Source organism: Delphinus delphis, chromosome 4 (genome assembly GCF_949987515.2).
Source record: "Delphinus delphis chromosome 4, mDelDel1.2, whole genome shotgun sequence".
Classification (NCBI taxonomy): Eukaryota; Metazoa; Chordata; class Mammalia; order Artiodactyla; family Delphinidae; genus Delphinus; species Delphinus delphis.
In genome coordinates this window covers 46,639,562-46,711,650 of record NC_082686.1, presented here as the reverse complement: position 1 = coordinate 46,711,650, position 72,089 = coordinate 46,639,562, and the positions used below count along the sequence as shown (strand labels likewise).

Below are 72,089 nucleotides of genomic sequence, written 5' to 3'. Positions count from 1 at the left end.
TTAAGAAAAAAAAAATGTCATGAAGAACCTAGGGGTAAGGCAGGAATAAAGACGCAGACCTCCTAGAGAACGGACTTGAGGTTATGGGGAGGGGGAAGGGTGAGCTGTGACGGGGCGAGAGAGAGTCATGGACATATACACACTAACAAACGTAGTAAGGTAGATAGCTAGAGGGAAGCAGCCGCATGGCATGGGGATATTGGCTCGGTGCTCTGTGACAGCCTGGAGGGGTGGGATAGGGAGGGTGGGAGGGAGGGAGACGCAAGAGGGAAGAGATATGGGAACATATGTATATGTATAACTGATTCACTTTGTTATAAAGCAGAAACTAACACACCATTGTAAAGTAATTATACCCCAATAAAGATGTTAAAAAAAAAAAAAATAAAGTTATTATAAAATATTTGGTATATCCCCTGTGCTGTACAGTATATCTTTGTAGCTTATTTATTTTGTACATAGTAGTTTGTACCTCTTAATCCCCTACCCCTATCCTTCCCCTTCCCCCTTCCTGCTGCTCCCCATTGGTAACTACTAGTTTGTTCTCTATATCTGTGAGTCTGTTTCTATTTTGTTATATTTGTTTGTTTTATTTTTAAGTATCATATATAAGTGATAACATACAGTATTTGTCTTTCTCTGTCTGACTTATTTCACTAACTATAATACCCTACAGGTTCATCCATGGTGTTGCAAATGACAAAAGTTCATTCTTTTTTATGGCTGAATAATATTCCACTGTATATATAGATACCACTTCTTCTTTATCCATTGTTCTGTTGATGGATACTTGGGTTGCTTCCATGTCTTGGCTGATGTATAGTGCTGCTGCAATGTATATGAACATTGTGGTGTATGTATCTTTTCGAATTAGCATTTTCCTTTTTTCCAGGTTTATACCCAGGAGTGAAATTGCTGGACCATACGGTAGTTCTATTTTTAGTTTTTTGAGGAACCTCCATTACATTTTCCACAGTGGCTGCAACAAGTTACATTCCCACCAACAGTGTAGGAGGGTTCCCTTTGCTCCACATCCTTGCCAACATTTATTATTTGTAGACTTTTTCATGATACCCCTTCTGACAGGTGTGAGGTGATATCTCATTGTGGTTTTGATTTCCATATCTCTAATAATTAGTGATGTTGAGCATCTTTTAATGTGCCTATTGGCCATGTGTGTATCTTCTTTGGAAAACTGTCTATTCAGGTCTTCTGCCCTTTTTATAGTGAGGTTGTTTGTATTTTTAATATTGAGTTGTATGAGCTATTTTTATATTCTTGATATTTACCCCTTATCAGTCATATCGTTTGCAAATATTTTCTCCCATTCAGTAGGTTTTCTTTTGTTTTCTTGATGGTTTCCTTTGCTGTGCAAGCTCTTAAGTTTAATTAGGTTCCATTTGTTTATTTTTGCTTTTGTTTCCTTTCCCTTAGAATACAGATCCAAAAAAATATTGCTGCGATTTATATTGAAGCGTGTTCTGTCTATGTTTTCTTCTAGGGGTTTGATGGTTTCTGGTCTTACATTTAAGTCTTTAATCCATTTTGAGTTATTTTTGTATATGGTGTGAGAAAATGTTCTAATCTTATTCTTTTACATGTAGCTGTCCAGTTTTCCCAGCACCACTTATTGAAGAGGCTGTCTTTTCCATTGTATATTCGTGCCTCCTTTGTCATAGATTAGTTGACCAGAAGTGTGTGGGTTTATTTCTGGGCTTTCTATTCTGTTCCATGGGTCTATGTATCTGTTTTTGTACCAGCACCATGCTGTTTTGTTTACTGGGGCTTGGTAGTATAGTCTGAAGTCAGGGAGTGTGATACCTCCAGCTTTGTTCTTTTTTCTCAAAGTTGTTTTGGCAATCTAGGGCCTTTTGTGATTCCATATGAATTTTAGGATTATTTATTCTAGTTATGTAAAAAATCTCATGGGTATTTTGACAAGGGTTGCATTAAATCTGTAGATCCCTTTGGGTAGTATGGTGATTTAACAGTATTAATTATTGAAATCCAAGAACACAGTATATTTAACTATTTCTTTGTTTCACCTTCAATTTCCTTCATCAATGTTTGGTAGTTTTCGTAGTATAGATATTTTACCTCCTTGATTAAGCTTGTTCCTAGCTATTTTGTTCTATTTGCTGCAGTTATTACTTTAGTCTTTCTCTTCTGATAGTTCATTATTAATGTATAAGAAAGGAACAGATTTCTGTTTATTAATCTTGTATCCTGCAACTTTGTTTAATTCATTTATTAGCTTTAACATTTTTTTAAAAAAATATTTATTTATTTATTTGGCTGCATTGGGTGTTAGTTGCAGCATACAGGATCTCCATTGCCATGTGCGAGCTCTAACAGTTTTTGTGTGGAGACTTAAGTTTTTCTAGAGATAGTATCACATCATCTGCAAGTAGTGACAGTTTTGCTTCTTGCCTTCAACTTTTCTTTTTCTTGTCTGATTGCTGTGGCTAGGACTTCCAATACTGTGTTAAATAGAAGCAGTGAGAGTTGGCAACCCTTTCTTATTCCTGAATTTAGAGGAAAGATTTTCAGCTTTTCACTATTGAGTATGATGTTAGCTGTTGGTATGTTATAAATATTCCTTCTTGTGTTGAGATATATTCCCTCTATACCAACCTTAATGAGAGGTTTTATCATGAATGGATGTTGAATTCTGTCAAATGTTTTTCTGCATCTATTGAAATGATCATGTGACTTTTATCCTATCTTTTGTCAGTGTGATGTATCACATTGATGGATTTGTGAATGTTGAACCATCCTTGTGTCCCTGGCATAAATCCAACTTGATGATGGTGTGTGATTCTTTTTATATATTGTTGGATTCAGTTTGCTAATAGACAACGAATCATCCCAAATTTAGGAGGTGGACTTTGGGAGCAATGATATATATATATTTCCCCCCTTTTTCTCTTTTTGTGAGTATGTATGCTTCTGTGTGTGAGTTTGTCTGTATAGCTTTGCTTTTACCGTTTGTACTAGGGTTCTGTCTGTCCTTTTTTTTTATAACTTAAAATTTTTTTTCTTAATAATTACTTTTTATATTAATAAATTTATTTTACTTTATTTTATTTTATCTTCTTTCTTTCTTTCTCTTCTTTCTTTTCTTTCTTTCTTTTCTTTCTCTCTTTCTTTCTTTCTTACTTTCCTCCTTCCTTCCTTCCTCCCTCCCTCCCTCCCTCCCTCCCTCCCTCCCTCCCTCCCTCTCTCTCTCTCTCTTTCTTTCTTTCTTTCTTTCTTTCTTTCTTTCTTTCTTTCTTTCTTTCTTTCTTTCTTTCTTTCTTTCTTTCTTCTCACTTTTATTCTGACCTGTGTGGAAGACAGACTCTTGGTGCTCCAGCCAGGCATCAGGGCTGTTCCACTGTGGTGGGAGAGCCAAGTTCAAGACACTGGTCCACAAGAGACCTCCCAGCTGCACATAATATCAAACGGTGAAAATCTCCCAGAGATCTCCATCTCAACACCAAGACACAGCTCCACAAAATGACCAGCAAGATACAGTGCTGGACGCCCTATGCCAAACAACTAGCAAGACAGGAGCACAACCCCATCCATTAGCACAGAGGCTGCCTAAAATTATAATAAGTCCACAGACACCCCAAAACACACGACCAGACGTGGACCTGCCCACCAGAAAGACAAGATCCAGCCTCATACACCAGAACACAGGCACTAGGCTCCTCCACCAGGAAGCCTACACAACCCACTGAACCAACCTTAGCCACTGGGGACAGACACCAAAAACAATGGGAACTACGAACCTGTAGCCTGTGAAAAGGAGACCCCAAATACATAAGATAAAGCAAAATGAGAAGACAGAAAAACACACAGCAGATGAAGGAGCAAGGTACAAACCCACCAGACATAACAAATGAAGAGGAAATAGGCAGTCTACCTGAAAAAGAATTCAGAATAATGATAGTAAAGTTGATCCAAAATCTTGGAAAGAGAATGGAGAAAATACAAGAAATGTTTAACAAAATAGAATGGAGAAAATACAAGAAATGTTTAACAAGGACCTAGAAGAACTGAAGAGCAAAGAAACAGAGATGAACAACACAATAAATGAAATTAAAAATTCTCTAGACGGGATCAATAGCAGAATAACTGAGGCAGAAGAACGGATAAGGAACCTGGAAGATAAAATAGTGGAAATAACTACTGCAGAGCAGAATAAAGAAAAAAGAATGAAAAGAATTGAGGACAGTCTCAGAGGCCTCTAGGACAACATTAAATGCACCATCATTTGAATTATAGGGGTCCCAAAAGAAGAAGAGAAAAAGAAAGGGACTGAGAAAATATTTGAAGAATTATAGTTGAAAACTTCTCTAATTTGGGAAAGGAAATAGTTAATCAAGTACAGGAAGCACAGAGAGTGCAATACAGAATAAATTCAAGGAGAAACATCCCAAGACACATATTAATTAAACTATGAAAAATTAAATACAAAGAACAAATATTAAAAGCAGCAAGAGAAAAATAACAAGTAACACATAAGGGAATCCCCATAAGGTTAACAGCTGATCTTTCAGCAGAAACTTTGCAAGAAGAAGGGACTGGCAGGACATATTTAAAGTGATGAAAGAGAAAAACCTAAAACCAAGATTACTCTACCCAGCAAGGATCTAATTCAGATTTGATGGAAAAATTAAAAGCTTTACAGACAAGCAAAAGCTAAGAGAATTCAGCACCACTAAACCAGCTTTACAACAAATGCAAAAGGAACTTCTCTAGGCAGGAAACACAAGAGAAGGAAACGACCTACAATAAGAAACCCAAAACAATTAAGAAAATGGTAATAGGAACATACATATAAATAATTACCTTAAATGTAAATGGATTAAATGCTCCAATGCTACAAAAGACATAGATTGGCTGAATGGATACAAAAACAAGACCCCTATATATGCTATCTACAAGAGACCCATTTCAGACCTAGGGAAACATACAGGCTGAAAGTGAGGGGATGGAAAAACATATTCCATGCAAATAGAAATCAAAAGAAAGCTGGAGTAGCAATTCTCCTATCAGACAAAATAGACTTTAAAACAATGAGTATTACAAGAGACAAAGAATGACACTACATACTGATCAAGGCATCAATCTAAGAAGAAGATATAACAATTGTAAATATTTATGCACCCAACATAGGAGCACCTCAATACATAAGGCAAATACTAACAGCCATAAAAGGGGAAATCGACACTAAGACAATCATAGTAGAGCACTTTAACACCCCACTTTCAACAATGGACAGACCATCCACAATGAAAATAAATAAGGAAACACAAGCTTTAAATGATACTTTAAACAAGATGGACTTAATTGATATTTATAGGACATTCCATCCAAAAACAACAGAATACACTTTCTTCTGAACTGCTCATGGAACACTCTCCAGGATAGATCATATCTTGGGTCACAAATCAAGCCTTGGTAAATTTAAGAAACTTCAAATCATATCAGGTATCTTTTTCGACCACAATGCTATGAGACGAGATCTCAATTACAGGAAAATATCTGTAAGATACAAACACATGGAGGCTAAACAACACACTGGTTAATAACCAAGAGATCTCTGAAGAAATCAAAGAGGAAATAAAAAATACCTAGAAACAAATGACAATGAAAACACAATGACCCCAAACCTATGGGATGCAGCCAAAGCAGTTCTAAGAGGGAAGTTTATAGCTATACAAGCTGACCTTAAGAAACAAGAAGCATCGCAACTAAACAACCAACCTTACACCTAATGTAATTAGAGAAATTAGAACAAAATACCTCCAAAGATAGCAGAAGGAAAAAAATCATAAAGATCAGATCAGAAATAAATGAAAAAGACATGAAGGAAGTGATAGCAAAGATCGATAGAACTGAAAGCTGGTTCTTTGAGAACAAACAAAATTGATAAACCATTAGCCAGACTTATCAAGAAAAAAAGGGCGAAGACTCAAATCAACAGAATTGGAAATGAAAAAGAAGTAACAACTGACACTGCAGAAATACAAAAGATCATGAGAGATTACTACAAGCAATTCTATGCCAGTAAAATGGACAACCTGGAAGAAATGGACAAATTCTTAGAAATGCACAACCTGCCAAGACTAAGTCAGGAAGAAATAGAAAATATGAAGAGACCAATCAGAAACAATGAAATTGAAACTGTGATTAAAATGTTTCAACAAACAAAAGCTCAGGGCCAGATGGCTTCACAGGTGAATTCTATCAAGCATTTCGAGAAGAGCTAACACCTATCCTTCTCAAACTCTTCCAAAATATAGCAGAGGGAGGAACATTCCCAAACTCATTCCACGAGGCTACCATCATTCTGATACCAAAACCAGACAAAGATGTCACAAAGAAAGAAAACTACAGGCCAATATCAATGATGAACATAGATGCAAAAAATCCTCAACAAAATACTGTCAAACAGAATCCAACAGCACATTAAAAGGATCATACATTATGATCAAGTGGGGTTTATCCCAGGTATGCAAGGATTCTTCCGTATATGCAAATCAAACAACGTGATACAGCATATTAAGAAATTAAGGGCTTCCCTGGTGGCGCAGTGGTCGAGAGTCCACCTGCCAATGCAGGGGACATGGGTTCATGCCCCAGTCCTGGAATATCCCACATGCCACTGAGCAGCTGTGTGCGTGAGCCATGGCCACTGAGCCTGCATATCTGGAGCCTGTGCTCCACAACGGGAGAGCCCACAACAGTGAGAGGCCCGCGTACCGCAAAAAAAAAAAAGAAATTGAAAGAGAAAAACCATATGATCATCTCAATAGATGCAGAGACAGCTTTCAACAAAATTCAACACCCATTTATGATAAAAACCCTCCAGAAAGTAGGCATAGAGGGAACTTTCCTCCACATAATAAAGGCCATATATGACAAACCCACAGCCAACATTGTCCTCAGTGGTGAAAAACTGAAACTATTTCCACTAAGATCAGAAACAAGACAAAGTTGCCCACTCTCACTACTATTATTCAACATAGTTTTGGAAGTTTGAGCCACAGCAATCAGAGAAGAAAAAGAAATAAAAGGAATCCAAATTGGAAAAGAAGAAGTAAAGCTGTCACTGTTTGCAGATGACATGATACTATACATAGAGAATCTGAAAGATGCTACCAGAAAACTACTACAGCTAATCAATGAATTTGGTAAAGTAGCAGGATACAAAATTAATGCACAGAAATCTCTGGCATTCCTATACACTAATGTTGAAAAATCTGAAAGTGAAATCAAGAAAACACTCCCATTTACCACTGCAACAAAAATAATAAAATATCTGGGAATAAACGTACCTAAGGAGACAAAAGACCTGTATGCAGAAAATTATAAGACACTGATGAAAGAAATTAAAGATGATACAACTAGATGGAAAGATATACCATGTTCTTGGATTGGAAGAATCAGCATTGGGAAAATGACTCTACTACCCAAAGCAGTCTACAGATTCAATGCAATCCCTATCAAACTACCACTAGCATTTTTCACAGAACTAGAACAAAAAATTTCACAATTTGTATGTAAACACAAAAGACCCTGAATTGCCAAAGCAATCTTGAGAAAGAAAAACAGGGCTGGAAGAATCAGGCTCCCTGATTTCAGACTATAGTACAGGCTCCCTGACTTCAGACTATAGTACAAAGCTGCAGCAATTAAGACAGTATGGTACTGTCACAAAAACAGAGACAGAGATCAATGGTACAGCATAGAATGCCCTAAGATAACCACACACACATATGGGCACCTAATTTTTGACAAAAGAGGCAAGAACATACAATGGAGAAAAGAAAACCTCTTCAAAAAGTGGTGCTGGGAAAACTGGACAGCTATATGTAAAAGAATGAAATTAGAACACTTCCTAACACTGTACACAAAAAGAAACTCAAAATGGATTAAAGACCTAAATGTAAGGACAGACACCATCAAACTCTTAGAGGACAACATAGGCAGGACACTCTATGACATAAATCACAGCAAGATCCTTTTTAACCTACCTTGTAGAGAAGTGGAAATAAAAACAAAAATAAACAAATGGGACCTAATGAAACTTAAAAGCTTTTGCACAGCAAAGGAAACCATAAACAAGACCAAAAAACAACCCTCAGAATGGGAGAAAATATTTGCAAATGAAGCAACTGACAAAGAATTAATCTCCAAAATATACAAGCAACTCATGCAGATCAATATCAAAAAAACAAACAACCCAATCCAAAAATGAGCAGAAGACCTGAATAGACATTTCTCCAAATAAGATATACAGATTGCCAATAAACACATGAAAGAATGCTCAACATCATTAATCATTAGAGAAATGCAAATCAAACTGGAATTAGATATTATCTCACACCCATCAGAATGGCCATCATCAAAAAGTGTACAAACAGTAAGTGCTGGGGAGGGTGTGGAGAAAGGGGAACCCTCTTGCACTGTTGGTGGGAATGTAAATTGATACAGCCACTATGGAGAACAGTATGGAGCTTCCTTAAAAAGCTAAAAATAGAACTACCGTATGACCCAGCAATCCCACTACTGGGCATATACCCTGTGAAAACCATAATTCAAAAAGAGTCATGTACCAAAATGTTCATTGAAGCTCTATTTACAATAGCCAGGACGTGGAAGCAACCTAAGTGTCCATCAACAGATGAATGGATAAAGAAGATGTGGCACATATATACAATGGAATATTGCTCAGCCATAAAAAGGAACAAAACTGAGTTATTTGTAGTGAGGTGGATGGACATAGAGACTGTGATACACAGTGAAGTAAGTCAGAAAGAGTAAAACAAATACTGTATGCTAACACATATATATGGAATCTAAAAAATAAAAAAAGAAAATGGCTAAAAGAACCTAGGGGCAAGAGAGGAATAAAGATGCAGACCTACTAGAGAATGGACTTGAGGATACGGGGAGGGAGAAGTGTAAGCTGCGACAAAGTGAGAGAGTGGCATGTACATATATGCACTACCAAACGTAAAATAGATAGCTAGTGGGAAGCAGCCGCAAAGCACAGGGATATCAGCTCGGTGCTTTGTGACCACCTAGAGCGGTTGGTTAGGGAGGGTGAGAGGGAGGGAGATGCAAGAGTGAAGAGATATGGGGACATATGTATATGTATAACTGATTCACTTTGTTATAAAGCAGAAACTAACACACCATTGTAAAGCAATTATACTCTAATAAAGATGTTAAAAAAAAATTGAGGGGATCCACCCATGTTTTCAAACAATAAAAAAGAAAAAAAAAGAAATATTCACAAAAGTACACTGTTTTGAATTGTATATTTATAATGTCTTGCTTTCTGAAAAGAATTTTAAATATGCATATATAAATATATGTATATCAGTATATAAAATCAATATATATGTATATGCATGTATATATATGTAAAATTATATGTATATAAATATATGTATGTAAGCATATGTAAATATATGTATCTATAAACATATGTGAATATGTATATAAATATATCTATATGAATATAAATGTATGATACCTATATATATATTGCTTGATTTAAACTTTATAGAAAAGGAAGTATGCTTTTGTAGTGTTCTGTCACTTGTTTTATTTACTCAGCATTTTATCAAGGTTTATCCATGCTATTGTATATAGCTTCAATTCATTCATTTTTACTGTTTCACAGTATATCATTAGGGGAATATACCATAATTTATTAATACATTCTCTTGTCAATGAGCATATTTCAAATTTTCTATTGTTACAGTTTTCTATAAAATTTCTTGTGTATATATGCCTTCTGCATATTTTTAAGAATTTCTCTTACGTATATATAGAAATAATTTAGTTTGAATTTGTGGGATATACAATTAATTGAAGGATATTAAGGTCCAATTAATTAATTAATTATTTGAACTTTACAGGAAATGTCACACATCTGGCCAAAGTCATTGTAACAATTTACAATCATTACCAATGTAGAAGAGTTTCCACTGATCCACATTCTATCCAACCCTTGGTACTGTCAGATAATCTTAGACTATGCCAAGTATGTGAGTAGAAAATGATACTTTATTTGGATATCACTTTATCTCATTTTCTTGGTTTGCTTTCCTTGGGTAAGTTCGAACATCTCTTCATGTGTTTCCTTTGCTACAATATGTCTATTCACATCTTTTACCTCTTTTTCTATTGGCATTTGTCTTTTTCTTATTGATTTGTAAACATTTTGATATGTTTTTGAGGGTAATTATTTGTCCTTTATATGTGTTGCAAATATTGACTACAAGTTTGTATCCTGTCTTTTCATTTTAAGAAAACTTTTAATAAATATAATTTAAAATTTAATCAAATGTATTAGTCTTTTCTTTTACTATTAACATATTTGTCTTCTATAGAAAAACTTTCACCTATAGTTTAATTTAAATGTTTTGAAGTTTTCCTTTTCATATTTAATTTCTTACTCTACTTGGACTTGACTTGTTTGTGTGTGTGTGTGCACATGTGCATGTGTGTAATGGTTTGAGTCAGAAATCTAATTTCCTTTTTTGCCATGTAGAAAAATGATTCTTCATTCTCCACTTACTGGATAGTCTCTACTTCTACCAGTGACTTGCCATTCTACTTCTGTCCTGCATGAATGTCCATATATGTGTGGTTATGGGTTCTGTATAATACTTTTATGGTTAATTTTTCTGTTTCTGCACTAATATTCACTGCCTTAATTACTATGGTTCTATAATAAGTATTAATATCTGGCTATTCCCCATTCTTTATTTTTCTTATTTAAATGTATAAAGTTACTCACCACTCCTTATGTTTCTTACTTAGATATGTATAGGCCATTTGTTATTCCATATAAAGTTTAGAATAGGCTTGTCATATTCCATAAAAACTTTCTTGGAATTGTGATTGGAATTATCTTAAATTAATAGATAATTTGGAGGAATTAACAGATAATAGTTAATTTGGAGGAAAATTAGCATTCCAACAACAGTAAATATTTCTATCTATTATATAGGATATATCTCAGTTTATTTGTATCTTCCCTAGTATTATTCAGTAAAATTTTATCAAATTCCACCTATAAATCTTATAAATTTGGGGGGGGGGCATTATCCCTAAGTTCTTTATAGTTCTTATTTCTATTGTAAATATTGTCTCTTGAACTTTCATTTTCTAGTATTACTCCTAGGGTACAGAAATGCAGTTGACTTTTGAATAGTGAATTTACATCCAGTTACATCCAGTTGCCTAATTAAACTCACATGATTTTTAATAACTTATTTATGATTCTATCAGATTTTTATATAGACACTCATTTGTCAATGTCAATTTTATTTCCTCCTTCCAATCCTTATGCTTTATTTGCTTATTGCACTACATAGGATCTCAAGTACAGTTTCTCATAGAAGTGGTGTAGTATTTTTATGTGGTGGTTGATTCCTAGGGAATGCTTCTAATACTTTCCAATTTTGTATTATGTTAATTTAGGTTTTTTATGGATATGTTTATTATATTTAGGTAATACTCTTACAATCTTTATTTTTGTTTAGCTGATTCCATTTTCACTTTATGTATTCATCAAGTTCAGATTACTTTTTTTAGACCAAGGAATTATTAAAATAGGAACGCACCCTAGATATAAACTTAATCTAAAAACTTTCATTATGGATTGAATTTTAGTATTTTCTTTACATATGGAATGTTATAATGTATGTGTTTCACTATATATATATATATATATATATATATATATATATATATATATATATATATATATATATATATGTAAATGATTTGTAAGCATCATCATAAACTTAAAATGTCTTTTCAGGTCCTCTGGCCATATTTTAATCAATGTTGTTTGTTTTTTCGAAGTTGAGTTGTATGAGCTCTTTATATATTTTGGATATTAACCACTTATAAGATGTATCATTTGCACATTTCTTCTCCCATTCAGTAGGCAGTCTTTTCATTTTGTTGATAGTTCCCTTCACTGTGCAAAAGTTTGATGTAGTTCCATTTGGTTATTTTTGCTTTTGTTTCCCTTGCGTGAGGAGACATATCCAAAAAATACTGCAATGACCAATGTCAGAAAGTATATTGCCTATATTTTCTTCTAGAAGTTTTACAGTTTTAGCTCTTATATTTAAGACTTTACTCCATTTTGAGTTTATTTTTGTATATGGTGTGAGAACATTGTCAAGTTTGATTCTTTTGCATGTAGGTGTCCAATTTTCTCTACACCATTTATTGAAGAGGCTGTCTTTTCCCCATTGTACATTTTTCCTTTATCATAGATTTAGTGACCATATAAGTGTGGATTCATTTCTGGGCTTTCCTGTCCCATTGCTCTATGTGTCTATTTTTATTATCAGTACCATACTGTAGCTTGTTACTTGTTACTGTAGCTTTGTAATATAATGTCTTCAGTTTTTTCCATCAGTGTCTTATAGTTTTGTGAGTACAGGTCATTTACCTCCTTAGTTACATTTATTCCTAGATATTTTATTCTTCCTGATGCAATTATAAATGGGATTGTTATCTTAATTTGTCTTTCTGATAGTTCATTGTTAGTGTATAGAAACACAATAGATTTCTGTACATTAATTTTGTATCCTGCAACTTTCCTCAATTGACTGATGAGTTATAATAGATTTTGGTGGCATCTTTAGGATTTTCTATGTAGAGTATCATGTATCTGCAAACAGTGATTTTACTTCTTCCTTTCAACTTGGATTTCTTTTATTTCTTTTTCGTGTCTGAATGCTGTGGCAAAATTTAAGTATGCAATACAATATTGTTAGCTATAGGCACTATGCTTTAGAGTGGATCTCCAGAACTTATTTATCTTGCATACCTGAACTTTATACACTTTGAACATCTCCTCCCCAATTCCTACTCTCCCCAGCCCTTGGCAGCTATTATTCTACTCTCTTCATTTATGAGTTTAGCTCTGTTAGATTCCATATATGAGATCATATAGTATTTGTCTTTAAGTGTCTGGCTTATTTCACTTAGCATAATGTCCTCCAGGTTTATCATGGTGTTGCAAATGGCAGGATTTCCTTCTTTTCAAGGCTGAATAATATTCCATTGTATGCATATACCACATTTTCTTTATCCATTTATCCATCAATAGGCATTTAACTTGTTTTGATGTCTTTGCTATTGTGAATAATACTGCATTGAACATGAAAGTGCAAGCATCTCTTTGAGATTCTGATTTCAATTCTTTTGGATAAATACACAGCAGTGGACCTGCTGGATCATAGGTAGCTCTATTTTTAACTTTTTGAGGAATTGTCATGCTATTTTCCATAATGGCTTTGTAGCAACAGTGTACAAGAATTCTCTTTTCTCCATATCTTTGCCAACAATTACCATCTTTTTTTCTTTTAATAATTGCCATCCTACTAGGTGTGAGGTGATATTTTGTTATGATTTTGATTTGCATTTCCTTAATAATTACTGATTATTAGCATCTTTTCATACACCTGTTGACCATTTATATATCTTCTTTCAAGAAATATCTGTACATGTCCTTTGCCCATATTTTAATGAGATTGTTTTGTTTTGCTATTGAGTTATAGATGTTGGTTATATATTTTGGATATTAATCCCTTATCATATGCATGACTTGCAAATATTTTCTCCTATTTCATAGGTTGCCTTTTCACTCTGTTGAATGCTTCCTTTGCTGTCCAAAACTTTTCAGTTAGATGCAATCCAACTTGAATATTTTTGCTTTTGTCTCCTGTGTTTTCAGGGTCAAACCTGAAAAAAAAATTGCTAAAACCTATTTAAATAAATTTTTCTCTATGTTTTGTCTTCAGAGTTTTATAGGTTTGGGTATTACATTGAAGTCTTTGATCCATTTTGAGTTGATTTTTGTATATGGTGTGAGATATGTGTCCAATTTCATTCTTTTGCATGTGGATACCCAGATTTATCCATACCATTTACAAAGGAAGAGACTGTCCTTTCTCCACTTTGTATTCTTTGTTCTGTTGTCAAAGATTAGATGACTATATACGAGTGAGTTTATTTCTGAGCTCTCTATTCTCTTCCATTGGCCTACATGTCTCTTTTTATGACAGTACCATACTGTTTTGATTATTAGAACTTTGTAATATAATTTGAAGTCAGGAAATATGATGACTCCAGCCTTTTCATTTTTGGAAAGATTGCTTAGGCTATTAAGAGTCTTTGGTGGTTCCATATAAATTTTAGGGTTTTGTTTTCTATTTCGGGAGAAAATACTTTTTCAATTTTGATAGGGATTGCATTGACTGCTTAGATATTTTATGATAGTATGGACATTTTAATGTTAATTCTTCTAATCCATAAACATGAGTTATCTTTAATTTGTGTTTTCTTCAATTTATTTCATCAGTGTTTTATAATTTTCACTGTACAGATCTTTCACCTCCTTGGTTAAATTTCTCCCTAAGGATTTTATTCTTCTTGATTCTACAGTAAATGAGATTTTTTTTTAATTTCTTTTTCAAATAGTTTGTTGTCTGTACACAGAAACAGAACTGATTTTTGTATGCTGATTTTATATATATATATATATATATATATATATATATATATATATATATAAAATCATATATACTGCAAATTTCTTGAATTTTTAAATTAATTCTAAGAGGTTTTTTTCGTGGAGTCTTTAGGGTTTTCTGTATATAGGATTATGTCATCTGCAAATAAAGACAATTTTCCTTCTTCCTTTCTAATTTGGACACATTTTCTTTCTTTTCCTTGTCTACTTGCTCTGACTAAAACTTTCATTACAATATTGAATAGAGGTAGTGACAGTGCACATCCATATCTTGTTGCTGATCTTAGAAAAAAAGCTTTCAGCTTTTCACCACTGAGTAGGATATTAGCTGTGGGCTTGTCATTTATGGCCTTTATTAAGTTTAAGTACAGTTCTTCTATACCAAATTTGTTGAAAGTTTACTATGAAAAGTGTTGAATTTTGTCATATGCTTTTTTTCTATCTACTGAGATGATTGTATGATTTTATCCTTCATTCTTTTATGTAGTGTATCACATTGATTGCTTTGTGTATCTTGAACAGTCCTTGCATCCCAGGGATGAATCCCACTTGATCACATGTATCATCCTTTTAATGTGCTGTTCAATTTGGTTTGCTAGTATTTTGTTGAGAATATTTGCATCTGTGTTTATCAGAGAAGACTGACCTGTAGTTTTTATTTCTTGTTGTATATTTGTTGAGCTTTGGTATCAGGGTAATGCTGGCCTCATCAAATGAGTTTGGAAGCATTCCCACCTCTTCAATTTTTGGAAGAGCTTGAGAAGTATGGCATTAATTCTTCCTCAAATATGTTGTGGAATTCACCTGTGAAGCCATCTAATCCTGGACTTTTTCTTATTGGGAGGTTTTTGATAACTGACTCAATCAGCTTATTCTTTATAGGTCTGTTCAATCTTACTATTTCTTCATGATTCAATCCTGATAGTTTACATACTTCTTCATGTTCTTAAAGCCTTGTATTGCTGTCTTCATATCTGAAGAAGCAGTTACCTTCTCCAGTCTTTCCAGACCGGCTTCAGGAGAGAAAGACCTTCACCACTCAGCCTGGATAGAGGTTCAGATGGTCTCTAAAACTTTTATTTTATTTTATTTTATTGCAGTATAGTTGATTTGTAATGTTGTGTTAGTTTCAGGTATACAGCACAGTGAATCAGTTACATGTATACATATATCCACTGTTTTTTTTAAGATTCTTTTCCCATGTAGGCCATTACAGAATATTGAGTAGAGTTCCCTGTGCTATACACCAGGTTCTTATTAGTTATCTATTTTATCTTATTAGTGGTTTGTATATGTCAATCCCACTCTCCCAATTTATCCCTCCCCCCTCATCCTCCGGTAACCGTAAGTTTATTTTCTACATCCATGACTGTACTTCTGTTTTATAAATAAGTTCATTTGTACACTTTTTTAGATTCCACATATAAGCTGTATCATATGATATTTGTCTTTCTGTGTCTGACTTACTTCACTCAGTATGACAATTTATAGGTCCATCCATGTTGCTGCAAATGGCATTATCTAAAATTTTATAATTGTACAACTGCTCTACTCCTCTTATTCCTCTTGGGAGGGAAGATTTAGGATTCTGTGCCTTCTCTCAATTCTGTAAAGCTAGACTGGGTACTAAGAGCTTCTCATTTATTTTCTTCAGGGCAGTGCCCAGAGCAAATTGTGTGCCAGTCCCACAGAGATGAGCCCATTGCTGATGTTTGTGTGTTGTGTGTTGAAGCTCCCAGAAGGTCTGTGGAGGTCCCCATGTGCCATCTGATGAGGCTTAGTATGTAAGGGAGTGCAGGTTGCTGGCTACAGGGTGTACATACAGAGTGCTAGGGATGCATAACAGCTCCCTGCAGCAGCCACAAATGAGGTGGTCCTACAGGTTTCTGGGTAGGGCTCTTGATGGAGACCCTGAACAGGTTATAGGATTTGTGACCTGTTGTTAAGACCCACTGGGTACTGTGAGGTCCACTCTTTTCTTTGTTCATAGCTATCCTTAAGTTTCTTATCCATGCTAATGCCTTCAGTGTTCTGGGTAGGGCAAGACATCAGTGGGTCTCTTGGGCAACATCCTATAAGGCTGGAGAAGCTGGGTACACACTTTGTTCTCAGTATTCCCCATGGGAGAAATAAGGGACTAAAGGGTACTTTCTTGGCCCTGAGGTGTGCTTCTTGGGAAGAAAATTATAGACGAGACAAAGAAATAGTTAGGTACATAGTGATCTTGGATTTCAAGAATTAAGATTGTTAAATTATCATACTACGCAAAGGAATCTACAGATTTAATGCAATCCCTGTCAAAATACCCATGACGTTTTTCACAGAACTAGAATAAATAATCCTAAAATTCATATGGAATCACAAAAGGCCCTAGATTGCCAAAACAACTTTGAGAAAAAAGAACAAAGCTGGAGGTATCACACTCCCTGACTTCAGACTATACTACCAAGCCCCAGTAAACAAAACAGCATGGTGCTGGTACAAAAACAGATACATAGACCCATGGAACAGAATAGAAAGCCCAGAAATAAACCCACACACTTCTGGTCAACTAATCTATGACAAAGGAGGCACGAATATACAATGGAAAAGACAGCCTCTTCAATAAGTGGTGCTGGGAAAACTGGACAGCTACATGTAAAAGAATAAGATTAGAACATTTTCTCACACCATATACAAAAATAACTCAAAATGGATTAAAGACTTAAATGTAAGACCAGAAACCATCAAAACCCTAGAAGAAAACATAGACAGAACATGCTTCAACATAAATCACAGCAATATTTTTTGGATCTGTATTCTAAGGGAAAGGAAACAAAAGCAAAAATAAACAAATGGAACCTAATTAAACTTAAGAGCTTGCACAGCAAAGGAAACCATCAAGAAAACAAAAGAAAACCTACTGAATGGGAGAAAATATTTGCAAACAATATGACTGATAAGGGGTAAATATCAAAAATATATAAACATATAAACAGCTCATACAACTCAATATCAAAAACAGAACCTCACTAATATCAAAAATATATAAACATATAAACAACTCATACAACTCAATATCAAAAACACAACCTCACTAACAAAAGGGCAGAAGGCCTGAATAGACAGTTTTCCAAGAAGATACACAGATGGCCAATAGGCACATGAAAAGATGCTCAACATCACTAATTATTAGAGATATGCAAATCAGAACCACAATGAGATATCACCTCACACCTGTCAGAATGGATATCCTGAAAAAGTCTGCAAATAATAAGTGTTGGTGAGGATGTGGAGCAAGGGGAACCCTCCTACACTGTTGGTGGGAATGTAACTTGTTGCAGCCACTGTGGAAAACGTAATAGAGGTTCCTCAAAAAACTAAAAATGGAACTACCGTATGGTCCAGCAATTTCATTCCCGGGTATATACCTGGAAAAAAGGAAAATGCTAATTCGAAAAGATACATACACCACAATGTTCATATACATTGCAACAGCACTATACATCAGCCAAGACATGGAAGCAACCCAAGTATCCATCAACAGAACAATGGATAAAGAAGAAGTGGTATCTATATATACAGTGGAATATTATTCAGCCATCAAAAAAATGAAATTCTACCATTTGTAGCAAGGTGGATGGACCTAGAGAATATTATACTTAGTGAAATAAGTCAGAGAGAGGTAGACAAATACTGTATGATATCACTCATATGTGGAATCTAAAAAAATAGTATAAATGAATGTGTATTGCAAAACAGAAACAGACTCAGAGAAATGGAAAACAAACTAGTTGTTACCAGTGGGCAGAAGGAAGTGGGGAGAGACAAAATAGGGTTATGGGATTAAGAGACACAAAGTACTGTGTATAAAACTGGTAAGCAACAAGGGTATACTGTATAGCACAAAGACTATAGCCATTATTTTGTAATTACTTTTAATGGTGTATAATCTGTAAGAGTACTGAATCACTGTGCTGTATACCTGAAACTATTATAGTATTGTAAATCAACAGTACTTTAAGAAAAAAGGAATAAAACCTTACAAAACTAGAAAAAATGTTGCTATTTAACTGGTATTGGGATAAGAAATATCCTTTCTTTTCAAACATGAGTATTAAGAAATTATTGGTAAAATTTATTACATGTTTTTTATTATTTACAAATACTAAAATTACACACAGTTTAAGAGCAAATCTTGACCTGGGCATAAATATTTGCAAACGATAAGCATAGGATTAATTCTCTTAATATATTAAGAATGCTCGTGAATCAATAAGACACATTAACATTGTAATATAAATGTGAATGATGATTATACAGAAGATTCAGAGGAAAGCTACAAATGACCAACATGAATTTGAAAATATGTTTTCTTTAAATGAATGTAATTAAAATGACAGTAATGTAGTATTTCATGTCTATCAAATAATTTGAGATTTCTTATAAAAGGTAATATTTAATTTTATAAAGAGCACAGTGACATATCTACTAACTGACCATATTGTATAAGGAAGAAAATACATATAATCAAATAATTACACAAAAATATATAATTTCAAAGTGTATTCATTTCTATGAATGAAATGCACACAGTTCTATGAGAGCATATAATAAGGAATCTGAATTCTGGACAGTTAGGGGAGGTTTCCCTTGAAAAGTGATGATTGACCTGAAACTTGAGGGATGTTTAAGAGTTAAACAGATGAAGAACGTGAATTCTCGGAAGAGGAAATAACCGTAACAAAGATCCTGTGTTGAAAGCCTAGGGAATAAAATGGGCATTACATTAAGATGAGACTGGTGGTGGAGACAGAAACCAAAACATACAGGGATTTGTAATGGTAATGAAGTCTGGTGTTTATTCTAAGAGCAATCATTTAGTTTTGACAGTGGTATTTACTGCACTGTGGAGACTAGATTGGAGGGGATTAGGAGAAGTTGCAGGAGATCATTTAAGAGCCTGGTGCAGATATCCAGGAAAATGGTGATGGTAATTTAACAAAGGAAATGAATAGAAAATTCTGTAACAGTTTTATTTTTCAAATAAGAAAATGTCAAAATGTTCTTTAAGCTGCATTCATCTAATATGATATTATTCAATCAGTCACTGAAATTGCTTTTCCTTTGAAGAAATAGGCAAATAGGCAATGATATAAAACGGAGTGAAAGCCATACTTATAGAATGCACCCTAACACTGTAGGCATAGAAAAACTAAACAAAGGAGGAAGAGGAAAAGGAGGAAGGAAAATGAGGAGGAGAAAAGTCTATGAAAATATTACTGGTGTCTTAGGTAGGAGTATAAATGAATTTTATTTTCAATTGTACAGCTTTCACTATTCATTAGATTTTATGCATTAAGTTCACATTGCTTTTAAAATCAGAAAAAAAGGATGAGGTATGATAATATAATTTAGTTCACACTTCCATTAGAAAAATAAAGCCAAGAAAAATGACTTAAAGAAGACCAAGAATCACAGCTGATAGAATTGCATGAGTAGTGCATTTAGTAGATTAATTAGGTGGCAAAGCAAATATGCCACCTAGGTAATTGAAAACTTTGAAAGGAATGGTCTTGGTAACAGTATTTTCTAGAACATCACTAGCAAATTTATCTATTCAGTTCCTTTTAAGTGTCTGAAACATTTATGGTCCTTTGAGGCTCATGATTCTTATGAAAATTTTCAAATCAAATGCAGATGCCTGACTGGGCCATAAAAAACAAGTCAAATGAGGGTAATAAGCTTCATTTGTATGATTTGTATATTTTTAATTCCTGATTATTCTCATTTACTCCAAGTTTTATTAGTATTGTTAGTAAATAATGTGAGCAGAAGTCAGCACTGCCAGTTAATTAAAGCCACAAATTCTCCATGCAGACCGCTGAGGATTGAATGATGTCTCCTTTCTTACTAGATTTTGTGACTTGGGACAAGACATTTAACATCTTTGTGTCTCAGATTCTTCATCTCTGAAGTGGCAATAATAGTATCACCCTTATCGAATCTTAACAAGTGGTGGTATGACTTGCATAGTGATGAGGAACATGATGCTAGAGCCTGAAATATTTGCAGTGCCTCTTCTATACAGAAGGCAGCCAAGCAGTCCCACCCCCAGGTTGTTTTGTCCAGGAAAGGTTGAAGCTTCTGCATAGTCTCAAGTGTTTCCTTGAATGTGGGATCCAGAAGAAAAGTCTGGAGCATTGACACAAAGCAGTTCACTGACTTTCCAGATGTAATACATTTTCATTTTCCTAAACACACGGCAAGCCCCAAGGGAAGAATGCACTGTGTATAAAACCAGTGTCCCTGAGCTGTTTATTATTTATAAACAACTTAACGTGAACTCACATACTTATTTCTTTATATGTGTTTAAACTTATTGGTTTATTTAGATAGTGTTTGGATTAAGTCTTCAAATTTAGCATTCTGAAAGTATTTAAATATTTCTGACAACTAAAATGTTTAGTTCTCTGCTCAATCCTTGACCAGTTCTCATGACTTATGGATTAACAGCAATGCATGAGTGCTTTCATCTTCATAGGTAAAGCTGTCCTACCAGTATCTGAAATGGGGAAGGGAAGAATGTGGTGGGTGCTTCTAGGTATGAGGGACTCACTGGTATCTTTGAAGACTTCAGGGACTGGTATCTAAGTTGAACTGAATTCAGATGTTGAAGTTAGAACAAGGAATTCGTTTCTGAACTTTGTTAATTCTTTAGTTCTAGGAAGTTGATGTGTCAATGAATTCTTATTGATTAAAAAGTGCATAGTGAAAAATCAGATAAGTCACATCTATCACATTAAATGTTGATGGAAGAAATCACATACTTTGCTTTTGGAAGTCACTGATATTGCAACAGTCCAATATGTTATAGTTCTTGTCATAGGTACACAGGAATTTAACAAACATTTTGGTTGACTGGATGATGTCTTTGTTACAGAGCGTTGACAGAAATCCTCCTGAAAAGTTATGTTGTGAAGGCTCAGTAGATCAGACTCAGAAGATGGTGAGAGGGCTTTGGCTCTGCTGGTTATTCAGCCACCAGAGGATCAGTTTAAAAAGAAGTTCAATTGTAGGGCTGGCTTTACTGGAAGCTTACCAATTCATTCTATTATTCTAAATATTATGACATTTCTTTCTCACTTGTAAAATTGGAAGAGATTTTGTTGGGAAGAAATAAGTGAGTAATTGTCTTGGATCTTTAGAAACAATTGTGGATTACACTGAAGGCAGCTACAGTAATGTAAAACTCTTGGACACTTGAGATAAGCCATTTCTTGTGCAGATCCTGTTTTCTCAAAGTGTCTACTTGATCACACATCCAAGAACTCTCAGCTCCAAATTTCTTTGCCACTTGAGTAATTTCAAAAGATGGATAGAGGTCATTATTCACTCAAAAGTAGATTCAATAGTGATGGTATAGAGAATACTGTAGTGAAAAATCTAGTGCTTCTGGAACCACAGCACTAATTGCCCTGGGTTACAAAAGTATTGGTTACTTATAGCTCTTAGCTGAGTCTTTCTCTGGGCATTGGCCTTGGCTGAAGGATCCACCTCACCCAAGGTTGTACTCCCTTCCCTGGGCAGCCTGCATCCAATATAACTGATTATTGAGGAGTTACAAAGACCCAGCCTCATTGCTTCCACTTGGGCCTACTCTGAAGGGCCATTCCCAGTTCCAGAACTTCCTGGAGGACTGGCTGAGTCCTCTGGTAGAGGACTGTATTGCAGTTCAACTAGTCCCAACTTTGCCTCCCACAAAATATTGTCATTTGGTGGGTTTTCCAGACATACCAGGGCATATCTCCTCTAGCCTGTTCTTTTCTCTGCCTGTTGATCACTGTCTCAGCTGTTTGTCACAGTGGTTTTAGAATTACCACTTCATTTAAAACAGTCTTTTGTTTTTTCCAAGCTTCCAAGGATCATCCTAGCAGTATCTTAACACTTTTTTCCTAAAGTGTTGCCAGGGAGTTAAAGCCTATGTCCCAGAAGAGTGGCAAATAAACTCTCACTTATCCAGCTTTGTGTTCTGACAGCTGATCCAGCACCTTGGGAAAAAAATCTCTTGACCCCTGCTAATATATGTTAATGAGATCTTACTGATCCTTTGGCATATACTCCTTTTCCTTTTTGAGCAGACCTAACCCTTCCCTAGTTGGGTTATATTGTAAATTGACCCTAGATATTGGTCTGGTGGTCAGGAGAGGAAGTGAAGACAGATCCTGAGAGGAATGCATATTGTCTTGCAAAGCAGAAAGGGAAGCACCAGTCCTTAACTGGGATATATGGGCCACTTCTGTGAGCTCAGAGGGATCAGGAGGATCTAGGAATTCAAGGTTTTTGATAAATTGACCCAAATGGCCCCACCCCTAGATTCAGGATTCCATGCTTTACCAGTAGGCTTCTAATCTTGGCATATCAGATTTGCCACCGTTAAGAAGTCAACTTCCTCTGGAGCTCTACTACTCTTATAAAGTTCTTTTCTTCCCTTCAAGCTGCAGAGTCTCTTTTTGTGCTACCAAGAAGGCTCTTCGACTTTCAGAGCTCATATTTAATTAATTATTAATTACTGTCCACACTTGCCATTAATCTGGCAAATGTGTTATTTTCCACCTCTGCCCATATATGAGCTCCTTGATAAGATGTGTATCTTATCAAGGGTAGGAGGTATACACTCAGAAAATTCATAGACTGACACATCAATGAATTTCACAGTGGTCAGGAGTATATCTATGTATCATCTCTAAAATAAGAAAATTTTTACAACTCATACTTCTCACCACTAGGAACGTAGCACAATGCCTTGTAGGCCTCTTTAGGTACTGGGAGGCAAAACATTATACACTTGAGAATATTTCTTGGATCCATTTACCAAGTGACATAAATGCTACCTGTTTTTAGTGAGGCTCAAAGAAGATAAGAGGTCTGTAGCAAGTTCAGGCTGTAATATAAATAGCTCTTAATATGTGGACCATAAGGTCCAGCAGATCTTAAGTTACTAGAAATTTTTATGATGAGGAAAAATACCATGTTGAACTTGTGAGCCATCTGGTATCAGATAGCATCTGTCATCCACTGCTTCAGTGCTGGGACAATAGGCTCATGAATGGAGTAGCCAGGATGGCAAGATGGCCATGCAAGGGCCCAAGCCATCTGTTCCACTTATCAAAACTTATCTAGCTACTGCCCCTTCTAAATATCCAACCTGCCAGCAAGAGAAACTAATACTGAGCCCCCATCACTTGAAAGGGTACCCAGGCAACTGATAGTAAATTGATTATATTGGGTCCCTTTTACCCTGAAGAAGGCAGCCTTCATTTTATCATTCCCGCTGACATAGGCTTGGTCATCACCACTATTTGACGGCTACAGAATATTTAATCTGATGACCAGATAATCAAATATCCATATAACATCAAATCAGGCCCCAAATCCCACCTACAACAAAGGGAGTGTGGTAGTAGGTCTTGACACATGGGAGCCACCTGCCCGGAAGCTGCCAGCCTGATAGGGGGATGCAATGGCCTTTTGACTCTGCAGCCCTGGCATCCGCTAGGATATGTTACTCTACAAGAATGGAATGTCACTGTCCAGGAGGCACTATACCCTCCAGGTCAGGGGCCAACAAACTGCAGTCCAAGCACCATATCTGACCTGCCACACTCATTGTAAATAAAGTTTTATTAGAACACAATCATTCTCTTTCATTTACATTTGCCTATGGTTGCTTTCACACCGTAGCAGCAGAGCTGAGTAGTTGTGACAAAAAAAAAAAATGTATGGTCTGCAACACCTAAAATATTTACTGTTTAGCCTTTTACAAAAAAAAAGTGTACTGACACCTGTTCTAGATCAGTTATTTCATATAGTGCTATGTTCCCAATAGGTTGAATAAATTGGTTCATGAACCAAGGTATGGAAATCAGTATAGCCCCATATATCATCACTTCCAGTGACCCACATGGGGGAAATGTATACTTTCCAATCCAACAGCTTTATGCTCTGCGGCTAGAGGGGGTAATGCTTTTATTAGGGAATATAGTAAAAGTCCCATGTAATTTTAAGGTATGGCTGTCATCCAGTTACTATGGGCTCCCCATGCAAAGAGATTAGCAGGAAAGCGTAAATGATCCTGAATACTAGGGGAAAGTAAAGTGGCTATTATACAGTGGGAACAGGAAAGAATATACTTGGCAGGCAGATGATCCAGTGGGGCATCTTTTGGCATGGCCCTGCAGCCCTGCTTAATGTTGATGGTAATAGTAAAGTCTAGTAGTCATGGCCTGAGAATGTCATGGTGACCAGAGACTTGGATTCCTCACGAGAAGAGGTCTGGGTCACCCACCAAATAAGCCACCTAGACCAGCAGAAGTGCTAACTGAGGTTGAAGGGAATCTAGAATAGTTGGTAGAGGAGAGAGATGCTGAGCATCAGTTGCTGTCTAGAGACAGCAATATGTGGCCTGTAGTTTATCCCATTAACCAACCGTTGTATAGTTTCCCAGAAAAAGAGACCAGCTTTAATTCTGGAAAAGATGCTCCCAGATGGGAGGAATTTACAGTAGGAAGAAAATGGATCCGAGTGGCATAACAAGGGATAATTTCTTTCTTCTCTAACTTTGCCAGTATCATTTCGTACCATTCTTCTCTCTCACTACATTCTAATTACATTGGTCTCCTTTATCAACACGCCAAGACCTCAGACTTCTAGGCCATTGGATTTTCTTATTCTTCCTGCTTGGAATGCTTTTCCCCTAGCTTTTTCCATAGTGATCTCAATTTCCTCCTTCAAGTCTCAGTTCAGATGTCATCTCCTCTGAGCAGGTTTTGCCAGACCACCTTATCTAAAGCAACCTTCCCAGATTATGTTCTATATTATCAGCCTGTTTAATTTATAACACTTACCACAGTCTATTGATTATGCTGCTTATTTGGTTATTTGTGTCTTCCCCACTAGAATGTAAGTTCTATAATGGCAGGGAAGTTGTCTGTCTTATCATTGTTTTCCCAAGGCAGACAGTGACAGGCATATACTAAGGGTGCAGAAATACTTGTCAATTCACTCAATAGATAAATGGATTAAGAAAATTAAGGAGATCTGTGTGGGAGGCAGAATGAGCAATTATTAAGCACCCCACACTGTGACATTGATGCAAATTTCTTATGCCACATTTTGAGAAAGAGTTGTTTAATGGTTAGGAGGTTTAAAAATGTCTTTGAATTATTTCTTACAAAATTTTCTTTTTTCTTTCTCTTTGGCTGCTTTGGGTCATCATTGCTGCACACGGGCTTTCTCTAGTTACAGTGAGTGGGGGCTACTTTGTTGCGGAGCACGGGCTTCAGTAGTTGTGGTGCGTGGGCTCAATAGTTGTGGCACGTGGGCTTAGATGCTCCACAGCATATGGGATCTTCCTGGGCCAGGGCTCGAACCTGTGTCCCCTGCATTGGCAGGCGGATTCTTAACCACTGCACCACCAAAGAAGTCCCCCAAGTATTTTGATGATAATAATAATCTACAATTTTATTGAGTTGTCTGCCATATGTCAGCTCTGTGCTTACTTAGCACTATATGTATGTTACCACATTTAATCTTATGACAACCCTATTATTGTTTCCATTTTACTGATGAGGAAGCTGAAGCTCAGAGTAGTTATGTACTCAAAGTTTATACAGTGGTAAGGAGGTTCAGAACCAGAACTGAGAACTGTCTGATGCCAAAACCAATGCTTTCTTGTACACAAGTACATGAGTGGGTCCCCAGATCTGTTGCTCAGAGTTGATTCAATAATACTGTTCTCTGGTCCTCTCCACTGTTTTTCTTTTGCCTTGTCACTAAACAGGAAGGAACTCATTACTTCAGCCAGATGGCAGCCAAATCACACCTCTCTGATGACAAACTGACTGCCTTTACTCTAAATGATACATGAATCTGAATGTTCAAATCACCCTTTCAACATACTGCCAGGAAAAAATACAGGGGACATGATTGAATATATCAGACATAGTCTTAAATCCCTTAGTGTGGAAAGGTTTGAAGCTTTCAAAAATGGAAAGGATATTTCAGGCTGTTAGATGTCTTGCTTCAGACTGCTGGTTGAAAGACATTACCTTCTCAGAAAAGGTAGACTTGAGGATTCTTAGGTGATATTTCAGGAACTCATGATACTAAATTGAACTGGAAACCTTGCCAAAGCAGAATTTTCCTAGGACATTAATTTTTATTCTGCTATTTGTCATCATGAATATATATTTGTTCCATAAATGTACATGTAGTGGATGCTTTCTAGCAATGATGACTGACTACTCCCAAAAAACATTCTATTTTGTTCTGAGGCTGTTTCCTCTCTACCTGTTGGACTCATCTTTATCCTGAATAACTGTCTCACTGGAGAACATAGAGCATGACTTTGTAGCTGGATTTTCATCAAAGGAGTCAACCAGAATAAGATATTGTAGATTTAATGTCTTGAGTTTAAGTTCTAAATTCAATTATCTTTTTGTTGGCTGTTATCATTATGGTAGTGACAGAAACCAGAGAGGAGACAAGGAGATTGACTGTTAACTCTGCTACTTAGAAATAAAAGTAGAGGCAACATACTAAAGAAGCTTTCATTTATTATCTAAGAAGTAAATGGAGAACAATAAATGAAATAACTTTTGTTAGTTTTATAAACTTTATAACTTAGTTCTGTTTAAAGGCTACTTAAAGTGAATTTACTTCAGTAAGGACCAAAATTTCACATTTAATAATGAACTAAAGACTTGTTGAAATTTATATTGAAAAATAAAACTAAAAATTATAAAAGTATATTTATTAAACCAAGTAATATAATTAAGTTATTAAATTAAATATACTTAAACCTATGCTAATATTAGGAAGAAATAAAGTGTAAATCAAGTTCTCCCTTTTGTGGTGGGGAAATCAGGCAAAACTATTTGATATAATGTTATGGCATCCGTCATTCCACCTTTGACATTTACAGACATGAAGTGTCATTTTTGCAAAGAAATATGGAAGCTTCATTAATTTTTCCCAGTGGTCTTTTACAATTTATTATTCAAAACCATTTTCTTTTAGAGTATTCTGGCATCATTCTTGCCTTGATTTTCATCAACTTTAAACTGGACTAACTCTTCCAAGTCGTTATTTGTCAATGGCATTACTTGTGATTCCTCAGCACCTTTTTCTTATACTTGTAAGATTGGATAATCATCCATAAACTGATAAGATAGTTTCTTAGAATGGGCAAAGGATTAATGTAATTACTAAATAGAAAAAGATGTTTGAGTGGAAACCAATCTTTAAATTAATATTCTTATCCTTTGACCTTCGCTTTCCTAAAGAACAACATGTCTGCAGAGACTTAGTGAATAAAAATTCATAGAATAGAGGAGTAGTTTAAAGAAAAGGCTGTGGACTGAGAAAGCATCTATTAGTCAGCTCAGGCTGCCATAACAAAATACTGCAGGCTGGGTGGCTTAGACACAGAAATTTACTTTTTTTTTTAGTTTTGGAGGCTGGAAGTCCAAGATCAAGATGCCATCAGGGTTGGTTTCTGGTGAGGCTTGTGTTCCTGGCTTGTAGATGGCCCCCTCCTCATTTGTCCTCACATGGCCTTTCCTCTCTGCCTACAGGAAGAGAGACATCTCTGGTGTCTTTTTCTTTTTTATAAGGACACAAATCCTATCAGATTAGCCCCCAACCTTATGACCTCATTTAACCTTAATTATCTCCCTAAAGGCCCTATCTCCAAACAGAGTCACATTGGAGATTAAGGCTTTCAGCATATGGATTTGGAGGCACACAACTCAGTCCCTAGCAACATGTCCTCATATCATAGCTCTATTGCTTCCTCCCTGTTTCATCTTGGACAAATTATAAACATCCTTTAGCCTTAATTTAATAATCTATGTGATATGGATAATTACTCAACTCATAGGATTTTGACATAAGTTAAAATAAGTAGTGTATTTTAAGGACTCAGCACAGTTCCTGGCATAGAATAAGTGCACAGTAAATACTGGTTGTTGTTATGGGTTCCTGTTGATACCCTAGTACTGATTAACTATGAACAGTAAGAAGGAATTGACTCCTTTTCTTCATGGAAGTGAGAAATGGGGAAGCTGGGTTTGTGGATAAGGGATAGAGTGAGTGGAAAAAGCTACTAGGAAGAGGGAAAAGCGGACTGAGTCCCTGAGGCGTCTAGCAGGTGTAAGAAGAAGGAGCCTGCCCAAGGAGTCTTGGTGCTTAGTGACCCAAAGACATATGGCCCTGTCTGTCTTTCCCAATAGGCTCAAAACTCAAGGAGAGAAATGGCCATGTTTTATGTACATTTGTATTCCTAAAATTATCTGGCATATTACTTTACCTATACTCAATGATCAGTTTGTGTTTATAGAATTTATATGGTGTTTATAGATTTAGTTATTTATTATTTAATTATGATCAGCCTGGCTCTTTGCCTAACCAGTATTTTGGGGGTCCACCCACCATAGATGATTAATTGGATCACCCAGATTATTCTGAAGTATCTAAGTATGCTGGAGTTTTAGAGAAACACAACTGTGTTAGTCTAACTCAGGGATAATCATGACAGTCCTTCAGTTTGCTTAAGAGGAATATTGAGACGAATCTGGTATTCTGTTGTGCATAGAAAACAAAAGTCATTAAATAAATACCCAACCTCTCTTTGAAGTCATTCCCTCTTCAGCCTTGCTTTAAATTTTTTCCTGTTTATTGATACTGGTGCATTTTAGTGAGGTTTCTCTCTCATTTGTTCTTTTGCTCATCATTGCTGTTCTGTGGTTTCTAGATTAAAAAAATTTTTTTCTCCAGGATATTCTACAAGGTTGCTCCCTTTTTTTTAGTTTTCCTCTTCTTTCTTTCTTTTCCAAAACTATAGAAATTAAAGACGGAAAAGACACATTGCTCATCAAGTCCCTCTTCTTCCAGGGTTGGATAGTCCTCTTTAATAGAGCCGTTTTTCCACTGAGCTGAAAATGATTCAAGTGATGGGGTTTCCACCACTTCCTGTGAATGACTCTTCCACAGACTGACAGATCCCATTACGTGGTCATTTTCTCCCTTATGCTCTGCCTACATTTTTCTTTGCTCAATTTAATTCTGTTTCTCTTAGTTATACCCCTTTGGATAGCTCAAAGAAATTCCTCTCCCCTTTTTGTTCCATAATTCTCTCAAATATTTGCAGATGGTTATTACTTCTCCTTAGTCATTATTTGGCCCAGCCATTTCAATTGGGTCTTTCATCTTTTCCTGTTATCCAGTGCCTATAGCTTTTTCAATCTTTTGGTATTTGTGCTCAAAACTTATCATTTAAAAAAATGTTCTGACTACTTTGAAATGGAAAGGTCCAAATCTCAGCGTGAGACTTTTCTTTCAGAAACTTCAAGGTGAAAGCCACACACCTTGTGGTCTCATATACCTATAGTTTCTGTTGTAATATCCAGCAATTGTGCTTCTTGATTCAAATGTTCCAGGTTCAAATTCTGTCTGTTTCATGAAACCTCATTCACAGCATTTGGCATTGTTAGGGGAAAGGATAAATACTGTACTGTCTGAGGGAAAAGGATACTGCTGTCACAGAACATTTAGAAATATCCTAAAACAGGTACTATGCCTCTGAAAGAGGGATACAATTTTTCCTAAAATAAAGTTTTAATTAAAGAAGATAATTTTCCCTTAAATTGTTTTTAAAATCTAATTTACTCATCCAATGTGCTCCCAGATTTCTAGGTTCATTTGTGGCAGAGTTCCTTACTAACCACTGCAAGAAATACCATTTGAATATTGTGTTCTGAGAAATAGATAGTTTCTTTAGAACTACCATATTATTTTATTAGCAACATAAATAAGGATGGTGTGAAGTATATGTACAGCAAATATTAAAGGGCCCAAGGTGTGGAGAATTTTTGAACATCACAAGTTCCCTGAGTCTCCTCCTTCTTGGTCTCCTGGGTAGTCATTGAATAAGTCAGATGTCCTTTTCTCATATCTAATGGATTTTTCTGTTTGTCAGTGACTATTGCCATGAAACATAATTACCATTTCTTTCTTTTTCCTTTATTCTTGTTGCTGCACACCCCTAATATTTTGCAGTGCCAATTGAAGCTACAAGGGCAAGTTGTTAACAACATTTGCTTTGTTTTCTGATCTTGGAAATGATGAAAACGTAAGATAGTTGCTTGTTAACGTGAGATGTCTTCAGTATAGACCTATTAGGACCATCGATAGAGGCCAAATAATAGTGTGAAAATACATGGGTTTTGGAGCCAGAGGGACCTATTATAGAGACTTATTTCTACCTTGCTGTGAAATCTAAAGCAAATACCTTCTTGTTTTCTTTTTCTCTCCCTCTGAATTGGGAAATATGACTAGTGGTTTACTAGTGATTGCTTTTTCATCTTTCATAGCTTATTTACAATAGTTATCTCTACAGAGTGTATCAAAATTAGGTAACGTTGTGATCCCTACTCACTGGATTTGTTTGGCCAATCCTGCCCAACATCCTCATAGAAATCAGACCTTTAGGATGGTTATACTTTCCAAATAAATTCTTCACCTGTCTTTTGAGTCCTGAGTTTGCTGAAGTATTTTGCTTCCTTGCTAATATATTTTTCCCCTCACAGAATGACTGTTTTATGGCATCAATTCATGCTTACTACCTATATTATAATTTTCAACTACATTAAAACCATTTACTCAGATTTCACTATGACTACCGTGATTCATTGCTCATGATTGTCTTCTATAAACACTTGTTATGTCTACAGAGTTAGCACATAATGTTCTTAGTGAGGGTGCTTTCTCAGGTAATTGCTTTAGCCAGAATACGTGGAAAGAAAGGGCATGTAATTTTTGAATCCTTGTGAAGTCTGATAATGAAGGATATCTTGGGGAAGGATATGAATCTTTATAATTGTACTTTTTTCTTGTTAACGCATCTATAGCTCTCTTTTATTATTTTCCATTGTAGTAGATGGAAAAGCTGATACTCAGTGGGTGGCCTCCCGGAAGTGCATGAGCCAGAGAAAAGTAAGGTAGAAGCCATAGTGTTTTTTATGACCTCCACAGTGGGTGAATACCAGGGGCAGACTCAACAGGAGCCACCTTGGAGGATGGCTACTGCAGTAGTTTACCATTTTGTTTAATTGAGATTTTAACTGATGTAATTGTAGATTTATATGTAGTTGTAAATGACTATATGGGGAGATGCAGTGCACACTTTGCCAAATTTTCCCCAATTTTGCATTTTGCAAAACTGTAATATAATGTTACGACGTTGACATTGACATGATGCACCAATCGTATTCAGCTTTCTCAGTTTTTCTCCTACTCATGAGTGTGTGTATATGTGTTTGTGTGTATTAAGTTCTATTCAGTTAAATTAGATGTTGGTTTATGTATCCAACACCTCAGTCAAGATGCTGAACAGTTCCAACACCACAAGAATTCCTCCTCTTGTCTTTTTATAACCACACCTTCCTCCCTCTTGTACCAACTCCCCTCCCCAACCCTGACTCCTGGTAATCACTAATCTGTCCTCATTTCACAGGCAAATGATTAAACAAACTATAGTATATACATACCACAAAATACTACTCAGCAATTAAAAAGAAATGGACAATTAATGTAAACAGCAACTTAGATGACTCTTTAAGGAATTATGCTGACTGAAAAGTTCCTTCTTATTCTCTCTCTTTTTTCTTTTTTTCTCTCTATTGATCATTTCTCTTCTATTTGAAGAACTTCTTATAGCTAATTTTTAACAGGAGGTTTGCTAGTAACAAATTCTTTTACTTTTCTTTCCCTTGAGAATGTTTTTCCCTTAATTCCTGAATAATGATTTCTAAAGATATAGAATTCGCAACTGATCCTTTTTTTCTTTTAGCACGTGAAAACTATTGTGTCACACCCTAATGGCCTCCTGATTTCCAGTGAGAAACCCACTGTTATTTGAATTGAGGTTCCCCTACAGATAATGTGTAGTTTCTGTCTGGTTGCTTCTAAGATTTTTTTCCTTATCATTAGTTTTCATAAGTTTATGAAATGTCTTGGTGTGGATTTCATAGTTTATACTTTTAGGGGATTTGCTCAGCTTCTTGGAACTGTAGGTCTGAGTCTTTCATCAAATTTGGAAAATTTTCAGGCATTATTTACTCAAATCCCTTTTCAGTCCCACTTTCTTTTTCCTCTTCTTCTGGAATACCAGTGATATGAATGTTGATTTTTCTTACTGTCTCTCAGGTCCCCAAGATTCTGTTTCTTTTGGTCTGTTTTCTCTGTGTTGTTCAGCTTAGGTAAATAACCAGCCTACTGTTTTTATCCTCAGGTTCATCTAGTCTATCTTCTGCCATCTCCACTGTACTATTGAGCCCATTCAGTAAGTTTCTATTTTTGTTATGGCATTTTTCAGCTCTATAATTTCCATTTTGTTTATTTTTTATAACTTCTATTTCTTTGCTAATATTTACTATTCTTAAATTTTATTTTAAGAGAATTTGTAATAGATTGTTAGAGTATTTTTATGAAATTTCTTTATAGTTGTTGTCAGATAATTCCAACATCAGATTCATCTTTTTTAAAATTTCTGTTGATTGTCTTTTCTCACTCAAGTTGCAATTGTCTTTGTTCTTGGTATGGTGGATGGTTTTCTATTATATTCTTGATGTTTCTTGTCCATTATATTAGAGGACACAGCATTTTAATTAAATCTTTTATTTCTGGAAGCAGTACCCTGTTTAGATTTATTGCATGAGATTTTGTATACTTTGTAGATTGTGATTCCCATGATAGTTTTATATTTAGAGCCTATGTGGTATTATTTTGGTCTACTTGGTTGACCTGGTGATGCTGGGGCACGTGTTATTCCTCCCAGTGTTGCCTGAAGGTGGAGAAGGGATACCCCAAGATGAGTGTGCTGAGTTTTTCTCAGTGGATGAGGGCTGATACCTCCTGGTTGTCCCAATATCTCTGGGCGGGGATGGGAGATTCTCAGGCCTCTGGGAAGTGAGCAAAACAGGAGTATCAGGCTCTGCAGGGAAGGAGAATGCTTCCCCAGGCTCTCTGTTTTTGGTATAGCTCCCAATCCATTCCCCTTACCTAAGGAGTCTGGCTCATTTGATATTGTCAGAGGGACTTCTGTTCAGTCCAGGGAAGTTATGAGCCTACCTCAGCTGCCTTCTTTTGTTAGGTTGGGGATCAGGAAACATCAGGCCTCTGCTGGGTAGGGCTATCACTGTGTCATTCCTCCATTCCTGGGCTCCCAAACTAGCTCTTCTTCTTCTCCCCATCTTTCAGAGTTCTTTCTTTGTACCTTATACCATTTCCAGTGTTTATAGCTGTACTTGCCAGAGAGGAGCAGAAAAAAACAGGTCTACCTCATCTAACAGTGTATCTGTTAAATTTTCAACTTAGGTAACTTTTCTTTAATTCATTTATTCCTTCATTCATTCACTGAGCACCAACTGTGGGTTTGGCACCATTTTAAGTATTGGCAATGCTAAAGAAGTACAAGATTCCTGTCCTCATGGAGTTTACATGCTAATATTTCTTTGATTATCACTTTTACCACATCTATTTCTTTTTCTTCTTTACATCTCTTATGTTTTTGCCTATGAGTTTCCTTTCTTAGTATTTTGTAATATATGTTTAAAACTATACAAGCTATTTCTTAGTGATAGCCAACTTATTTTCAATTTATCTAATTAATTTTAAAGTTGTTCTGGTCCAAAAACTGTTATGTGTGTGTACTCTAATTTATCTCCTTAATAAGATTTTGATTAGAGTTTTCTTCTGTTTCTGCCATTAGCTATGCTTCCACTATTCTGTTTATTTGATGCTGCCATTTTCCCACAAGCAGTTACATCCCCTTAAATGACTCTATTATTGCTCTTATCAGTAGGTGTAGATGGGACAGTAAATAATGGCATAAGGAATTTTTCTCTGGGAAATTGGTGGAGATATGTTTGGCAAAGTGAAGCTTCTCTGTTGAGGCATCTCAGAGGAAGTCTTTTTCTAATTTAGTGAAAGTAAGAATGGTTTGCAATTTCTCTCTGGGGCAGTGGCACTAGGGAAATGGCTTGTTTTTCCCAGAACTGCATATAGCAAGCTATATTTTACCCACTCCAATAGATTTAACTTAATGGCTGGCCAGATCCCCAGTATGATTCCCACCCCAGGATACATGGAGAATTGGTGCTTTGTTTTGCAGAGAAGCAGCCCTTTTTCCAGGACACTGGGCTCTCAATTACACCCTGTGCATATACCTGATTCATGAGGCTGTAAGGTTTAAGATATATCTGCATTCTTCCCAGCCAGGATTATTTTGGTGGTTATGTCCTCCAACAGGGAATGGTCAGGGAAAGTACCATCTAATTTAATTGCCTCTGCCAGTTGGAGGAAAGAACTGGAGTATCTGTAAATTATGGCTGAATTCACATTGGAATGGACAGAGAGTTACTAGCAGAAAAAAAAGAGATGAAGGTTACAGTAAGGGTGAGGACATGAAGAAGTGTGAGTGCTTCTATGGACAAATCTTGTAGCATTTGTATTTAGAATGTGAGAAGAGGAGACACTTAGGGGAAAACGTACAAGCATGGGGGTTACTGAGACCAAAAGATGTAGAAAAAGGGATATAAATCTTTACCTTGATGTATGATTAGAAACTCCTCCCATCTGGAGTTTTCTTGAGTGACAGTAATGTATACTTAATCTTTAAAAAATGATGTCTGAGTATTGGATCAAAATTTCTCTGTATATAACACTTGGCTAGGAAAAGCCAACCAACGACTAAGTTTTATGCAGATTAGAAAAGAGGCCCTAGGGACTTCTCTGGTGGTCCAGTGGGTAAGACTCCACACTCCCAATGCAGGGGGCCTGGGTTCGATCCCTGGTCGGGGAACTAGATCCCGTATGCATGCCACAACTAAGAGTCCACATCCTCAACAAAGATCCTGTGTGCCGCAACTAAGACCCCAAGCAAACTAAATAAATAATAAATAAATAAATAAATATCTTTTTTAAAAAAAGAAAAGAGGACCTAAATTAACAGGTAAAGGGGCTTCCCTGGTGGCGCAGTGGTCGAGAGTCCGCCTGCCAATGCAGGGGACTTGGGTTCGTGCCCTGGTCCGGGAAGATCCCACATGCCGCAGAGCAGCTGGGCCCGTGAGCCATGGCTGCTGAGCCTGCGCGTCCAGAGCCTGTGCGCTGCAAGAGGAGGGGCCACAACAGTGAGAGGCCTGCGTACTGCAAAAAAAAAAAAAAATTAACAGGTAAAAGTCATAGATTTTGGAGGTAGGCAGTACTTGTTTAAAAACCTGACTTGACCAATTACTTGCTGGATTTTTAGGAACATAGTTAACCTCTCCAATCAAATTTTCATACCTGTTAAATGAGGATGTAGCTTCCTATGTGGTTTGGGATAAATTCTAAAGTCCCCAAACATACTTTTAAAAGACTATTATAATATGGCCATGGCCTCCAACCTCCTCTCATTGCGCACACCAGCTCACGGAAACGAGGACTCATTTTAGTTCCTTGAATATACTATAATCTTTCACATGGCTGTAATCTTCCCAAAGGTTGTTCCCATTGCCTATAAATCACTCCTCTTTTCTCTCTTTTCCTGCATAACTTCCATTCATCCTTCAGGTCTCAGCTTAAACATACTTTTCCTCTGTCTGCATGTCCCTTAGTCTAATTCTCCTTCTGTTCTCTCATAGTGCTCTGTTTCTTTATTATAACATTCAAAACATTTTCCTATGATTATCTGATTCTTTTCTGTTTGGGTTCTGTCTTCCCCGTTGGTTAGGGACTGTCTCAGTCTTGCCATTATAGCTTCTGTATTTAGCAGAGTGCCCGTCATATATTAAGTACTCAGAAAATATTTGTTAAATGTAAAAACAAATGAGCAAATGATTCAGTGCCTAAAATGAAGTAAGTGTCCAATTAATGGCATCATTATCGGATCCTCTCAACTTCATTATTGGCATGATTATATTAGCCATTAAAATGGCTGTAAGAAGAGAATGCTAGAGTTCCCTTAATCTCAATACATCCTTTGTTATAGACTTTCAATTCCACAAAGTAAAATTAAAAGCACTGTATTTTTTTATTCAACACAGATAATAACCCACATATCATGTAGGGAGTCAGCAGCCCTTTTGCTAAAATTTATTCCATATGTCATATCAACAATAAGTCACACACCAATATTTTCTAATAGACTTAAAAGAAAACCTAGCAGTTACTTCTAAACACCATGAAATTGCTAATGTGGAGAGAAAAGCACTGCTTGTCATACTTAAAATCCCAGGAGTCAATCAGATTTGTTGTTACCATATAATTTTTCCTTCACAATCCTTCCTGTCTGCAGAGCCCACACATATGAAAGAAAAGACTTCTCTTTTGTAACAGTGTACAAAATAACCATAGAAAATTCTGCTGTTTCCCACAAACCAGAACTAAGGTAGCTCTGTCACATTTATCAGACTACTGGGTAAGTTGCCAGGAGCCAAAGTACTTTCCAACTATTTAACTCAAGGGGAAAGTTCAAGAGCCCACCAAATCCTCTTGAGATATGGGAAAAATAACAGATGAGGACAACTCCTGTCAAGGTTACTTTTGTTTCAGCTCATCATTCTCACCACCGAATTAAGAAAGATTGAACAGCTCCTCTGAAATCTAGCGTGAAGAATATTATTTCTCTCAGGACCATTAATCTTTGAATAATTTTCTGGCCAAGAAGATGGATCTGGACATGCCAGACAAATTCAAATTAAGAGACTGTTGCTTAAATAAAAAGAGAGAGAACCTGGATATACTGTGAGTTGGAAAGTAGCTTACACAAGCAAGGGACTTCATCTTTCTTGCAGTCAGGGGAGTTGGGAAAGACTTCTAAGTTGGGTGATAAGAGCCCATGACTACAGATCCCATGGAACCAGGCTTTGACATCCAAGATGATTCAAAGGTCCAATTCAGTGAGAGTACTTAAATCTCAGACTCACAAGTGTCTTTTGTCATTATTGTTTGCTTCTGTCTTCCCTACTGTCCTGTAAGTTCCGTGAGGTCATGGACTGTCTGTGTCTTCGTTGCCACCACAGCTTGCCGTCTTGTCAGGTCCACATCCTGAGGTGAAACTCTGGTGTCCTCATTTTGTCCTTGGCAGGCTGACTAGGGGCCCAAGGCACTAGTGCTCTTCTCATCCCCTCACGTAAAAAAATATTTTTGCAGTCCACAGTGGTTATGAAAGAAAGCTTCAAGTCTTCCCATTAAATTAAAGCAATGACTATCCTTCCAAATGGAGGGCATGCAATGTCCTCTCTAGTGGAGACATAAACCACATCTCTGTACTGTTTTCAAACTCTCATAGTGAAGGGATCAAACCAGGCTGTTTTAAGAACTGGATTTCATTTATGAAATGTCCTTCTTTGGACCATCTCTCTCTCTATTTTAGGTCTTAATGTTAACAGAGGCAAATGCTATTTTAAAATAACATGTTCTTCAGATAGTACCAAGTGCTGGAGGTTGTGTGGTATTATAGTAGGAGCCTTCCCATACCAGTAGATTGCCTGTAGCCCATTCTAGTAAGCAGAACTCAGTTTTAAAAACTATAGCTTTACCATATGGCCCAGAAATTCCACATCGAAGTATATACCCCAGAAAATGTCTCACACAAGTCTACAGAGGAATGGTGTTGTTTGTGGCATTGAGGTATTGCAGCCAAACTTGGTGTCTGCCTCTAGAGGTTGTGATTTAGAGCACATTGTGGAATATTTACAACAAGAGAAGAAATACTTAAGTACACATGAGTAGATTTTTTTAAAATTAATATTGAATATTGAGTGAAAAAAGTTGGAAACATAAGATATTCACCATACCACGCATCCATGCATTTCCCTTTCTATCCCTCCCTCCCTCCCTCTCTCTCTCTCTCTCTCTCTCTCTCTCTCTCTCTCTCTCTCTCTCTCTCACACACACACACACACACACACACACACACACACACACACACACACCAGTCAAAATAGCTATTCTAAGAATACAAGTAGAATTAACTAAAAACACATTAGGATGGGAGCCCATGGAAGGGCAAGAGTAATAGAAGTGGGAAATTGTGATAAATGGGGATTTGAAAAATAAAGTGAGAAATGAGATGGGTCTTGCATGAACCAATGGGGACAATATACTATGAAAGAGTAGGGTGAACTCAATCTGAATTCCTCTTTCCACCTGAACAATACATATATACATACATATACACACATACACACACAAATATACGTGCATACAGGCAGGTATTATGATAACTTCTCAAGGCCCTCAGCCTCCTAAAGTCACCTGCAAGAGTCAGAAACCTTTGTGGAAACCATAGGCATCTAATGGGGGTGGGGAGGAGGAGGTAGCCCAAGAGCAGTTCACAAATAAATGTTGCCTAAAATCCATCTTCTAATCCTGGCTTAGTCACTTCCTCTCTCTGTTAAACTCCCTAGGTCTCAATTTTCTTATCTACAAAAATAAGCATATCAATACCTGTTACAGGGGTAGATATTAATGAGATAATATTTACAAAGAGCTTAACATAGGGTTTGGCACATAGTGAGCATTCAAATAATACAAATTTTATTTCTCCCCTCTTTCCATCCCTCCTTCTTCCTTTTTTTTTCTACTTTTTTTCCCCTGATTATATAGAGAAGGTGACCCATTTTCTCAAATTGGGTTAATAATGATCAACTTTCAAACACTCCCTTATTGAGCCCTCTGTGCTTCATATATGGTGTTTCAAAAGTGAGGTATAGTATCCTAACGATCCTGCCATTTGATGCTAATATTATCTTTTTCTAGATGAGAATACTGGAGCTCAGAAAGACTAAGAAATTCAGTCAAAGCTTATTCAGATATTATCTAGAAGAATTTAACCATACTTTCTCAACCCTCACAGAAAAACAAAAATATTTGAGCACATAATTCTTTTGAGGTATAATTCTCACACTTAGCTACTCTATGTATGGCTAAAAGAGTACCATTAAATGGATACAGTGCAACACTGAGTTTTTTCCTTTCCTCTGAGTGGGCCAAAGTTGTCCACAAATTGAAAAAGGCATGGGTCAAGAGAGATATAAGGAAGGGAAGAAACGAACACACCTTTGAATAATTGTATAAAATGTTGAGTCATTTGTGAGAAGTTTATGAGTCAATTATGAATATATTTCTACTCCTTTCATGGGCTTAGACTGTACAATCTCTGAAAATAATTTATTTAGGGGCGCCACGCTAACATGGCTCAACACTTATTCACTGGCCCAATCAAAGGAGGAAACAGGTTCGTCTGAAACCCATGCTGATGGACAGAATCTAAAGAGAAGTTGCTCGAAGGGCCCATGCCTCACCTGACCTGGGTTGTGGAATATCTAGCAACAAGTCTTTCTCCCTCCAGGTCATTTTATGGAACCTGAAGTTTGACAGTTAATCCTGTTTAGCAGAATCTCCCAGATGATTGCTTTAGAGCTGTAGTTCTCATCCCTGGCTGCATGTTGGAATCACCTGGAGCTTTAAAAAATGCTAAGGTTTGGGTTCCACCTTGCAGAGATTTGGATTCAGCGGTCTGAATATCAGTATTTTAGAAGCTCCACATTAGAATTATCTGTCTGAGGATCACTGCCTTAAGCCTGTTGTGCTTGTACAGCCTTGTCTGATGGCACCGTGGAAAAAAGAAAGGGCCGTGACAGTACTGCATCTCACTCAACGTGACCCTTTCCGGGTGAGAAGTAGTAACATCCTTTCTAGTGGAGGGTGTCCTACAGTTCTGCAGACTGCAGGGTGTCTGCAGTCCCCAATACCAATGACCTGCATTAAGGAGATGGAAAATGGTCCTAGGCCAGACGTAGAAGCAGTTTAGAGAAGCACAGAGGCTGGGAAGCAATATTCAAGGAGAGATGTCAGGAGCCATTTTCAAATAAGTAAATCTAAACTCACTGATTTTTTCAGCACATTTTAGAAGGAAGCTGAGGTTATAGTGGCAAAATCAGAAATCAGTCTCAAAACCTGGGTTCTTTCCACTGTACCACAGTCTTTTTCCATGACTCATAGCCCAAATCTTAAATATATATGCTTCAAGCCCAATGGCCAAGCAGATATACTCATTTCCTTGTACCCTCTGAGCTTTTTACTACCTGTGAGCTCATTTCACACTCTCTTATTTAATGCTTCCCGCCTCCATTCCATTCATTAAGGTGTAGATCAAGTTCAACCTCCCTCTGAGGTCTACCCCCAAATACCCCAGCCCTCATTGCTGCCTCCCATCTAGATATCAAATTTTGTTTTCAACTGGCATCAGATGGACAGTTGTTACTTAATGTCTGCGTGTGCTTAAGTTCTATTTCTACAATTAGATTTTAAGTTTCACTTGAGTAGACACATTGTTTTACTTCTTTTGTGGTGCTCATATTCCTTGGCAGAGTGCCAGCCACATATTGGGTACTTCTGAGATATATGACTAAGTGATGGATTTTAGGTATTAATAATCCTCAATCTTTTCAAGGAAAGTACATAAAAACAGGTAAGACAGAGTCCCAAGAGGTAATATGATAAAGAATTATTATGTTAAACTTAATAAATGAAACTTTTTAATGAGAGTGGCATCCTTGCTGTGCACCTGTGTTCAACAAATGTGTAATCACATCATAAGCACAAGACACCCACCCGCAACCTAACATTTAGACACGACATCATTCTTTCCTATGATTCAGTTAGATTATTTCACCATTCAGCTATCTATGACCATTTGTTCCAGAGTTTTCCTTTCTTGTTTTTTTTAACCATATCCTTGATCTTCCTCCTTGTTTGAAATCTGTGGCTTCAATATATTTTCTTCTTTACTAGAAATTCTAACTCTCAATGTACCACTGCAAATCTGGAGTTTGAAAGAGAGCTTCTGGGGCATTGAGATAATTTTTCCCTCTTTTCCAAGAGTCAAGTTTCTTCCCCCAAAATTTCCCAAATGCCACAGCCAATTAAGACCTGAATACCTCAATGAATTCCAAGGAAAAATGCCACTTTGCTCGACTGACCTCACTGTTGGGACTGTCTTGCAAAAGGCTACTTAAACATTTGTTTTTCTCCTTTTGAGAAAATACTACCACTAGATTGTTTAAAATAATTTGCTATTACTCCAGTTCTTTTTAGCTACAATTTCAAAAGTTTCTTTTTTGTTTTGTTTATATAATATTACCCTTGCTAGATCTTACTAGTCCCTCTCTTTTTATTTAGGAGAACTGAGAAGAATGCCTTCATTAAGCCAATGAAGGCTGTTTTGCATTCAAGACTCACACCCATTCTATGATAGAGCAATGAAAGTTTGGCCACGGTTCAACCTACATGGGAATTTTGATTACAGAACATTGGTTATCCATTCTAGTGTGCATCCAAATAACCTATGGACCTCTGTGTGTCTGGTCCATCCCTCTGAGATGGACTTAGAGAACCCTGCACGCCATCAGTTAACAATTTTGCCTTTTAAGAAAACAGATGGGTTTAATAAACTGTGACCATTGTTCTTAACTCACCCAGATCTCTCTGCCCCTTCTGCTGAAAATAAACTACGTGTTATAGCAAGGGAGAGCATGTAACATTTGCAGAGTTCCCATTCAAACTCCAGCTCTATTTAGATATGAGTTCTCATTGTGTTAGGTTTCCATTAGATAATAAAGAAAAACAAGGCCCTTAGAGTAAGGAAAGAGTTAAGAAGGTTATGGTACAATATTCTCATGAACCTTCAATTTCTGGCTCTATGTACAAGCGTATAGACCTCTTCAACACAAGAACAGTTGTTCAGTTGCCTGCTGTTTTCTCTCCACCAACAGTTTGATTGTCAGCTGTGTGCAAAACTCCTCTAGGAATACCCTGTTACTAGGAAAACCAGCTCTGCTTACAGTACAGGACTGTATTCACTCATGTCAAGAGGCTGGATAGTTTGGGGTATCATTTGTTTATTACTTAATATCTTGTTTAATAGGAAAAAAGAAGAAAGAGCAAACCATTTGTTTTCTGCTCTGTGATGTCCTGAAACCTGTGTTTCAATGGGATTAGATGATTCATGGTAAGACCTAGCCCATAGAGGGTCCTATTTAGGTCTGACAACAGCAAGACGAGGTGCCAAGATATCTGAAGTTTTAAAAGCTCCACAGGTGATTTCAATTTGTCCCAAAGGTTTAAAACCTCTACCTAGAATCACTTGAGGAGTTTGTGAGAATGTGTGCTGTCTTCTGTTTTAGTTGAGAGCTGCCTAGTAATGGAGCACAGAGAGAGGACTGCCATTCGCCAGACTCACTCCTTAATTTCACAGTCATTGTGGAGGCCCTCCTGAGTGCTGGCATTCTATTAAGTTCTGTTACATCCACAGTCCCTGCCCTCCAGAAGCCTACAGGCGAGTATCTTTCCCTTGGGTGGTACTAGCGAAAAAGAGGTAGAGTTTTCTAGTTACTCCTTGGTTTAGGTCTGGGCACTGTTACTTAGTAACAAGTCATGGAACCTCTGGGACCTCGGTTTCCTCACTGGTAAAGCAATGATAATAAGGCCTTCACAGCATTATTGTAAGTATTAAGTGTGATCATATATAAATATGCATGAAAAAATTTAAGGTATTATTTCTATTGATTCTCACTCAGATTCTTTTTCTTTAACCTCTTTTTTGTTTTCTTTATCTTTTCCATTTAGTCAGAGACATTTCAGCAATTCCAACTCCATTCATGACTCACTATGCAGACTACAGGAAAGGAGTTAATATTTAGTCCTAGTTTTCTTATCTTGCTAAAGTGGGTATCAGACTCTAGGAATGCTACAAAAATAATTTTTAAAATAAAAACAAGGTTTTACATAGTATAGTGTTTTCCATCACTAAGATTCTATCGTGAATATATCTTTGTGATCCCAGAAACTTGCTTTTAGCTACATTAGTCACGGCTTTGGAAACTGCCTCTTGGGTGTGGACTGTGTTTAATTCAGGGTTAGCCACTTTTGCCAGCTTCCCGTCTTGTACAAATCACTTGCCCCATTTGCATGGTCTCCTTACCTTTGTGCTGTAGAGCCCCCCTGGAAGATGGGGAGGATACTATGATGCTATTTTGATATGGATATTATTTATTACAAATCCAAATGGAATACAAATCTGGAGTCAAGAAAAACAAGGGTGAAAGAGAAGTTAAAGAGTCAGTTTTGTCGTGCTGGACTTCATCTAAGATCCCACTCACTTTATACCTCTTCTATAGCAATTGACATTTTTTAACTTGTATTAAAAGTATGTATTTATCAGCTTCCTTTTGCTACTAGAATAAATAACTACGAATTCAGTGACTTAGACAAAATTTTTTAGCTTACAAGTCTGGAGGTCAGAAATCTGCCATGGTTCTCACTTGGCGAAAATCAAGGTGTGAGCAGGAATATATTCCTTACTGCAGACTCTAGGGCAGAATGCATTTCCCTGCCTCTTCCAGCTTCTAGAGGCCACCCCCAGTCCTTGGCTCATGACCCCTTCCATCTTCAAAGTCAGCAACAATGATCTGTCTGATCATTTATAGCCCCCTCTCTGATTTTAAGGAATCATGTGATTAGGTTGAACCCACCCAAATAATCCAGCTTAATCTTCCCCATCACAATGTCTGTAACCTTTGTCACATCTGCAAAGTCCCTTTTCCCATGTAGGGTAACATATTCACAGGTTCCAGAGATTAGGGAGTAGACAACTTTGAGTGGCTATTAATCTGCCTACCACATGTATGCCTGTTATTTCTTCTCCTAGACTGTAAGCTTCTTGGGGCCCAAAATGTGTATCTGACCTGTTGTTGTACTCGCCACAGAATCAGTCCAAGTGTACTGCATACAACAAAGAGTTTATCTGGCTTTGGTGAATGATCCAGCAGAATTCAAAAGTTTTAGATTCACTGGAGCAAATGGCAAACTCATGGGGTTTCAAGAATTCCGGAAAGAATGACTATTTAGGTATTTCCAAATCCACTGGAAAATTCACGAACACTTAAATAATTTTGTAAGTATAGGATTACAAAAATTATTTTTTATCTTCAGTGCTTATCCATGATTACAGTTATGTGACCATCTTACATATTCCAGGATGCTGTGATGGTGTTACTTTCCAGCTGGATTTCTATCTGTCAGTAGAACTTATGCCTGAGTGTTTTGCAGTGATGATAAGCAAAAGTCAACAATTAGAAATAAGGTGCCACAGGAAAGATTCAGTATTGCTTATCAGATGTCAGCCATAAAAAGGTCAAGGGGAAATTAAATATTAAGGGCAGGCTTGGGTTCTTGCCCTAGGTAATTAACTTGTTGATAATTTGCAATGTTCACTTCTTGTAGAATTGAATGTGATGTGTTGCTAGACTCCCCAAAGGAGTAGCTTTTAAGAAATGTGTCTTATATGGTTTGCATCACACAGAGTTCTGCAAGCTGTGCAAGGCAGTTACAGACTCGGGAATCTATAGCTGGCAAGAAAAATAAATATTTCCGTATTGCATTTAGCAATTGCTATGTATTAAGGTAATTTTGTTTAAAAATTATTAAGGGCTTTGTAGCACAAAGACCCTGCTAAATTACACAAAAAGGATTAGATTTAGGGGGTGGGGTAGACTGGGGGATATTGGATATGCAAGCACAGATGGTCTTGATCAACTCAGAACACTCCAGAGCCGAGAGGGAAATGTATGTTTTGTGTGGTTACATATGTTGTAAAGAAAATTGCCCCTGGTTCTTTCCTGTAAGGAAGTACAAGGAGGGAAGGGAGGGAAGAGAACAAGATCATGCAGGGAAAGGTGAAGCAGACACAAGAGCTGCATATGTAGCAGATGTCTGCCAAAGGGAGGAGCAAAGAGAGGGTAGGGAGACAGGGGAGCCAAATTCCTTCCCTGGCACATCAGTGACCAATGAAAGGAGGGATCTTCTGTGCCAAGGATCAAGGGCGCTGAGTGTGTATCTGTTCTATGAACATTTACCTTGGAATCTAGATGTAACTCCTCAGCTACATTGACTGGTATGGCAAACAGCTCATCTTGCCATGAGGAATACGTTTATACAGAGATGTCTCTAATCTACCCAAATCCTTTCTTTTCCCCAAGGACCTCAGATACCTGGGAAGGGCATGGGCAACCTTAGTGATTCTGAACTCTTTCTAGGCATTACCTCACATAATCCTAACAAGTATACTATGAGGTAGGTTTTACAGTGTTGAGGAAATCTAGGCACAAGAGGTTAAGTAACTGGCCCAGGATCATACAGCTAGTTGCAAGCAGATAGTCTGGTCCCGGATGCCCACTTTTAGCCCTTCCCTGCCTCCATCAACACTCTATGGTCTTACTTCTTTAAACCAGTGAGCCCCTTGAGAAAAGTAACTGTGGATTTTCATCTTTGTAGTCCCCATAGAACCTGTCAGAACATCTATCCACAAAATAGATGTTTCATTTTATAGCAAATAAATCATTTACTTAAGGTTCTATATCATTTGTCAGAAACTGGAGAAAGCCCAACTCTTATATTTCTGTTAACAGAGATGTGTTATAAGAAGTACAGGAACCAGTCTCAGCAACTCCACAGCCAAACTGATAGAAAACTGGGGAACCAGTTGGAATGCAATAGTGTCTTTAATAATCCACAGCTCTGGTGAAGCATGGCAACCCCAGTGATACTCTGCCTTGTTCATGTTCAGTTTCCCCTCTGCCTTGTTCTCTACTTATTCTTGCTGCCTTCAGGCTTTTACCCTTTGGTTGTGCCATCTATCTTCTTTCTTTTTTTCTCCCAAATTCTTTTCCCACTACTGACTCCAACTTTGTACATCTCTCCATCAGATTCCAAGTGACCAATATGATGGGATCAGTCATTGGACCATTTTGTTGAGTAGAGTTCTCCAGCTGGACCCCTTCCTGGACCTTGCCCAGTCTATAGATGACTGCCTTTGGGTTGGGCCACATTCTTTGGGGGTGGGTGGGGAATTATAAGATATAAAGTACAGCAATCTATGGATGGAGAACCACCCTGAAGGGAGCCATGGGCTTGGAAGGGACTCCAATGCCTCTCAGAAGGGTATATCATTTGGTTTGTCTTATAGAGTCACATTGAAAATGGGCAAAGTTATATCCCCAAGAGTTTTAAAATCTAAGAAAATGCAGTGTCCCAGTGTATATAACAAGACAACGGGATAGACTAAGAACAACTTTGCAAACAGTACTTGGAGACCTAGACTTTAAAGTTGCACTAAACATGCTTTGAAAGTGTTGAGATGAAACTTGGATGATTTATCCTTCTTCAGAATTCATTTATGGAGTCAGTTAATCAAACTTCAAAACATGGTAAAAATAAAAACAAAAAGCCTGTAACATACTGTATGTACAGTTATTCTAATTGCCAAGGGACTATATGGCTTTTTAAAAATCACAATCCTAATGATAAACATAGTATTCAGTCTTGGCACAATATAAATCAAACTCATTTAAGAAACTTAGAAAGTACGGAAATAGTTACAAAGAGCATTCTTTTTTGTCACAGTCTTAAATTTGCAATTCCCTGTTCCCTTTCAGAATGCCATATGGAAAAGAAACAACATTTTAAATGGGTTTCTAAAGAACTGCATTTGACATGAATACCAAAAAACTTCACAAAACCACTAAATATTTGGCTAGCATAGAGCCTATTGGAGGATTTAAAAAGTCTGAAGACAAATTGTTATGTTAAGAGAAAAAGTCTTCAGACCATGGCTGACCTATCAACTGACCAATAACTTTCTCCACCGAATATTTAAACCACCCAACCTTCAGAACTAGAGACTTCCCTAATTAAACAGCTTCCCCCCCCAATGGTTTGGAATGGGTCAGCAAATTGCTTTGGTTCCCCTGGCATGAGCATGCAAAATGTCTGATCTGGCCAGCCATCCAGACTGCTTTCCCATACATCAGGGATCCAAAGTAATTTCACCAGACACTCTAAAGTGCAATTGCAATTTTCCAATTTCCATCTCACGTATCTTCCTAGAAAACAGAGATCTACACATGGTCCATAATATGTTTGCCCATGGACTGAAGACATAGATAGATCTTGGAGGATGTCTCAGAAACCCGGGAATGGGTATACTGCTAGCGACAGTGCTAAATGAAGCATCTTTCATATTGGGCATTGGTGAACAATTGCAGAGTTTAAATAATAAAAAAGGGATTCATATTTGGGATTACAGTTTGAACCTTTTTGAAAGGGCGTCTAGTTGTAAGAACATAATGAATTCAGAAACAGTAGGTGACAAGATGTTACAGCAATAGGGGTATAATGGACATTCCTGAAGCCATAAGTCCTTGTAGAATTTTCATATAAAACATCCTTAAATTTCAAATTTCAAGTCGGCAGTTTCAGTAAAATTGTGTATGTCAAGGGAAAATGTATCAACGGTGGGTTCATATTCTGATTTCCTTGGACTTTGCAGTGATGTGAATTCTGCTGTTCTCCTTAGAATGCCGGCCAAGACTGAAACATACTTGTTATAGAATTTCAGATGGTAACAAAACCAGTCTAGGTTATTCATAACAAATGCTGTGAGAGTTGAAGACATGCCACTTTAACTGAATGGAGAAAAACGGGGCATCTTTCTGAATATCAGTGGAGAAATCTGTAAATACTTAGCCATTCTTCAATCTGAGGTCTCATGTGTGCCTTAGACTTCATGCTACTTTTTATGAAAAGAACCATTTGTCTTTTGGGCATAGAGAGAACAAGGTTTCCTACACCCCCACAGATCCTTGCTTTTTCAAAGCCTGGTCAATATTTGTTGGCCACTCTTATTCTCTGACTTAATGGTGGCTGCCCGGAGTTGAGCTTCCTTTATGCTCATATGTCCATTGATGAAAGCTCTGCCTCAGCGGGGGGCAAGAGAACAGGAAGTTCAAGGCCACTGTCAGACTCTGCCTCTGTTTAGCGACTTAAGTAAACACCAGCCTTGTTCCACATGAATCACTGCCCTCTGTCTTTGGGGGTTGTAAGTACCCAGCTTTATTGGCCTGCTGTGTAGCTGACATTTCTAGCACTATCATCTTTTGGAACCTAGCTGTATTTCATCTGGTTAAGAATGTCCATGGTATGATATTGCAGCATTTTGTACAGTTCTGATTTGTCTTAAAAAATTGTTAAAAGTATATTCTAGACTTATCTGAGACATATTCCCAGGACTGGAATCACTGGGTCCCACCCAATTTTAATACAGCCAGAGACTTTTCCAGTATATCAGTGTACACTCCCATCAGAGTTCTACCTCCCCACATGCTTGCCAACATTTAATATCTACTTTCTAAAGAAAATGAATATTTTATGGCTATCTTAATGATTATTTTTCTGACTTTGAACATGTAATGAGCATTTTTCAGATTTTCTAAGTGTTAGAATCTCTCCATATATTTGTCAACCATTTAGGAAAACCTTTCTATGAATCACTGATTCATATCCTTTGACCAATTTTCTATTAGTTTAAGCCTTTATGTTTTAAAAGTTTTTTCCTTTAAGTTCCCAATATTTTCTATATTGTTTCTTTTATTAATTTAATAATTTTTCACATGTAAATTGTTAATATATATGGTTTCCAACTGTATGTATGATAATCCAAGGGTCAAATTCTAGATTTTTCATATATAAAGACACTTTCCTAACATGACCTGCTAAGCTATCACTTCCCCATTAGTTTAGGGCAACAGTTTTACGATATTTCAAATTCCCATATAAACATGTGTCTATATCTGAGATCTCTTTTCTATTGCAATATTTAAATGTCCCTGGGGCATTATTATAATATTTTTATTACAGTGGCTTTGTTGTATGTTTCAAATATGGATTTCCCCCCTACTTTTCTTTTAAAAAATTGTGTGCAAGTTGTACAATTTTATTCCTCCATATAAATTTTAGAACAGTTAATCATATTTCTCAAAAAAAAATCCATCTAAAATTTTGAATGTATTTAATTAAATGTATAGACTAATTTGGGGAAAAAATGGCAGCCTTATATTTTTATCCCATCTCTTAACATATTATACCTTTTGAATTACTCATATTTTGATATGCTGTTTATTTTAACTTTTAAAAGGTTTCTGTAAAGGTCTTGTACATGCTTTGTTAGGATAAAACTCAGATGTTTTATACTTTGTTATTTTTATTGTATTTATTTCTATTATGTTTGCTAATCATTTATTACTAATATAAAGAGAACTACTGATTTTTCCATTGATCTTACATCTACATGTCTTACTAATTTTTTCATCAGGTCTTATAAATTTTTAAATCTTTTTTTATTGTTACTTCTGCCTTTTTCTTGTCTTATGATTTTGACCAGGACTACTAAGTCTATGTTAACTAGTAGCTGTCAGAGTAGGCATCCTTATCTTAATCCAGATCTTAATGAAAATGTATAAACTGTCTCAATTAATTATTAGTGAATAGTAATTTCCTATAGATTTTTGGTATATTGGTATTGAAAGTCTCCTTTCAAGATTAGGAAGTTACCTCCTGTTTGTGACCTTCAAATAGTTTATATAAAAATTATGAATTGATCTTCACCAAATTTATTTCCAACATATCTTGAAATAATTGCTTTTGACTTTCTTTAGTCCACTGATATCATGCTTTACTTCTGATGTTTACCAAATATTTAAGGAAGGGTAACCCATATGTCATACAATGATAGTCCTTACTTCCTCGGATTGTTATGAATACAAGCATTTAGAAATGTAACTGGAATAAAGTAATCAATACATATATTGTTATTTTATAATTGCAGTTGCTAATAAAAATATTTAAAATGCAAAAAAAAAAGTATATTCTAGAACTGTCCTGCACAGTATGGTAGCCACTAGCTACATGTGGCTATTGAGCCCTTGAAATAGTGCTAGTACAAATCCAGATGTCTTTTTTTTTTTTTACATCTTTATTGGAGTATAATTGCTTCACAATGGTATGTCAGTTTCTGCTTTATAACAAAGTTAATCAGTTATACATATACATATGTGCCCATATCTCTTCCCTCTTACATCTCCTTTCCTCCCACCCTCCCTATCCCACCCCTCCAGGTGGTCACAAACCACCGAGCTGATCTCCCTGTGCTATGCGGCTGCTTCCCACTAGCTATCTATTCTACGATTGGTAGTGCATACATGTCCATGCCACTCTCCTGCCCTGTCCCAGCTTACCCTTCACCCTCCCCATATCCTCAAGTCCATTCTCTAGTAGGTCTGTGTCTTTATTCCTGTCTTAACCCTAGGTTCCTCATGACATTTTTTTTCTTAAATTCCATATATATGTGTTAGATATGGTATTTGTCTTTCTCTTTCTGACTTATTTCACTCTGTATGAGAGACTCTAGGTCCATCCACCTCATTACAAATAGCTCAATTTCGTTTCTTTTTATGGCTGAGTAATATTCCATTGTATATATGTGCCACATCTTCTTTATCCATCCATCCGATGATGGACACTTAGGTTGCTTCCATCTCTGGGCTACTGTAAATAGATCTGCAATGAACATTTTGGTACATGACTCTTTTTGAATTATGGTTTTCTCAGGGTATATGCCCAGTAGTGGGATTGCTGGGTCATATGGTAGTTCTATTTGTAGTTTTTTAAGGAACCTCCATACTGTTCTCCACAATGGCTATATCAGTTTACATTCCTACCAACAGTGCAAGAGGGTTCCCTTTTCTCCACACCCTCTCCAGCATTTATTGTTTCTAGATTTTTTGATGATGACCATTCTGACTGGTGTGAGATGATATCTCATTGTAGTTTTGATTTGCATTTCTCTTCTTCTTTCTCTTCTTTGGAGAAATGTCTATTTAGGTCTTCTGCCCATTTTTGGATTGGGTTGTTTGTTTTTTGGTATTGAGCTGCATGAGCTGCTTATAAATTTTGGAGATTAATCCTTTGTCAGTTGTTTCATTTGCAAATATTTTCTCCCATTCTGAGGGTTGTCCTTTGGTCTTGTTTATGGTTTCCTTTGCTGTACAAAAGCTTTGAAGTTTCATTAGGTCTCATTTGGTTTTTTTTGGTTTTATATCCATTTCTCTAGGAGGTGGGTCAAAAAGGATCATGCTGTGATTTATGTCATAGAGTGTTCTGCCTATGTTTTCCTCTAAGAGTTTGATAGTTTCTGGCCTTACATTTAGGTCCTTAATCCATTTTGAGCTTATTTTTGTGTGTGATGTTAGGGAGTGATCTAATCTCATAATTTTACATGTAGCTGTCCAGTTTTCCCAGCACCACTTTTTGAAGAGGCTGTCCTTTCTCCACTGTACATTCCTGCCTCCTTTATCAAAGATAAAGTGACCGTATGTGCATGGGTTTATCTCTGGGCTTTCTATCCTGTTCCATTGATCTATCTTTCTGTTTTTGTGTCAGTACCATACTGTCTTGATTACTGTAGCTTTGTAGTATAGTCTGAGTCAGGGAGCCTGATTCCTCCAGCTCCATTTTTCTTACTCAAGATTGCTTTGGCTATTCGGGGTCTTTTGTGTTTACTTACAAATTGTGAAATTTTTTGTTCTAGTTCTGTGAAAAATGCCATTGGTAGTTTGATAGGGATTGCACTGAATCTGTAGATTGCTTTGTGTAGTAGAGTCATTTTCACAATGTTGATTCTTCCAATCCAAGAACATGGTATATCTCTCCATCTATTTGTATCATCTTTAATTTCTTTCATCAGTGTCTTATAATTTTCTGCATACAGGTCTTTTGTCTCCTTAGGTAGGTTTATTCCTAGATATTTTATTTTTTTGTTGCAATGGTAAATGGGAGTGTTTTCCTGATTTCACTTTCAGATTTTTCATCATTAGTGTATAGGAATGCCAGAGATTTCTGTGCATTAATTTTGTATCCAGCTACTTTACCAAATTCATTGATTAGCTCTAGTAGTTTTCTGGTAGCATCTTTCAGATTCTCTATGTATAGTATTATGTCATCTGCAAACAGTGAGAGCTTTACTTCTTCTTTTCCGATTTGGATTCCTTTTATTTCCTTTTCTTCTCTGATTGCTGTGGCTAAAACTTCCAAAACTATGTTGAATAAGAGTGGTGAGAGTGGGCAACCTTGTCTTGCTCCTGATCTTAGTGGAAATGCTTTCAGTTTTTCACCATTGAGGACAATGTCGGCCGTGGGTTTGTCATATATGGCCTTTATTATGTTGAGGAAAGTTCCCTCTATGCCTACTTTCTGCAGGGTTTTTTTATCATAAATGGGTGTTGAATTTTGTTGAAAGCTTTCTCTGCATCTATTGAGATGATCATATGGTTTTTCTCCTTCAATTTGTTAATATGGTGTATCACGTTGATTGATTTGCGTATATTGAAGAATCCTTGCATTCCTGGAATAAAGCCCACTTGATCATGGTGTATGATCCTTCTAATGTGCTGTTGGCTTCCATTTGCTAGTATTTTGTTGAGTATTTTTGCATCTATGTTCATCACTGATATTGGCCTGTAGTTTTCTTTCCTTGTGACATCCTTGTCTGGTTTTGGTATCAGGGTGATGGTGGCCTCGTAGAATGAGTTTGGGAGTGTTCCTCCCTCTGCTATATCTTGGAAGAGTTTGAGAAGGATAGGTGTTAGCTCTTCTCTAAATGTTTGATAGAATTTGCCTGTGAAGCTATCTGGTCCTGGGCTTTTGTTTGTTGGAAGATTTTTAATCACAGTTTCAATTTCAGTGATTGTGATTGGTCTGTTCATCTTTTCTATTTCTTCCTGACTTAGTCTTGGCAGGTTGTGCATTTCTAAGAATCTGTCCATTTCTTTCAGGTTGTCCATTTTATTGGCATAGAGTAGCTTGTAGTAATTTCTCATGATCTTTTGTATTTCTGTTGTGTCAGTTGTTACTTCTCCTTTTTCATTTCTAATTCTATTGATTTGAGTCTTCTCTCTTTTTTGCTTGATGAGTCTCCCTAATGGTTTATCAATTTTGTTTATCTTCTCAAAGAACCAGCTTTTAGTTTTATTGATCTTTGCTATCATTTCCTTCATTTCTTTTTCATTTATTTCTGATCTGATTTTTATGATTTCTTTCCTTCTGCTAGCTTTGGGGTTTCTTTTGTTCTTCTTTCTCTAATTGCTTTAGGTGCAAGTTTAGGTTGTTTATTCGAGATATTTCCTGTTTCTTAAGGGAGAATGTATTGCTATAAATTTCCCTCTTAGAACTGCTTTTGCTTCATCTCATAGATTTTGGGTTGTCGTGTCTCCATTGTCATTTGTTTCTAGGTATTTTTTTATCTCCTCTTTGACTTCTTCAGTGATCACTTTGTTATTAAGTAGTGTATTGTTTAGCCTTCATTTGTTTGTACTTTTTACAGATCTTTTCCTGTAATTGATATCTAGTTTCATAGCATGTGGTCAGAAAAGATACTTGATACAATCAATTTTCTTAAATTTACCAAGGCTTGATTTGTGACCCAAAGTATGATCTATCCTGGAGAATGTTCCATGAGCACTCGAGAAAAATGTGTATTCTGTTGTTTTTGGATGGAATGTCCTATAAATATCAACTAAGTCCATCTTGTTTAATGTAGCATTTAAAGCTTGTGTTTCCTTATTTATTTTCATTTTGGATCATCTGTCCATTGATGAAAGTGGGGTGTTAAAGTCCCCTACTATGAATATGTTACTGTCAATTTCCCCTTTTATGGCTGTTAGTATTTGCCTTATGTATTGAGGTGCTCCTATGTTGGGTGCATAAATATTTACAATTGGTATATCTTCTTCTTGGATTGATCCCTTGATCATTAAGTAGTGTCCTTCTTTGTGTCTTCTAATAGTCTTTTTTTTAAAGTCTATTTTGTCTGATATGAGAATTGCTACTCCAGCTTTGTTTTGGTTTCCATTAGCATGGAATATATTTTCCCATCCTCTTACTTTCAGTCTGTATGTGTCTCTAGGTCTGAAGTGGGTCTCTTGTAGACAGCAAATATATGGGTCTTGTTTTTGTATCCATTCAGCCAATCTGTGTCTTTTGGTAGGAGCTTTTAGTCTGTTTACATTTAAGGTAATTATCGATATGTATGTTCTTATTCCCATTTGCTTAATTGTTTTGGGTTCGTTATTGTAGGTCTTTTCCTTCTCTTGTTTTTCTTGCCTGGAGAAGTTCCTTTAGCATTTGTTGTAAGGCTTGTTTCGTGGTGCTGAACTCTCTCAGCTTTGCTTGTCTGTAAATGTTTTAATTTCTCCATCAAATCTGAATGAGATCCTTGCTGGGTAGAGTAATCTTGGTTGCAGGTTTTTCTCCTTCATCACTTTAAATATGTTCTGCCAGTCCCTTCTGGCTTGCAGAGTTTCTGCTGAAAGATCAGCTGTTAACCTTATGGGGATTCCCTTATGTGTTATTTGTTGTTTTTCCCTTGCTGCTTTTAAAATGTTTTCTTTGTATTTAATTTTTGACAGTTTGATTAATATGTGTCTTGGTGTATTTCTCCTTGGATTTATCCTGTATGGGACTCCCTGTGCTTCCTAGACTTGATTTTCTGTTTCCTTTCCCATATTAGGGAAGTTTTCAACTATAATCTCTTCAAATATTTTCTCAGTCCCTTTCTTTTTCTCTTCTTCTTCTGGAGCCCCTATAATTCGAATGTTGGTGCATTTAATGTTGTCCCAGAGGTCTCTGAGACTGTCCTCAGTTCTTTTCATTCTTTTTTCTTTATTCTACTCTGCAGTAGTTATTTCCACCATTTTATCTTCCAGGTCACTTATCCATTCTTCTTCCTCAGTTATTCTGCTATTGATCCCATCTAGAGTATTTTTAATTTCATTTATTGTGTTGTTCATTGTTGCTTGTTTCATTTTTAGTTCTTCTACGTCCTTGTTAAATGTTTCTTGCATTTTGTCTATTCTATTTCCAAGATTTTGGATCATCTTTACTATCATTATTCTGAATTCTTTTTCAGGTAGACTGCCTATTTCCTCTTCATTTTTTAGGTCTGGTGGGCTTTTATCTTGCTCCTTCATCTGCTGTGTGTTTTTCTGTCTTCTCATTTTGCTTATCTTACTGTGTTTGGGGTCTCGTTTTTGCAGGCTGCAGGTTCATAGTTCCCATTGCTTTTGGTGTCTGTCCCCAGTGGCTAAAGTTGGTTCAGTGGGTTGTGTAGGCTTCCTGGGGGAGGGGACTAGTGACTGTGTTCTGGTGGATGAGGCTGGATCTTGTCTTTCTGGTGGGCAGGTCCACGTCTGGTGGTGTGTTTTGGGGTGTCTGTAGACTTATTATGATTTTAGGCAGCCTCTCTGCTAATGGGTGGGGTTGTGTACCTGTCTTGCTAGTTGTTTGGCATAGGGTGTCCAGCACTGTAGCTCTCTGGTCGTTGAGTGAAGCTGGCTGCTGGTGTTGAGATTGAGATCTCTGGGAGATTTTCGCCATTTGATATTATGTGGAGCTGAGAGGTCTCTTGTGGACCAGTGTCCTGAAGTTGGCTCTCCCACCTCAGAGGCACAGCAGTGACCTGGCTGCAGCACCAGGAGCCTTTAATCCACACGGCACTGTTCACCATCCCTTGTGAAACCAGAAGAGCAGCTTTCTTATGGAATGATGAAGAACTTGTAAAGATAAAACACCAGTATCCAATTGCATCATCTGGCCACATGCCTTCTACATCAATCAAATATCTGCAGATATGGTAGCCAGTCCTGTTTAAACCATGAGTACAGTGGACACCAATAAGTGTGTCATTATCTTTATTTTCTTTCAGAAACCCATTAACAGCACATTGGAATTTAAAAATAGTGTCATCTTCTGGCACCTGAGGCCCAATTGTACATATTTTTAAGTAAGGAATAGTTTCTGGTAAGTCCTCTGGCTTATAATAGCAGCGAGTATATGTTAAGTCAATAATCAGCCCAAGTTCTTCATTCTGTTCTTGGATTTTGTTAAAAGAGATCCAAGGGGGAAAAACATTCTTTTGGAGCAAGATTCTTTTCAAAACTCTTTTTTAAAGGAACTTTGAAAGCAATGAAACGAGTCCCAGGCATCCGCTGTTCAGCTGGGAGATAGTCTTTCCACCTTTCCGTGATGTGCTTTCCGCCTTTCCTCTTGGCCCCAGATGTCTTGTAAGTGTAAAACACACATTGGGGCTTCCCTGGTGGCACAGTGGTTGAGAGTCCACCTGCCAATGCAGGGGACACGAGCTCATGCCCCGGTCCATGAAGATCCCACACGCCGTGGCGTGGCTGGGCCCGTGAGCCATGGCCGCTGAGCCTGTATGTCCGAAGCCTGTGCTCTGCAACGGGAGAGGCCACAGTGGTGATGGGCCTGCATACCGCAAAAAAAAAAAAAAAAACAAAACACAAAAAAACAAAAAAAACACAATACATTGAATATCAAAAACTTACTACAAAAAATTAATGTAAAAATCCCAATAATGTTTACATCGTTACATGGTGAAATGATAATATATTGACTATATTGGGTTAAATAAAAATACAATGAAAACTGGAAGAAACAAAAAATGTTCATGGATGAGAAGACTGTAAGCTGAAGCTAGTGCCTAGTAAATGACAGAGCCCCACAAATGTTGTGGAAGATTGCATGAAGTTTATATGATGGCTATTACTTTTTTTTTTTTTTGCGGTACGCGGGACTCTCATTGCTGTGGCCTCTCCTGTTGCAGAGCACAGGCTCCGGATGCACAGGCTCAGCAGCCATGGCTCAAGGGCCCAGACGCTTCACGGCACGTGGGATCTTCCCGGACTGGGGCACGAACCCATGTCCTCTGCATCAGCAGGCGGACTCTCAACCACTGCGCCACCAGGGAAGCCTGATGGCTATTACTTTTGTAAGCCTAGAGGGGAATGGAACTTGTTCCTTAGGGGAGGACATTCTTGTCATTTAAGGCTATAGTGTGTAGCCTTGGATAATCACGCATAGCATAAAGACACTTAATGAATCTGGTAAAAGATAGTGGGGAGGACAGCTGAACAGTGGGATGGGGATGGTGGGAAGGATGGGAATGGATGGAAAGTTTCCAGAAATAAATTTTACAGTAGTTCATGGCTACTTCTGTTCTCCCAATCAACCTCTCATCTTGGACTGAGCAAAGAACCCCAGAGTGGAGGAGAGCAGTGGAAGCAGATCAAGGAATTCTCCATTCTGTATTATTTCCAACCCTTTGACGAAGTGTTCTAGAGATATAAATACACGTATGTGTATGCAAGTCTCTAATAGCTGCCAAGGTAGATGTGTTTAATACACCTTATTCTATATTTCAAAGCTAGATTACCTGTCAAGGCCTCTTTTTGGCTCTCTCGATCCATTATTTTATAGTTCTTCATGTCTTCAGTGCTCTTTTTATTTCATTCATTTGTATTCTTCATAGCATCCTGGTGATCCATACTGTTAATTCTGTCTGACAAATGAAAATTGGACTTGGGGAAACTATGACTTGGGCAATTCATCCCAATAAACAGAGATAAGACCAGGAAGCAAGCTTAGAAGTTTCTGGAACACATCCTGTTGTGTAAGCTACTAATCTCCAAAATAGCTGCTTTTTACCATCCCTACTTTTTGTTTCATTTGCATTCATTCAGGATCTTTTTGTTGCGAGGCCCCACTGGCCTGTGGTTATTCTGAATTAGAAACTCTTAAGCATTCTTGATCTTTCTGAGCTTGGCAAAGTGTCTCTGGGGAGTGTTCTAAGAGAATAAAGTATGTCCTGTCATGTAACTGTTGCTGAAGAAAAGACAGAGGACTCAAAGCCAGGAGTTCCTTGCTATACATAAGCCCCGTGACCTGGGTGAATCCTCTTGGTGCCATAGATTCTCCATCCATATTCTCTGCCTCTCCTAATCTCACAGGGATATTATGCAGCTAAATGAAATGAAATTATTTTGACCTACTTGGATTTGACGAGCTCTTAGTTCTCTTCCAGTTCTGAAATTCTATAGCTCTTTACGGTGGGTAGAGAAGTTGAAAAAAGAGAGCCAAGAAGAGATTTTTTTAGAAGATCTATGTTTTTTATTCCTACTAGTAAACAGGTGATGACAGCTCTTCAGCTCCTATCTCAGCCTTGTCAACAAGTCATTCAAGTGTAGGAATTTTATCCCCAGAGGTATTGGGGGAAAAAAATCATTGGTCTTTTTAGTCCAGCTACCAAGGCTGCAGTTTCCATGAATGGTGTATGCTTTGGTTGAGGATTTGAAGCAGTATCTCTGGCAATTCTATACCTCCTACAGGGAAAATACAGGTGACTCTGTTTCTCAGTGTTAATTTACTCCATTCTTTTCTTCCGTCCTTTTTATATTTCCTCTCTCCCACTGAACTTCCTTTCTTCCTCTCTCCTTGTACAAATAGCTCTTTCCACTTGAGTTTGGCTCACCTATAAGATCCATTGTCTACAGATCATTGACCTCTTAGTTCAAATTCTTACCAAATGGGAACTGGATAACTTAATCAGGTCTTGGGATACTCTTTCCTCTTGGGTTATGGGTCTATTTGGGTTAGAATCAGCTGTAGGAGGTGGAAGGCATGGGGGCCTTCCACTCAGGGACCATAAACAGTGCAGACTGTAATAGATCTACTTTGGTTTTCAGTCTATAATAAAAGAACTCTTCCACAAAGCTCAATACCTAGCTTCAGTTATAGATGATAAACATTGTACTTTGAACACACACTGTATCTAGAGTCAGGAAGTCTTTGTTCATAATCCTGGCTCTGCCTCTCCCAAACTATGTGAATTTCTTATTACCTAACAGTTTTACCATCTGCAAAAGGGGGAGAGGATGATAATAATAACTTCTACGCACCTCACAGAATTGTTGTGAAGAAAATATGCCAAAAATGTTTATAAGTTTGTGAATTTAGATGCCATGCATTTATATATATTTATATATATTTTTAATATATTTTTCCAGTTTTATTGAGATATAATTGGTGTATAACACTGATTAATTTTAAGCATACAACATAATGATTTGATATACATATATACTGCAAAATGATTACCATAATAAGTTTTGTTAACCTTCATCACTTCAAATAGTTACATTTTTTTCTTGTGATGAGAACTTTTAAGACCTACTTTCTTAGTAACCTTCAAATATACAGCACAGTATTGTTAACTATAGTCACCATACTGTACTTTTTAGCCCCAGAACTTATTTATCCTATAATTGGAAGTTTGTACCTTTTAACCACCTTTACTCATCGGTATTTTTTAAGTTTTTATATCTTTAACATTTGTTCTATCTTCTGTAAATCATACTGTGTATAAAATATAAATCATACTCTATGCTCTTAACCCTTATTTGATCATTTGATTGCTCAGTTTACTTCTTCCACACACCTAGACCAAGGGGGCTTTCTCTAACAGCATCTAAAGAATACTTGCATTGTAGCTTCTTCCTCTGCTTTTCAGCACTTACATTACATGCTATTATATCATATATTTAATTGTTTACTGATTTATTTTCTGTTCCTGTTTTTAGATTTGAGCTTGCTTAGGGCAGGGTCTTTAGCTCTCTTCTTCATTTCTGTATCCTTGGTGCATAGTATTTTCTTGGTGTATAACAGATGCTTAATAAATATTTGTTAGTAAATATTTACAAATATGAATGAATGTCCAATAAATAATAATTAACTGCTAACTTCTCTCCCTGCTTCTGGTTCTATTCTTGGGCTCAAGTGAAGTATTTTTATAGAAATACCAGCATGGACTGAAGGAGCAAACCATTCTACAGTCAGTCTATATACATTTAGAGAAAAAAGGAACCAAATCTCTGTGGAGGTGGAATGTCATTTAAAAAATTGCTTTGGCATAGATTTTGAGAAATTGGCCCTATGGCTCTAGCTGTTACTACCATGGTCAAATCCTATCCATAGTAAAACTTCACCCATTCACCTGCACTTGCAAAGTATATAGTTATTATTGACTCTTCATGTTAGCATGTAAGTCTCATGGTCTGGGGGCAAGCAATCAAAATTCATTCACGATGCATGTAGTATGTGATATGATTTCCCTTTCCACCAAAGCAAATGCTCAGAGGGTAAATAGCAGACACAGTTTTTTGATCTGGGCATGGTATTTTCTTTTCAAGTTATTTACATGGTAGATAAAAGAACGTGAAGGAAAATCAAAGCCATGTTGTCACATGCAAGCTGCTCTAGAGGTGAAGCAAAGCAGTTACCTGTCCTGCCTTGAGAACTTGTTGCTGTCTCAGCTTGTTTTCTGTCATCTGGGACCAGGTATCTGAGAAGGTTGATACGATGAAAGTTATTCCTAAATAAAAAACAAACAGAAAAAATCAAAACTCCATATGGTGAGATGTGCCCAAGGAACACCTGAATGTCAGACATATAATCCATGATAGTTTTTCCTTCTGAATCAGAATAGATGCCTGTCATACTGTACATGGTTCAGTGACATGTCTCAAGACAAAGGAAATACTAAAACATGTTCCAAAAAAACTATATAAGAAACTTGCCCTCTTGTCAAAAGAAAAAAAAAAACCCTTCATTGAATATAGAAGCATAGGCTTTTCTATCTTCCTGTCCTCAGCGTCCTCCTGTAATTCCATTTTCTCTGCCTGCTGAGAGCTGGATTTCTGAAATTCATATAAATTTCAGCAGGCTGCTGCCTGGAGCCATCAGTCTCTGCTCTGGATGGAGAATGTCCTCCAGAGCACATCTACTGTTCTTAGCTTGTCCTTGCTGCTCAGCTCCCAAGCAGAATGACTGTCACCTTGCGTATTTAATACTAAATTTATCGGGCCGCCATTCCTTGCACTTTACACAAGAGGTCATCAAAGTTAAAGCATTCCAAAGTTTGCAGGGCATGAGGCAAGGGGTCTGTGCACTACAGTGGCGGGGCTGAAAGCTGACCGCACTGTTACCTGGGTACTGGCAAGAGCAGAAAAGGTTGGAAAGAGTACAAAAGTAAATGGAGATTTTTCTTCTTGGTTGAATTATAGATATCTTCAGCATTATTGAACTTGGAAATGTTCCAGGAGACCAGGTCTTCCCCATATCTCCTCCCCAGATGTAAGGCAGGAATGCTCATGTGAGTGGGTCAGGAAGGCTAGGTTTTCCAAGGGATTCTTAACTGCCAATGGACAGTCCTGGTTTCCTCAAGGCCAGTCTCCTTGATAGTTACCATACAATATGTTGTCTTCATGTAGTTATTCATTTTAGTATATAAGCAGTTCCTCAAGGATCCTACTTGCTGATTAGTCCCACTGATTGGGAAGAGAATATTGTAACATCAGGATTTCTCTTTGCAATATTCAGCTGGGACCAAACAATACTGCTTGTCCAGGGCTCTTTTCTTGTCATTGGGTCACATTGCTGGTATGGAGATGTTTCTGGGGATGTTATTCGAAATATTTAACAATCTGAATGGCAGAGGCACATCAATCAAAATGAAAGTCTGACCAGAGTGGACAGCCATTCACCCCTAAGAAAAGCCCAGTGTGTTGTAACCAGGATGGGAAGATGGATGTGCTCACCACCAGCAGCCCAGGCTCTTATCCTAAGCTTCTAAACCCCATCTTAGCATAATCATCCTATGCTAGAGGCCTCTGATTAGTAATTACAGTTTGTCATGCTAAAAAATATTTAATTACCTTTACCCTTAAAATTACTCTACATTAAAAATTCAACTCACATAGATAACGGAGTGCTTTCACCTCCAATTCTCACCTTATTCCCCAGATATTCTAATTAAAGATGGACTATTTCTTGGAAAGGTATATGATTTGCACAACTCTCATACTAACTTCCCTTTTTCAGTATGTAGATATGGCCTTAGCCTAGGACACGACCTCAGTTGGCTGTTCCCCTAGGCTTGTGAACAGCCCCCGCCCCCAACTCTGTGACTGAGATATATGTAGAATTTCTCTTTCACCTAAACTTTAGCACTAACAGACTCATTCCTTTACCATTTTTTATCCTTCCTCTCTTCCATCCTGTCAACTGTCTACTCCAGATAACAGTCTAGTCACAGTGTCCTGTTTATAATTTTAAAACCCCAAAGCCATTGATTTATTCATTTATTTGCTTATTTATTTATTGTCAGTGGGTATATCAGAACTGAGTTGCACTGGTAGATTAAGAGATATTTATTTGATTTTTTTTCCTTTGGTATCTCTGCTAAAGGTCCTCTTATGAGAGGATGTCAGAATGCTTCAAAAATAAACAATAAAAATAAAAAAGAAAGAAGAAGTGAAAGAGCAAAGAAAGACAAAATCCTATCGATAGTGGAGGCAGAGTCAAGATGGTGGTGTGGGAAGACACAGAGTTAGCGTCTCCCCATAACTAAGGCACCTGCCAGCCGCTGGTGGGGTACTCTAATGCCCAAGGAGATGGGAGGAACCCCAGAGTGAACTGGCTTGTGGGATCTTGGTTCACGAGCCCGGGGTTGGGCAGAAGCTCCTGCAGTGGGAGCTCCAAGTCTGAACCACTGGACTAACAGAGAACCTCAGGACCCAAGGAATATTCATAGGAGTGAAATCTCACAGAGGTCCTCATCTCAGCACCAAGACCCAGCTCTACTCAATAGCCTACAGGCTCCATTCTTGGAAGCCTCAGGCCAAACAACCAGTGAAACAGGAGCAAAATCTCACTCAATTAAAAAAAAAAAATTCAGACAGCACAAAAAATATGTCACAGATGAAGGAGCAAGGAAAAAATCTACAAGACCAAATAAATGAAGAAGAATTAGGCAATCTACCTGAAAAAGAATTCAGAGTAATTATAGTAAAGATGATCCAGAATCTCAGAAATAGAATGGAAGCATGGATTGAGAAAATACAAGAAATGTTTAACAAAGATCTAGAAGAACTAAAGAACAAACAAGCAGAGATGAACAACACAATAACTGAAATGAAAAATGTGCTAGAAGGAATCAATAACAGAATAAATGAGGCAGAAGAACGAATAAGTGAACTGGAAGACAAAATGGTGGAAATAACTGCCGAGGAGCAGAATAAAGAAAAAAGAATGAAAAGAATTGAAGACAATCTCAGAGACCTCTATGACAACACTAAATGCCCCAACATTTGAATTATAGGGGTCCTAGAATAAGAAGAGAAAGGGTCTGCAAAAATATTTGAAGAGATTATAGTTGAAAACTTCCCTAACATGGGAAAGGAAATAGTCACCCAAGTCCAGGAAGCACAGAGAGTCCCATACAGGATAAACCCTAGGAAAAACACACCAAGACACATATTAATCAAACTAATAAAATTAAATTCAAAGAAAAAATATTAAAAGCAGCAAGAGAAAAACAAAAAATAACATGCAAAGGAATCCCCATAAGGTTATCAGCTAATTTTTCAGTGGAAACTGCAGGCCAGAAGGGAGTGGCAGGATATACTTAAAGTGATGAAAGAGAAAAACCTACAACCAGGATTACTCTACCCAGAAAGGATCTAATTAAGATTCAATGGAGAAGTCAAAAGCTTTTCTGACTAGCAAAAGCTAAGAGAATTTAGCACCACCAAACCAACTTTACAACAAATGCTAAAGAACCTTCTCTAAGCGGGAAACAAAAGAGAAGAAAAAGACCCACAAAAATAAACCCAAAACAATTAAGAAAATGGTAATAGGAACATACATATCGATAATAACCTTGAATGTAAGTGGATTAAATGCCCCTACTAAAAGACACAGAGTGGCTGATTGGATACAAAAACAAGACCCATATATATGCTGTCTACAAGATACCCACTTCAGACCTAGGGACATATATAGATTGAAAGTGAAGGGATAGAAAATGATATTCCATGCAAATGGAAATCAGAAGAAAGCTGGAGTAGCAATACTCATATCAGATAAAATACACTTTAAAATAAAGAATGTTACAAGAGATAAGGAGGGACACTACATAATGATCAAAGGATCAGTGAAAGAAGAAGATATAACAATTATAAATGTTTATGCACCCAACAAAGGAGTACCTCAATACATAAGGCAAATGCTAACAACCATGAAAGGAGAAATTGACAGTAACACAATAATAGTAGGCAACTTAACACCCCACTTACACCAATGGACAAATCATCCAAACAGAAGGAAACTCAAGCTTTAAATGACACAATAGACAAGATAGATCGAACTGATATTTATAGAACATTCCATCCAAAAGTGGCAGAGCACACTTTCTTCTCAAGTGCACATGGAACATTCTCCAGGATAGATCACATCTTGGGTCACAAATCAACCCTCGGAAAATTTAAGAAAATTGAAATTGTATCAAGCATCTTTTCTGACCATAATGCTATGAGATTGGAAATCAATTACAGGAAAAAAAACTGTAAAAAAGACAAATACATGGAGGCTAAACAGTACGCTACTACATAACCAAGAGGTCACTGAAGAAATCAAAGAAGAAATTAAAAAATACATAGAAACAAATGACAATGAAAACACGACAACCCAAAACCTATGGGATGCAGCAAAAGCTGTGGGAAGTTTATAGCATTCAAAGAAACACTTTGAAAACTTCAAGAAACAAAAAAAAATCTCAAATAAACAATCTAACCCTACACTTAAAACAACTAGAGAAAGAAGAACAAAGAAAACCCAAAGGCAGGAGAAGGAAAGAAATCATAAAGATCAGAGCAGAAATAAATGAAGTAGAAATGAAGAAAAAAATGGCAAAGATCAATAAAACTAAAACCTGGCTCTTTGAGAAGATAAAATTGATAAACCATTAGCCAGACTCATCAAGAAAAAAAGGGAGAGGATACAAATCAATAAAATTAGAAATGAAAAAGGAGCAATCACAACTGACACTGCAGAAATGAAAAGGATTGTAAGAGACTACTACAAACAATTATATGCCAATAAGCTGGCCAACTATGAAGAAATGGACAAATTCTTGGAAGGGTACAATTTTCCAAGACTGAACTTGGAAGAATTAGAAAATATAAACAGACCTATCACAAGTAATGAAATTGAAACCGTAATTAAAAATCTTGCAACAAACAAAAGTCCAGGACCAGATAGCTTCACAGGTGAATTTTATCAAACATTTAGAGAAGACCTAAAACAGATCCTTCTCAAACTCTTCCAAAAAATTGCAGAGTGAGAAACACTCCCAAATTCATTCTACGAAGCCACCATCACCCAGATACCAAAACCAGTAAAAGATATCACCAAAAAAGAAAATTATAGACCAATATCACTGATGAACATAGATTCAAAAATCCTGAACAAAATACTATCAAACAGAATCCAACAGCACATTAAAAGGATCATACACCATGATCAAGTGGGATTTATCCCAGGGATGCAAGGATCCTTCAATATACGCAAATCAATCAATGTGATACACCACATTAACAAATTAAGGAATAAAAAACATCTGATCATTTCAATAGATGCAGAAAAATCTTTTGACAAAATTCAACACCATTTATGATAAAAACTCCAGAAAATGGGCATAGAGGGAAGCTACCTCAACATAATAAAGGCTATATATGACAAACCCACAGTAAGCATCATACTCAATGGTGAAAAACTGAAAGCATTTCCACTAAGATCAGGAATAAGACAAGGATGTCCACTCTCACCACTGTTATTCAACATAGTTTTGGAAGTCCTAGACACAGCAATCAGAGAAGAAAAAGAAATAAAAGGAATCCAAATTGGAAAAGAAGAAGTAAAACTGCAACATGATACTATACATAGAAAATCCTAAAGATGCCACCAGAAAACTACTAAAACTAATCAATGAATTTGGTAAGGTTGCAGGATACAAAATTAACGCACAGAAATCTCTGGCATTCCTATACACCAACAACGAAAAATCAGAAAGAGAAATTAAGGAAACACTCACATTTACCATTGCAACATAAAGAATAAAATACCTAGGAATAAACCTCCCTAAGGAGGTGAAAGACTTGTACTCAGAAAACTACAAAACACTGTTGAAAGAAATCAGAGGTGACATAAACAGATGGAGAAATATACCATGCTCTTTGATTAGAAGAATCAATATTATGAAAATGACCATACTACCCAAAACAATCTGTAGATTCAATGCAATCCCTGTCAAACTACCAATGGCATTCTTCACAGAACCAGAACAAAAAATCTTACAATTTGTATGGAAACACAAATATCCAAAGCAATCTTGAGAAAGAAAAACAGAGCTGGAGGAATCAGTCTCCCTGACTTCAGACTATACTACAAAGCTAAAGTAATCAAGACAGTATAGTACTGGCACAAAAACAGAAATAGAAGTCAATGGTACAGGATAGAATGCCCTGAGAAAACCCCATGCACATATGGGCACCTAATTTATGACAAAGGAGACAAGAACATACAATGGAGAAAAGACAGCTTCTTCAATAAGTGGTGCTGGGAAAACTGGACAGCTACATGTAAAAGAATGAAATTAGAACACTACCTCATGCCATCACAAAAATGAACTCCAGATTGATTAAAGACTTATATGTAAGTCCGGACACTGTAAAACTCTTTGAGGAAAACATAGGAAAAACACTCTTTGACATAAACCACAGAAAGATCTTTTGTGACCCACCTCCTAGAGTAACAGAAATAAAAATAAACAAATAGGAGTTAATTAAACTTAAAAGCTTTTGCACAGCAAATGAAACCATAAACAAGACAAAAAGACAACCCTCAGAATGGGAGCAAATATTTGCAAATGAAACAACAGACAAAGGATTACTCTCCAAAATATACAAACGGTCATGGAGCTCAATATCAAAAAAATAAACAATCCAGTTACAAAATGGGCGGAAGACCTAAATAGATATTTTGCCAAGGAAGACATACAGATAGCCAAGAGGCACATGAAAAGATGCTCAACATCACTAATTATTAGAGAAATGCAAATCAAAACTACAGTGAGGTATCACCTCGTGCCAGTCAGAATGGCCATTATCAAAAAAGCTGGAAACAATAAATGCTGGAAAGGGTGTGGTGAAAAGGGTGCCCTCCTACACTGTTGGTGGGAATGTAAATTGATACAACCACTATGGAAAACAGTATGGAGGTTCCTTAAAAAACTAAAAATAGAACTAACCATATGACCCAGCAATCCCACTACTGTGGGATAATAACCAGGACATGGAAGCAACCTAAATGTCCATTGACAAGTGAATGGATAAAGCAGATGTGGCACATATGTACAATGGAATATTACTCAGAAACGAAATTGAGTTATTTATAGTGAGGTGGATGGACCTAGAATCTGTCATACAGAGTGAAGTAAGTCAGAAAAAGAAAAACAAATACTGTATGCTAATGCATATATATGGAATCAAAAAAGAAAAAAATGGTACTGATGAACCTAGTTGCAGGGCAGGAATAAAGAGGTAGAAATAGAGAATGGACTTGATGACATGGGGTGGGAGGGTGAAGCTGGGACAAAGTGAAAGTAGCATCGACATATACACACTACCGAATGTAAAATAGTTGGCTGGTGGGAAGCAGAAGCATAGCACAGGGAAATAGGTTGGAGCTTTGCGGTGACCTAGAGGGGTGGGATAGGGAGGATGGGAGGGGTAGGCTCAAGAGGGAGGGAATATGGGGACATGTGTATGCATATGGCTGATTTGCTTTGTTGTACAACAGAAACTAACACAGTATTGTGAAGCAATTATACTCCAATAAAGAGCTTTGAAATAAAAAAATCCTAGCGATAGTTAACAAGTAAATCTAGTTTACCTGTACTCAGTTTCTAAAATTCATTCTTGCTTCCTAAAGGGCTTAAAATTTTTACTCAGGGGTTTTCCCTGGTGGCGCAGTGGTTGAGAGTCCGCCTGCCGATGCAGGGGACGCGGGTTCGTGCCCCGGTCCGGAAAGATCCCGCATGCTGCCGAGTGGCTGGGCCTGTGAGCCATGGCAACTGAGCCTGCGCGTCCGGAGCCTGTGCTCCGCAACGGGAGAGGCCACAACAGTGAAAGGCCCGCATACCGCAAAAAAAAAAAAAAAAATTCTGCTCAGGGAAAAACAACTGACAAAAATGACACACTGCCCCTCTACCTTTCCTCTCTGCTGCCCTTGACCAGGGCCTTGTCTCTCTTGTATTTTATTTGTGTACTTTTTCTTATCCCTCAGGGTGACCAAATTCTGCCTAATCTCTGGAAACATTTGTGGGGCAGAAGGAAGTAGTCAAGTGAGTGTAGATTTGCCTCAGGCCCTCCTTCCCAGAACACCAAGGTGGAAGTTGGCTGGAACCCCTCCCGCCCACCCATTTACCTCCAAGTGCCTGTTGTATCCTTCTTTCTCTTCAAAGTTGTCCCGAAGCTAACTTCATCTCTATGAAAACATCTTTGGCTGGGGGAAGGGGAGCACCAACTCTTCCCAGCCCCCATTTTCCACCTTGTCCCTGGACAACTTGCAGTGGGTCCTGGTGGCATTTTAGTGGAAACAGATGTTTCCTCTTTCTCAAAAGTTTAGTGTTGCTGTAGGATCTGGGCTTTGTATGTTATGTCAGTCCCCTGGAAGCCTTCCTTGGACATTTCAGAGCAGTCAACTTAAAGCATTATATTATAATACAGCATTACAATTGAGATCTCCCATTGGACACAAGCTCTTTGAGATCAGGTTTGTTTTATTTTTATTTTATTTTACTTCACTTTTCACTATTTTATTATCATCTTTAAAATCTATTTTCCTAACACCTATTCTAGAGCTTAGCTCATCATAAATTCTTAGTAAATATTTTGTTGAATGTATGAACTAATTAATTACCCAGTGTATTTGAGAATGAGCATTTTCTACCAGTTCAGAAAAACTCTTAATACTTGCTCGTCTTTGTACCTTGATTATGGGGATTTTTTTCCTTGTCTGGAAGGTGGTAGGGATAAAGGGTGGGGCAGGGACTAGACACCTTTTGTTTATCAGCCATGTAGGACTAACTAGGATCCAAGAAGTAATGAAAAGGAAGTTCATGGGGACAGATAATATAATTTGAAGTTGTGTGTTCATTGATCAAATCCTAGGACTCTCCCTTATGTGGCAGGGCCAAAAGGATGTATGAAAAAGAGTAAGTACTTCTTTTTTTTCCCTTTTGCTACAAATGTAGCTGTGTAAAATATAAATCAATGAGAGGTTAAGACATTTTCTCTAAACAGTTTAAACCCTATTCTTTGCAGTTTAACCAGCAGTTGTGGAAATTCAAGCTTTAGTCACGAAGATTAGAAAGAGAATGAAATTGAGAGTCAGGAGAATTGGAATTAATATCATTTGGGGTGTGAAAAGGTGATTGAATAAAGCATTTTCAGTCTTCAAGCCACAGTTTCCTCATCAAAAGTAACAATGACAACTGCATTTTCTACTTTATAAGCCTATTGTAAAGATATATGCAAATAATCTACGTTAAAATGACTTTTGAAAAAAAACTTTGCAAAACATTATAGAAATATAAAGTATGGTATGGTATGTCTGTGATCTTCTATTCCAAGTCTAACTGGGTACTCCTTTTTCAGCTGAATATGTAGGTGTGAACTTTCTGACTTTTCTTTAGGAGAAAAGAGAGTACAAAATTACCCTGTGAATAAAAATGAAACTAGTAGCTGAGTGATTTAAGGAAACGTGGTTATCATGTCTAATTTTCTACTGCTTTCCAGCAATGCTGCACTGACAGTTATCTCTGAAAATCTCAGGATATTGAGCAAATTTACCCTCCTGACACCTTCAGGGAGAAAGAAGCAGCGATACACACAGGCCTCCCCTGGCTAGTGGAGGCTTCAGATTGAAAAGCAGGCAGATGTAAAAATAGGACACAGACAGAGCTGCAATATTTTGACCTAAGTTGTCAGCCTGGATATGAGGTCTTCTGAACTCTCTAAAAGAGAGTTCACCTCACTCAAAGAAATGGGAGGATCAGGTCAATGTTATCACATCATATATTCTACTGCGTCCTGGGCATACTCAACCTATCTGTACCCTATGTGCCTTGGATTTTTCATCCAGCAATTGTGGATTTCCAATTGTGAGGTACTGTGCTGGTCTGTTATTCCCAAATTATACGGATGACTTGGGGAAGGTCAGCTATGTGGTGGTAGAAACCAGAAATGATAGAGAATACGTCATAATGTTACCACCAGCCACTGTACTAGAAATAACAGTGAATACTTATGTGGTACTTACCGCAGGCCCTATACTAAAAATGTTATGACTTTAATTCTCTAATCCTATGAGGAGCATTCTAGAAATATCTCGCTTTGCAAATATGGAACCTGAGGCACAGAGAGATCAAGTAACTTGCCCAAGGCCACATATCTAACAAAGGCAAAACATGATCCCAAGCAGCCCAGCTCCAGAGCTTGGGTGATGACTTAAGCTCTATTGAGAAGGGTTCAGCTCTGGCAGTTTGAATAAATAAGATGATTTCTTAGTAATTGCTTAGGTTGTCAACAAAGATTGCTTGTGCATGTCACTGATAGGAAAACCAAAGATGACTCTGTATAACAATATAACACACTCTATGCCTTTTTTTTGAACACCTGTTACACTTAATATGAGTATCAGAGTTAATTATGATTTTGCCTTTTCATGTAAGTAAATTTTGCCTCTACACTAGATTGCATGCAAGTGGAGAATCGTGACTGTTTTAAACTTCCATTACATACACATATTTTTAACAATTTGTCTATTTACAGTTCCTGTGTGCATAGTGCAGGGCACATGGTGGGCACCCATAAACAACAGTAATTAGTTCAGTCACATTTTTTTCCCCTCTTTTTGATATATTTACTTTTTGTTTCCTTGTTCTGAGAGTATTTACAGAATGTAAAGTTGTAAAGAATTGTCTCCACTGGACTCTGTATTCACCCCTTTGGTCAGTGTTCTCTTCCAACTAAAGTGAGAAATCATCAGCTGCCTTTAGGAACTGCACTAACCAGAAGAGAAGGAACTAAAAGCCAACCTTGGCATTGGTGGGGGGTAGAGTGGTCTGGACAAGCCATGATGGCATATGTTTCTCACATATAAGGGAATCGAATACTGAAAGATCAATACCTCACCCCCTGCCCCAATAGTACTCCATCAGACTATTATTTGATAGTTATCAGGACTAGTGCCTGAGTTACACGGGTCTCCTTCCGCTGAATCATTAGTGCAGTTGGCATATGGCTTGGGGAAGCCTAACTACTCCAGATACTAATTTTAAATATGAAAAAAAAGAGTAAGTCATATGGGATCTGGGATTAAAATGACTCCTTAAACTATGCTTTTCCTCCAGGCACACTATGTCTATGCTCAAACTTAGGTGGACTGGGAAAGAAAAATATATTCAAGCATAATACAGGCAAGTCTAAGGAGAAATTCCCCTTGATTTCCTAGGTTTTGAAAAGAAAAAAGAAGCGGTTTTTCACTAATAAAAAAATGAATTATAAGAGATTGAAGATTAAAATGGAACGTTGATTCTTCCCTTTGGGCCTTTCTTTTCCTTATTAGTGGAGGAGTAAAAAAAGTAATTTTTTGTCTCTTGTATTAATAATTTTACCCTAGCCATACTTGGATGATAAAAAAAAAAACCAAGGAAGTATGCAAAATTTAG

General features: G+C 37.0%; 1 pseudogene; it reads right to left on the bottom strand.

The window, feature by feature from the left end:
* Nucleotides 1-13,661: 13,661 nt before the first annotated feature.
* LOC138414063 (RNA/RNP complex-1-interacting phosphatase pseudogene) lies at nucleotides 13,662-57,888 on the bottom strand (annotated as a pseudogene).
* Between the last annotated feature and the right edge of the window lie 14,201 nt (nucleotides 57,889-72,089).